General features: G+C 51.5%; 1 long non-coding RNA gene across 1 annotated transcript; it reads right to left on the bottom strand.

The window, feature by feature from the left end:
• Window positions 1-22,185: 22,185 nt before the first annotated feature.
• Window positions 22,186-60,566, bottom strand: LOC116955051 (uncharacterized). The gene is made up of 3 exons (XR_004404798.2): window positions 59,047-60,566; window positions 30,105-30,249; window positions 22,186-24,687 (listed from the first exon to the last, which is right to left on the bottom strand). It is a non-coding gene; the product is annotated as an uncharacterized LOC116955051 (long non-coding RNA).
• Between the last annotated feature and the right edge of the window lie 11,523 nt (window positions 60,567-72,089).

Genomic DNA, 72,089 nt, shown 5'->3' on the forward strand with positions numbered 1-72,089 from the left:
CACGGAGAGCGATTTGGCAGTTATTCAGATGGACGAGTCCATCTATGTTCGGAAAAGAGGAGGGGGGAGACGAAAATAATGGATGCGGTCTGAAAGCCACCTTAAGCGTGAACAATCAATTAAGACCCGAAATGGTTTATCAAATCCTTCCAATGATTGCTAAACCAGAATCCATCTTCGTATTTTCATCTCCCCCTCCTCTTTTCCGAACATAGATGGACTCGCCATCTGAATAATTGCCAAATCGCTCTCCGTGGTATTAACGTTAAAAAAAACCGCCACTTTTTAAAAAAAAAATATTGCTGTGGTTTTCACACCTGATGATGATTGCTTGTGTTGCAGTCGAAACATCGTGAGAATTTTATCGTTTTATATTTTTTTTTTGTTTCCCTTCTACGTGACTTTACCGAAAGAACCAAGAATACGAATCCCCTGCAGTCACGAAAGCTTTAAATAAAAAAAAATGCCACACGTGTCACAGCGTGGAGAGCCCAGGAGGTGAACAGCTGTGTCATGGATGATGACAATTAGGAAGAGATGGTCACGCTTCCTGGCGATACAAAAGGAGTTGTTTGAAGATGTTCAAGCACCAAACAGAAACATTTTGCAAGGTAGCAAGTATTGAATTAACCACACACTGCACTTGCGGTGAACATGCAAACAAAAAAAAACATAATCTGATAGTATACGCATTGTGTTTGAAACGGAATGACCTACGCAGGGATGCCTTGCAAAATGTATCAATTTGGTGTTTTGAACATCTTAACACATCCGTTGTTTTGCTGTGAGCTAGGGCGCAGACCCACCCTGAAAGGTTCAACCGCAGTTGACCGGTTGGTCGCGTGCGGCATGGTGAAGTGTGGCTACTCCGACCCGCCCCATGACTGTGGAAGAGGAGGCCAAACATCGTCTCTCCAGATGCCTCCCCTGGCGTCCCGCTGGTGGAGAGAGGAAAGTGCAGGGCTGCGACTTTATATTTCAAAGAACAATTTGTACCTTTCCGAGGTTAAGCTTCACGAAATTTTCAAGGCTCAGAAGGGGTTCTGCTTTAGAGCTCAACAACGCATACGCTGCGCACACACACGCACGCGCACACACACGCACGCCCACACACGCGCGCACACACGCGCACACACGCGCGCACACACGCACACACACGCGCACACACGCGCGCACACGCGCGTACACGCGCGTACACACGCGCACACACACGCACACACACGCGCGCACACGCGCGTACACACGCGCACACACGCGCGCACACAAGGCACACACACGCACGCACACGCGCGCACACACGCGCACACACGCACACGCGCGCACACGCGCACACACGCGCGCACACACACGCGCGCACACACGTACACACACCCGCACACACGCGCACACACACGTACACACACGCGCGCACACACACGCGCACACACACATGTAATGAGTTGTAGCGTCACGTGAGTGTAATTAATTTTTAGCCACAGATGACTTCACAAACAAACAGTCATATTAATAGTCGCACGAGAATCCCATGTCTTCGCCTGTGAACGTGCACGGGTGGCTGGGTGCACTTACACACGAATACAAAGACAAAGACCCCCCCCCCCCCCCCCACCGTGTAGCCTGTTACAGACTGTTGGGGCAAGTGCTGTTAGCGAGCAGCACCTGTGAAGGCCGGCATAGTGGCACACGAGGGGCGGGTGGCCAACAACACCACGCCCGGCCGCTAAACTGCCGCTCCCCACTTAACACACACACACACAGACACACACACACAGACACACACAGACACACACACACACATTGCGGCTTTTGAAATATTTGAGCGTTTTTTTTTTACTGAATGATATTGTGTGATTATTATTGTCAATACATCCGCAGCAGGATGAAGGCCATGCCACCCTGTTGCTCATGGGTAGGGACTTGCAATCAGAATAACATGAAGAGAGGTTTATTTTTTGTAAAATAGTAATTATAAATAAAATACATATTAATTAATATCAATTCACTAATGTACTTGTTTTTGCGTGAAAGTCGACATATACATATAACGGGCGACGTTTTGGGCAACGGCCCTTCTCAAAGAGCAGCATCGCGTGCTCTTGCAGAAGCGTTGCAACCCAATCCACAGCCACTCTCTACAAACAGCGATTCCCACGCGCCTGGGCTGGGGCGTTTCATTATTTGTTGAGCTTTGGGTAAAATTAGCATCGTGATGATAAACTACAAAATAGAAATGATCACGAGATGAATGGGTTGCGTTTTATCGAGAAGCGCTACCTCACAGCTAATTGTTTGGTGGTGGTGGTGGTGTCGCTGCACAACGAACAACAAACAGCAAATGCGTTCGTCAACGGCGCTTCTACAGAGCACGTGATGATGCTCTATGAGAAGGGCCCTTGCCCGAAACGTCGCCGGTTATATATTTATATATTGATATATTTATATTTCTACTTGCTAATTTACCTGTTTGTCGTTCAAGTATTTCTACTTTCACGGCGAACAAGGAAATGAGTAAATTAATATTCATTGTAATTTAATTATTAAATTCATAATTACTATTTTAAAATAAAAGTATCTTCTTGTTCTGTCGGTAGTCTCGCCCCCCTATCCATGAGCAACAGTGCGGCAAGGCCTTTATCATGATGCGGATTTTATGATAATTATTATACATTGCGAATTAATAATTACAAAACATCTAGATCGGTAAAATAACAACATCAACTCAATATTTCAAGAGGCGCAAGGCTCTGTGGTGAATGACGTCTAAGGCGGGGGGCGCCTCTTACTGACGAAACAATAATATCAGATCGCGGTCATAAAGCGGCAGGGTCGAGCACCGCCGCCACCACCACCACCACCACCACGTGCTGTTCCCACCACCATCACCACCACCACCACGTGCTGTTCCCACCACCACCACCACCACCACGTGCTGTTCCCACCACCACCACCACCACGTGCTGTTCCCACCACCATCACCACCACCACGTGCTGCTCCCACCACCATCACCACCACCATCACCACCACCACCACCACGTGCTGCTCCCACCACCATCACCACCACCACCACCACGTGCTGTTCCCGCCACCACCACCACCACGTGCTGTTCCCACCACCATCACCACCACCACCACCACGTGCCGCTCTCACCACCATCACCACCACCACCACGTGCTGTTCCCACCACCATCACCACCACCACCACGTGCTGTTCCCACCACCATCACCACCACCACCACGTGCTGTTCCCACCACCATCACCACCACCACCACGTGCTGTTCCCACCACCATCACCACCACCACCACCACGTGCTGTTCCCACCACCACCACCACCACGTGCTGTTCCCACCACCATCACCACCACCACCACCACCACGTGCTGTTCCCACCACCATCACCACCACGTGCTGTTCCCACCACCATCACCACCACCATCACCACGTGCTGTTCCCACCACCATCACCACCACCACCACCACCACCACGTGCTGTTCCCACCACCATCACCACCACGTGCTGTTCCCACCACCACCATCACCACCACCACCACGTGCTGTTCCCACCACCATCACCACCACCACGTGCTGTTCCCACCACCACCATCACCACCACCACCACCACGTGCTGTTCCCACCACCACCACCACGTGCTGTTCCCACCACCATCACCACCACCACCACCACCACCACCACGTGCTGTTCCCACCACCATCACCACCACGTGCTGTTCCCACCACCATCACCACCACCATCACCACGTGCTGTTCCCACCACCATCACCACCACCACCACCACCACCACGTGCTGTTCCCACCACCATCACCACCACGTGCTGTTCCCACCACCATCACCACCACCACCACGTGCTGTTCCCACCACCATCACCACCACCACCACCACCACGTGCTGTTCCCACCACCATCACCACCACCAGCACCACGTGCTGTTCCCACCACCATCACCACCACCACCACCACGTGCTGTTCCCACCACCATCACCACCACCACCACGTGCTGTTCCCACCACCATCACCACCACCACCACCACCACGTGCTGTTCCCACCACCATCACCACCACCGCCACCACCACCACCACCACGTGCTGTTCCCACCACCATCACCACCACCACCACCACGTGCTGTTCCCACCACCATCACCACCACCACCACCACGTGCTGTTCCCACCACCATCACCACCACCACCACCACCACGTGCTGTTCCCACCACCATCACCACCACCACCACCACGTGCTGTTCCCACCACCATCACCACCACCACCACGTGCCGCTCTCACCACCATCACCACCACCGCCACCACCACCACCACGTGCTGTTCCCACCACCATCACCACCACCATCACCACCACGTGCTGTTCCCACCACCATCACCACCACCACCACCACCACGTGCTGTTCCCACCACCATCACCACCACCACCACCACCACGTGCTGTTCCCACCACCATCACCACCACCGCCACCACCACCACCACCACCACGTGCTGTTCCCACCACCATCACAACCACCACCACCACCACGTGCTGTTCCCACCACCATCACCACCACCACCACCACGTGCTGTTCCCACCACCATCACCACCACCACCACCACGTGCTGTTCCCACCACCATCACCACCACCACCACCACGTGCTGTTCCCACCACCATCACCACCACCACCACCACCACGTGCTGTTCCCACCACCATCACCACCACCACCACGTGCTGTTCCCACCACCATCACCACCACCACCACCACGTGCTGTTCCCACCACCATCACCACCACCACCACGTGCCGCTCTCACCACCATGACCACCACCGCCACCACCACCACCACGTGCTGTTCCCACCACCATCACCACCACCACCACCACGTGCTGTTACCACCACCATCACCACCACCACCACCACCACGTGCTGTTACCACCACCATCACCACCACCACGTGCTGTTCCCACCACCATCACCACCGCCACCACCACCACGTGCCGCTCTCACCACCATCACCACCACCACCGCCACCACCACCACCACGTGCCGCTCTCACCACCACCACCACCACCACGTGCTGCTCCCACAGCAGCGGGCTGGAGACCACCAGGTCAGTGTGTGTGTGGTGAAGGGGTGTGTGTGGTGAAGGGGTGTGTGTGTGTGTGTGAAGGTGTGTGTGTGGTGAAGGGGTGTGTGTGTGGTGAAGGTGTGTGTGAAGGTGTTTGTGAAGGTGTGTGTGTGTGAAGGTGTGTGTGTGTGAAGGGGTGTGTGTGTGTGAAGGTGTGTGTGTGTGAAGGGGTGTGTGTGTGAAGGTGTGTGTGTGGTGAAGGGGTGTGTGTGTATGTGGTGAAGGGGTGTGTGTGGTGAAGGGGTGTGTGTGTGGTGAAGGGGTGTGTGGTGAAGGAGTGTGTGTGTGTGGTGAAGGTGTGTGTGTGTGGTGAAGGGGTGTGTGTGAGGGTGTGTGTGTGTGTGGTGAAAGTGTGTGTGTGGTGAAGGGGTGTGTGTGTGGTGAAGGAGTGTGTGTGGTGAAGGGGTGTGTGTGTGAAGGTGTGTGTGTGTGGTGAATGTGTGTGGTGAAGGTGTGTGTGTGTGTGGTGAAGGGGTGTGTGTGAGGGTGTGTGTGTGTGTGGTGAAAGTGTGTGTGTGGTGAAGGGGTGTGTGTGTGTGGTGAAGGTGTGTGTGTGTGGTGAATGGGGTGTGTGTGTGAAGGTGTGTGTGTGTGTGGTGAAGGTGTGTGTGTGTGGTGAAGGGGTGTGTGTGTGGTGAATGGGGTGTGTGTGTGAAGGTGTGTGTGTGTGTGGTGAAGGTGTGTGTGTGGTGAAGGTGTGTGTGTGGTGAAGGTGTGTGTGTGTGGTGAAGGTGTTTGTGCGTGGTGAAGGATAGTGTGTGGGTGTGTGGTGAATGGGGTGTGTGGTGAAGGTGTGTGTGTGTGGTGAAGGTGTGTGTGTGTGTGGTGAAGGTGTGTGTGTGTGTGTGGTGAAGGTGTGTGTGTGTATGGTGAAGGTGTGTGTGTGTGTGTGGTGAAGGTGTGTGTGTGTGGTGAAGGTGTGTGTGTATGGTGAAGGTGTGCGTGTGGTGAAAGTGTGTGTGTGGTGAAGGTGTGTGTGTGTGGTGAAGGTGTGTGTGTGTGTGGTGAAGGTGTGTGTGTGTGTGGTGAAGGTGTGTGTGTGTGTGGTGAAGGTGTGTGTGGTGAAGGGGAGCGATAGTGTAGCGGTTAGCGCTACGCTGCGCTATGAACCTGGCGACCCGGGTTCGATTCCCGCTCACGGCCAACACCGGTGACGATCATCTGAACCGGTCCCGGGCCTCCCCTAGGTCGACTCAGCCTCAAATGAGTACCTTGTGCGGTGTGTAAATATCGCCACTAGGGAGACAAAGGCGGTCGGGCGTGGTGCTGGCCACCCACCTCCTCATGTACCGTTCCGGCCTTCATAGGTGCTCGCTAACAGCACTTGTCCCTACAGTCTGTTGAGGCTATACGGGGGATCTTTGTGTGTGTGTGAAGGTGTGTGTGAAGGTGTGTGTGAAGGTGTGTGTGAAGGTGTGTGTGTGGTGAAGGTGTGTGTGAAGGTGTGTGTGTGGTGAAGGTGTGTGTGTGGTGAAGGTGTGTGTGTGGTGAAGGTGTGTGTGTGTGTGTGGTGAAGGTGTGTGTGTGTGTGTGGTGAAGGTGTGTGTGTGTGTGTGGTGAAGGTGTGTGTGTGGTGAATGTGTGTGGTGAAGGTGTGTGTGTGTGTGGTGAAGGGGTGTGTGTGAGGGTGTGTGTGTGTGTGGTGAAAGTGTGTGTGTGGTGAAGGGGTGTGTGTGTGTGGTGAAGGTGTGTGTGTGGTGAATGGGGTGTGTGTGTGAAGGTGTGTGTGTGTGTGGTGAAGGTGTGTGTGTGTGGTGAATGGGGTGTGTGTGTGTGAAGGTGTGTGTGTGTGTGGTGAAGGTGTGTGTGTGGTGAAGGTGTGTGTGTGGTGAAGGTGTGTGTGTGTGGTGAAGGTGTTTGTGCGTGGTGAAGGATAGTGTGTGGGTGTGTGGTGAATGGGGTGTGTGGTGAAGGTGTGTGTGTGTGGTGAAGGTGTGTGTGTGTGTGGTGAAGGTGTGTGTGTGTGTGTGGTGAAGGTGTGTGTGTGTATGGTGAAGGTGTGTGTGTGTGTGTGGTGAAGGTGTGTGTGTGTGGTGAAGGTGTGTGTGTGTGGTGAAGGTGTGTGTGTGGTGAAAGTGTGTGTGTGGTGAAGGTGTGTGTGTGTGGTGAAGGTGTGTGTGTGTGTGGTGAAGGTGTGTGTGTGTGTGGTGAAGGTGTGTGTGTGTGTGGTGAAGGTGTGTGTGGTGAAGGGGAGCGATAGTGTAGCGGTTAGCGCTACGCTGCGCTATGAACCTGGCGACCCGGGTTCGATTCCCGCTCACGGCCAACACCGGTGACGATCATCTGAACCGGTCCCGGGCCTCCCCTAGGTCGACTCAGCCTCAAATGAGTACCTTGTGCGGTGTGTAAATATCGCCACTAGGGAGACAAAGGCGGTCGGGCGTGGTGCTGGCCACCCACCTCCTCATGTACCGTTCCGGCCTTCATAGGTGCTCGCTAACAGCACTTGTCCCTACAGTCTGTTGAGGCTATACGGGGGATCTTTGTGTGTGTGTGAAGGTGTGTGTGTGTGAAGGTGTGTGTGAAGGTGTGTGTGAAGGTGTGTGTGTGGTGAAGGTGTGTGTGAAGGTGTGTGTGTGGTGAAGGTGTGTGTGTGGTGAAGGTGTGTGTGTGGTGAAGGTGTGTGTGTGTGTGGTGAAGGTGTGTGTGTGGTGTAGGGGTGTGTGTGTGAAACTGGCCACCCACCCACGCGTGCTTTCCCGTGTCGGCCTTCATAAGCGTTGCGACTCGCTAAAAAGCACTTGTCCCAACAGCCTGTTGAAGGCTAGACGAGGGCGGGGGATCTTTGTCTATGTTTTAGCTATTAAAAGATACAACACAAGGCCGTGTGGAAGTGTCTTCGTCTTCCGCCCAATGTAGCTGAGAAATCGATCGAACAGCATCAGCAGCTACAGCTGCAACAGCAGCAACAACAACAGCAGCTGCAGCAGCAACAACAGCAGCAGCAACAATAACAACAACAGCAGCTACAGCAGCAGCAACAACAACCGTCATTCGCCATCGGGTGGTGGTGACGTCACCACGGGGGCTCGTGCCAGGCCAAGTGCACTCGAAGGCCACGTGAAGTGTTGTACACCCGTGGGCAGGAGGTCACGGTGCAGACCCAGCAGGTGCCACGGGACGACTGACTGAGATGACTGGCTGATGCATCACCTGTGCCCCCTACTGTGCCAACTTGCTGTGTTTTAGCCACCCGTCGCTCCGCTCGTTGTTGTGAGCGTCGCTCCTCCGCCCTCCGTTGTTGTTGGAGGGCGACTGCCTCCAACTGCCCAGTAGCAGCGTCCTTCACGAGCCTCCTCCACAGAGGCCGATCTTGACACCGCTGGTACCGGTCATCGGCAAGTCCACTCAGCTCCACGTCCTCCTGTACCACACCACTCCATCTCTTCTCTAGCCCGTGCCGCGCCCGTTTAGCCCCCTCTATCCGGTCGAACAAAAGCTGTTTAGGAATGCGGTGATTGGGCATGCGGGCTACATGGCCCAGCCAACGCAGCCTTGCCTGCCGGAGGAGCTCACCGATGGGACTTTGTCCAGATCTTTCAAGGATTTGTGAGCTCCTCACACAATCCAGTCTGGTTAAACCCAGGATGGATCCTGGGCAGGCCAGCCTAAATGTTTATAACCAGCGAGATTCTCCATTAGGGGGGGTCCACGTTTCGCAAGCGTAGAGAAGGGAGGGCATGCCTGTGGCCAAGAAAACCTGAAGCTTAGTGCGGAGCGACAGGCCAGGTAACTTCCACACAGCGTTAGGCAACCGATGAACAGACCTCTGCTGTTAAACTGGAGCCGGTCATAAGCACACTGCCCAGCTATGGAAGACTCTCCACTCTCTCCACAACTGCCCCATTACCAATGGGAATGTTGAGGTGGTGCAGTGTTTGATGGCAAAAATACCCAGGCAGGCGTTTAGTTTTGGTGGGGCTCATGGTAAGGCCCCACCGCTTAGTGGCACCCTCCAGGTTCAGCAGCAGCGCCTACAACTTTTCCGAGTGAGCAGCACTAATCTGATCAACGGTCTACATAACATGGTTGGCCAGTAGGGAGCCATCCCTTGACCGAACACGGGCATCGATCAGCCTCCCATTGTATTTGTACCAGAAGGTACAGACATTGAAAGCTTCACGAACTACGTCGTCGAAAAAGTTGTTAAATAATGTGGGAGCCAGAGGACATCCATTTTGTAGAGAGTCGGGGACTCTGAAAGCACGAAGAACCCAGAGCCCAAGCTTACTGATGGTTTTAATGTGCGTTGACCAGGTTAATACATCAGAGATGTAGGTTCTGTTGGAATTCCCTTCACCTCTGCTGTAGTAGACGGACAGAAACTATGGCATCTGTGTAAGACCGCCCTGGCCTGAAACCACATTTTGGGGCTCCGCAAGCCTCTCCTCAGCGTTCCTGGCAAGGCGATGTTGAATAATCCTTGCCAGGACCTTTCACGACACACTGAGGAGGGAGATGCTCCTGTAGTTGTTACAGTCTGTGCGGGCCCCCTTCTTAAAGAGGGGGATCACCAGGGCATCCTTCCAATTCTGTGGAACCCGTCCAGGGGTCCAGACTGTTGTTATGATGTCATGTAGAGCAGTCTGCACACAAACGCCACACTCCCTAAACATTTCGCTTGGGAGATCATCTCTGCCTGGCGCTTTTCGTGATCTCAGACTTTGGATCACTTTCCGTATTTCCTCAACAGATGGCACTTGAACCAGTCACTCACAGAGGGTGACTGCCTCTTCCAATATTTGGGGCACCGCAGCCTCGGCAGGGTCATCCCCACTTTGCCCCATGAAGTTTTCTAGGCTGAGGGATTTCCCCGCCCCCAAGAGCTCACAGAAATGCTCAGCAAATCTGCAAATCTGCTCCTGGGGGTTGAAGATCGGATCACCGTTTTTTCCTATAATAATGGTGATAGGTGTAGCTCTGGGAGTTACTTTTTTTATGGAGTTTAAGAGTGATTTGTGATCACGGGTAACTGAGACAGACTCCATCTTCACAGCAACCCGCGCCTCACGGCTCTCCGAACCTCCGAGCGAAGGCTGCGGTAAGCCTCCTCATTCTCCGACGTGGGTTTCTGTAGACGATGAGAGTGCGCCTGTCGCTTTTTCTCAGCCAGCCGGAACATTTCCTCCGTCAGCGAAGGTCTCTGGAGAGGTTTGGACTGTGTACCCAAAGCAGCCATTGCAGCTGCATGAGCCACAGTCCTAAGCCTCGCTCAACTAGCTGAGACCATGCCACTGCGGGTTTGAATGGGGTCCTGAGTGTACACCCACCACCGGAATGGAAGAAAGGCAGGAGCATCTTACAGATGATAAGTCGATGGTCAGAGGGCAGATCAGCTCCACGGTTGGTCCTGGTGTCAAGGACATGGGCCCGCATCCGCTGTTCCGTCACTATAAAGTCCAGCAGATGTTCTTGCTTGGACCCGGCGTGCATCCATGATGTTGTGTGGAAGCGCCGATGCCAGAACAGCGTGTTGGTAATTACAAGCCCATAGGCTACACCATAAGTCTAGCAGCCTCCTACCGTTGTTATTGAGCTGATCTGGCCCATGCCTTCCAATAACTCTAGCCCAGGTGCCAGCATCATGACCCACTCGGGCATTGAAGTCACCCACCAGGATGACTCTATCCCGCGGGGCCACTTTAGCAGCAGCAGTAGCAGCAGCAACAGCAGCAGCAGTAGCAGCAGCAACAGCAGCAGCAGTAGCAGCAGCAACAGCAGCAGCAGTAGCAGCAGCAACAGCAGCAGCAGTAGCAGCAGCAACAGCAGCAGCAGCAGTAGCAGCAGCAACAGCAGCAGCAGTAGCAGCAGCAACAGCAGTAGCAGCAGCAACATCAGCAGCAGCCAGTCCTGACAGGCTGCCCTAACGTCCTTCATAGAGGATGGCTCACTACTCTGGTGTGGTCTTCTCGGGGCATGGCTCGCGATCATTTTTTGAGTCGCGAAATTGAAGGGACCTTGAACGCAACTCCCGGCTGTGCGACGCCTTTGAAATTAAAATGATGATGTGTGGGGTTTTTTTCTTCTATACGTTAATGCATGCGTGCTTATGCAATACCCCCCCCCCCCCCTGTCTCTCTCTAATATTGCGCAGTGTCCCGGAAAAAAAGGAAATTATAAAGAAGCCAAGCTGAGATTAAATCCCTTTTTATAAAAATGTAATAGGCAGAAGATTTATTTTTCTAAGGATACTCTCTCTCTCTCTCTTAATTTCTTTATCTCTCTTCCCAAACGAACGGAACTCCACGAAATAATTCCTGATGATGAAACCGTCCGTAGCTGAATGCCTACAAGGTGATCAGAAATCTAAATCTGAATCTTTATTTAGAACGTAGGAGGAATCCGATGAGCTATGAAGCTCTTTCACAGATGTCCGACTTGTCGTGAACCTGAGATCCTGGGTTGGAATCTGGATCTCAACCTCATATTATCACAGTTGCCTTCGTACGGTGCGAAATAAGTTCAACATACATAGACTACACTACCACGCCCCGCACAAATCTGGTCAAACGCAAAGACAAAGCTACCCCGTGTAGCCTTAACATACTGTTAGGGAAAGTGCTGTTAACGAGCACCTATCTAGGCCGGCACGGCACACGAGGGGGTGGCCACCAGCACCCCGCCCGATCGTCTTTGTTTCCCCAGTGGCGATGTTTACACATCGCACCGGGTACTCATTTGACGCTGAGTTGACCTAGGGGAGGCCCTGGACCAGTTCAGATTTTCGTCACTGACAGTGTTGACCGTGAGCGGGCATCGAACTCATTGCTTTGTGGAACGTCGTGACTCGCCCATACCGGAGATCTGTGATAAAGAGCTTTATAGCTCTTCGGATTCCTCTGATGATTCAGGATGTAACTACCAGCGGCACGTTACAGGACTCGAAGTGTAAACTTTTTGGGTTTACTGGTGCAGCACGCGGGTACGTGCTGAACCAATAACCAATTGTCACGTTTCGTTTATGTGAGGACACTTTACTGATTGGCTGTGTCGTGTGGTGGCGGGGTTAACGACACAATTATATTTACGTGATCTGACCCAACATAAACCAAAATTAACACCTGATTACGAGAAGCATTGGTCGCGAAACCCCTGCGTGCCAAACGGGTTGCCTCCTGATTCCGATTACAAAACGCACCCCAAATGTATTCTTTGCAATACAGAGCAGGTAAGAGGTGCGTGATCATAATCCACAGAGCACGCTAAAAGTGGCTGCATTCGATCTCTCTCGACTCATTTTGCTTCATCATCATTATTATCACGTCCAATGAACTCTGTGCGAGCAATACGCAAGCACGCGCGCGGCCACACACAGCCTGGTTGTAGCAGCCCGTTGAACTGGCATCAAGAAGCAGTTCTGTAGCGTCAACTTCCGCGGCGGGGGGGGGGGGCATTCTCCAGGGGTCCCCTTCGGCTACTGGGGGTTGTGAGCCCTGAAGCTGTTGCTTGGGTTTTTGCCGGTGCTTAGCGTCACCCGATTGGCCTTTTAGCCATGGGAATGTGGAATTTCCACCAGCGGACCGGGGAGTCTGGTGAGTGAAGCGAGAGGAGAGTCTCGGTGGCTTTCACTCGTCGTAGCACGAGGCCATTGTCACGTGTCACCGCGGTGGCTAGGAGATGTTAACTACCTCGCCTGGTCTTCAGGAGGTCGTGGGTTCGATCCCGAACCCTGACGTCTGCTGCTGTATATTTGGAGTTTGCGTGTCTCTCTCTCATCATCATCATCATCACGGTGTCTAGGAGATGTTAACTACCTCGCCTGGTCTACAGGAGGCCGTGGGTTCGATCCCGAACCCTGACGTCTGCTGCTGTGTATTTGGAGTTTGCGTGTCTCTCTCTCTCTCCCCGTGGTCGCGTGGATTTGTCTCCGGCTCCTCTGCTTTCCCCCCTCCACATTTCGAATCGACATCGCGCGGATCAGAGTATTTGACCGCTGATGTCCACGTGATGATGATGATTATGATACGCCTCCTCATCGAGCTATCATTTGTGAGCAATTGCCAGGTCGCTTCTGAAAAAGAGTTCCATAGCAGCTGAGTGGGCCTTATCCGGGTAAAATAATAAAAACTAAATACTTTCGTTGCATAGGCTATCAATTCCACGCCGTGTTTGCACCCCACTCGCCCTTTCACCATCATACAACGTGCCACACACATGCGCGGTGCCAGCGTTATGAGCACCATCAGAGGCGCGGTGAGACGGAGAGTCTCACCCCACTCCTCCCCGGTAGCCCGCCACACCTGTGAGTGAGATCGGTGGCTCCCAATAGCTCGTAACACAGACGACGTTTCATCACCCCCCCCCACACACACAACCTTGGACTGGTTGGTTTAGTGGAATTGAATGTTGGATTCACTGGTTTAGTGGAGTTGAATGTTGGATTCACTGGTTTAGTGGAGTTGAATGTTGGATTCACTGGTTTAGTGGAGTTGAATCTTGGATTCACTGGTTTAGTGGAGTTGATTCTTGGATTCACTGGTTTAGTGGAGTTGAATCTTGTAGACACTGGTTGAGTGGAGTTGAATCTTGGATTCACTTGTTTAGTGGAGTTGAATGTTGGATTCACTGGTTTAGTGGAGTTGAATGTTGGATTCACTGGTTTAGTGGAGTTGAATGTTGGATTCACTGGTTTAGTGGAGTTGAATGTTGGATTCACTGGTTGAGTGGAGTTGAATCTTGGATTCACTGGTTTAGTGGAGATGAATGTTGGATTCACTGGTTTAGTGGAGTTGAATTTTGTAGACACTGGTTGAGTGGAGTTGAATGTTGTAGACACTGGTTCAGTGGAATGGAACAATTCACTCAGGGAGATTGAACCCTCGGCACTCTGGGGCTCAGTGCTCACCGGTGCTGTGGGCTCAGGTCCAGTTTGCGGCTGGGTTCAGATAACCGCTTGAATGAAAACGTTAGACAGATCAACAGGGAGCTCAGCGTGACCAAGGTGTTTTAATTACAAAAGCGGGGTGGGGTGGGGAGGCAATTGGTGATGTTTTGGGCAGATTGGGAACAGATTGGAGACTTCGTTGTGTTGGGGGAAGGAAATCGAATTGGGATCCCCGCTGAATGATTCACTATCACCTGTGCGCTGGGGACGCCGGGGACGATATCGTTTTAATTAAAAGCTCGCGTTGGGAAGTCAACTGCGGCTGGTCACGATGCATTTTATTTAGTTTCGTCGTTTTTTTTAATGGGTAGTTTTAATTTTCGGTTGTGATAACACCGAGAAAATTGGCTTTTAGCACGCCTGCGTGTTGTGTGTGTCTTTGTTTTGTGGACGCAATTAAATGTGGCGTGAGATCAGCCTGTTAATTTTCCTGCAACTAGCTCACTGGCCTCTGTTGGCAAAGGACATACGAACATTTTAATTTTTAACTGTGACTCTTAAATATGTTATTGTTAGTGTTCATGAAAGGTTATAAACACTTCGTGTGTGATGCTCTTCAGGTGCCTGGGTGAAAAGTGGGATAAGTGGTGCGCAATCCTGGCCTGTTGGCTCAACAAACTTAATAAATTAAACTAACATAGAGACTCATAGACATACACAGAGACACATAGAGACTCATAGAGCTACATAAAGACGCATAGAGACTCATTGGGATACGTATAGATTCAGAGGTACACGTATATAGAGACTCATAGAGATACATAGAGACTCATAGAGATAAATAGAGACTCATAGAGATACATAGAGACTCATAGAGATACATAGCGACTCATAGAGATACATAGAGACTCAAAGATATACATAGAGACTCATAGAGATACATAGAGACTCATATAGATACATAGAGACTCATAGAGATACATAGAGACTCATAGAGATACATAGAGACTCATAGAGATACATAGAGACTCATAGAGATACATTAAGACGCATAGAGACTCACTGAGATACGTATAGATTCAGAGGTACACGTATATAGAGACTCATAGAGATACATAGAGACTCATATAGATACATAGAGACTCATAGAGATACATAGAGACTCATATAGATACATAGAGACTCATAGAGATACATAGAGACTCATAGAGATACATAGACACTCAAAGCATCGGGTTTGCGGCCACCACTGCCACCCGGCGGGGGGGGGGGGGGTGGTGGAGGCTGTGTCCACGGTGAGACTCGCGACACTGTGATAGTTTCCGTGATTTTCAGGTATTCCCCCACCTAACCGCACCGCTCGAAGCCTGCCGATCTTCGACTCAAACTCAGCCTGCTATGGAGGAGGTCGTGGGTTCGATCTCGACCCTGACGCCTGCTGCTGTCTAATTGAAGGCTTCGTGTCTCTCTCTCCCTTGACGCGTGGATTTTCTCCTCCGTGTCCCTCCGGGTTTTTTCCCTGTCCACATTTGAGAATCGACATCACCACGCGTTTAGAGTCATTTGGCTGCTGCTATAAATTCCCACACAATGATGATGGTGGTGGTGATGGTGGTGAGCCACTTCGTTGAGCTATCATTTGTGATGGCCAGGTCGCTTCTGAAAAAGAGCAGCGTAGCTCAGCAGAGGCCTTACCTGGTAAGATAAAAAAAATGTTTTAGTTTTCAGTGGCGGGTGCTGCCCAGTTCTAACTTGGCTTACCGGGGTTTGAATGATGTCATTAACTCTGCGTACGTTCGCTGATCCATGCAAATAACTTCAATTAAAATTATAATTTATGAGGCTTCTGTTTTTTTATATACACACATACACAATACAGGAATATTGTAAACTGTAAAAAATCCCGGAAATATGTTTAACAAAATGCAAAATCCCCCCCCCCGTATAGCTTTAACAGAGTTTTGGGGCAAGTGCTTTTAGCGAGTCGCACTTGTGAACTCCAGGGGTGGGTGGCCAACACCACGCCCGGCCGCTTTTGTCTCCCGATGTTTACACACCGCACCAGGCACTCATTTTGAGACTGAGTCGACCTAGGGGAGGCCCAGGACCGGTTCATATAATCGTCACCGGTGTTGGACGTGAGCGGGAATTGAACTCAGGTCGCTGGCTTCGTAGCGCTTCAAAGCGCTAACCGCGACACTGACACACACCCACACACTGACACACACTGACACACACCCACACACTGACACACACCCACACACTGACACACACTGACACACACCCACACACTGACACACACCCACACACTGACACACACTGACACACATCCACACACTGACACACACCCACACACTGACTCACACCCACACACTGACACACATTCACACACTGACACACACTGACACACCCACACACTGACACACACCCACACACTGACACACCCACACACTGACACACACTGACACACATCCACACACTGACACACACCCACACACTGACACACACCCACACACTGACACACATTCACACACTGACACACACTGACACACCCACACACTGACACACACCCACACACTGACACACCCACACACTGACACACACTGACACACACCCACACACTGACACACACCCACACACTGACACACACTGACACACACCCACACACTGACACACACCCACACACTGACACACACCCACACACTGACACACACCCACACACTGACACACACCCACACACTGACACACTGACACACACCCACACACTGACACACACCCACACACTGACACACACTGACACACACCCACACACTGACACACACCCACACACTGACACACACTGACACACCCACACACTGACACACACCCACACACTGACACACACCCACACACTGACACACATTCACACACTGACACACACTGACACACCCACACACTGACACACACCCACACACTGACACACCCACACACTGACACACACTGACACACACCCACACACGGACACACACCCACACACGGAATTAGACACCCACACATTGACACACACCCACATACTGACACACACCCACATACTGATACACACCCACATACGGAATCACACACCCACACATGGAATCACACACCCACACACGGACACACACCCACACACGGACACACACCCACACACGGACACACACCCACACACGGAATCACACATCCACACACTGACACACACCCAAACACGGACACACATCCACACACGGAATTAGACACCCACACACTGACACACACCCACACACCCACACACACTGACACACACCCACACACGGACACACACTGACACACACCCACATACGGACACACACTGACACACACGGACACACACTGACACACACGGACACACACCCACACACGGACACACACCCACACACTGACACACACCCACACACGGACACACACCCACACACGGACACACACCCACACACTGACACACACACACCCACACACACTCACACACAAATCTATTACGAAATCCCATTTGCAATGACTTGGACAACGCTTCGACAGATTGAAACAAATCCTTCGCAAGCCTCCAAGATATTAAACCGCATTCTATTGGGACTTTTTTGCAGAATCGGTGGGAATGCGTTTCATTATTTATAATGTCGGGCAGTCCTCGGTCCGTGTGTTAATAATACCAGCGAATGCAGCAAGTACATGTGTTGGATTTCCTTTGTCCGCTCTCTCTCTCTGTCTCTCTCTCTATGTCCCTGTCCACAAACCGCGTCGCTGTACAATCATCGACAACGGCGGATTGATTGCGGTAATTTCATCGTCCATATCGCCCGCGGTTAGGTGAATATCGCGCGTATATCACTGCTGATTAAATGTCACCGCTGTTTGTCTGATTGAGCCCACGCTGGCGGGGGCGGTCGGGTGCGTGGTTGGTTTTTATTATTTTATATTATATTTATAGGTGGACGAAGTCGGGACAGAGGCGAGTGCTTATCTGAAAGAGCCGCGCGTTTTTTTTGGCAGTGGCATCTCTGAAACTTATCTCGTCCGCCAAACGTTCAGACTTTGTCCATTCACCTCCTGCCCCCCCCCCCCCCAAAAAAAAACCCAAAGCCACCCCCCACCCCACCCACCCCACCCACTCCACCCCACCCATCCCATCCCCCCCACCCACCCACCTCACCCCAACCCACCCCCCACCCCACCCACCCCACCCACTCCACCCCACCCATCCCATCCCCCCCACCCACCTCACCCCAACCCACCCCCCACCCCACCCACCCCACCCACCCCACCCCACCCACCCATCCCATCCCCCCCACCCATCCCAATCCACACCACCAACCCCCACCCCACCCACCGCAACTCACCACCCCACCCCACTAACCCCACCCCATCCACCCACCCACCCACCCACCCCTCCCCACCCCCAACCCTCTTCTAGAAGGCATTCCATTCAAGTGTGTGGCGGGATATTTTTTTTATATTTTATTTCATGGAACATTCCCCAATCACCCTCGCGTTGCTGAACAGATGCCCCGTAAAGATAGTCATCATTCTATCCATTTAAAAAAAAAAAATATCTCTCTCATTTTTTTAATTTTGAAGATGTAACAGCTGCGGTTCTGTTCCTGGGGCTAGATGGCTTTTAGTTGTTCTCACGTTTTGAGTTTTAAGGTGGGTATGAACTTTCGTGCGCTATTACGATAATGTCCTTATAATTTTTCTATTATTTTTAAACGGTTTTGTTTAATTGTACCAGGTAAGCCCTCCACCGGGGTACGTAAGTAGCTTTTGTTTTTTTGCAGAAGCGAACTGCCCATCACACAAATGATATCTGCTCAGCGAAGAGGGATTATCGTCACGTGGAAATTTACAGCAGCAGCCAAATCATCTAAACGCGTGGTGATGCTGATTCTAAAAGTGATCCTTATGGCGGTACCCCGGGGTACCAAATAATACAATATGGGCCGAGGCAATTAAATATTTTATTTCTGGGCCACTATTTTTATTTTTCCCCAAGGGTGTACTTCACTCCGCGACTGGGGTAGCAATCAATCCGACATCGGTGCCACACCCCGCGATGTCGACACGCAGCGAGGACGATGGCGCCGAAACCCCGAACGCTCGCGGCACGCCCCGTGGTGGTGGTGGTGGTGGTGCATCGTGAGTACAGCTCGTCCAGATGAGTCGACTGCCACATCGCCGACCATCAACAGACTAAGAATGACTGCGTCACGGACATTGCGCGAGAGCCGGGGTACTATGGTACCCTGGGGTACAGCCATGAGGTTCATGTGCCGGGGGGGGGGGGGGGAACCGGAGGACCCGGGGAAAAATCCACGCGACCACGGGGAGAGAGAGACACACAAACTCCAAATATACAGCAGCAGGCGTCAGGGTCGGGATCGAACCCGCGACCTCCTGTATACCAGGCGAGGTAGTTAACATCTCCTAGCCACCGTGATGATGATGATGATGATGAGAGAGACACACTCTCCAAATATACAGCAGCAGGCGTCAGGGTCGGGATCGAACCCGCGACCTCCTGTAGACCAGGCGAGGTAGTTAACATCTCATAGCCACCGTGATGATGATGATGATGAGAGAGACACAAACTCCAAATATACAGCAGTAGGCGTCAGGGTCGGGATCAAACCCGCGACCTCCTGTAGACCAGGCGAGGTAGTTAACGTCTCCTAGCCACAGTGGTGATGATGATGAGAGAGACACAAACTCCAAATATACAGCAGTAGGCGTCAGGGTCGGGATCAAACCCGCGACCTCCTGTAGACCAGGCGAGGTAGTTAACATCTCCTAGCCACCGTGATGATGATGATGACAGAGACACACACTCCAAATATACAGCAGCAGGCGTCAGGGTCAGGATCGAACCCGCGACCTCCTGTATACCAGGCGAGGTAGTTAACATCTCCTAGCCACCGTGGTGATGATGATGATGAGAGAGACACAAAATACAAATATACAGCAGCAGGCGTCAGCGTCGGGGTCGAACCCACGACCTCCTGTAGACCAGGCGAGGTAGTTAACATCTCCTAGACACCGTGATGATGATGAGAGAGACGCACACACCACGACCTCCTGTATACCAGGCGAGGTAGTTAACATCTCATAGACACCGCGGTGCCCCCCCCCCCCCTCTCTATCTGCCCCCTGTGCGCTCTCAGTAACCTCACGGCCGTCTTTCACCACTAAGTGGTGGTGACGTCACCACGGCGCTTGTGCCAGGCTAGGTGCACTTTGAGGCCACGTGATGTGTCGAAGGCCCGCTGGCAGGAGGCCATGGGACAGACCCCAGGTGGTGCCATGGGTTGACTGACTGAGATGACTGGCACGTGCACCACCTGTGGCCCCTACTGGGCCAATTTGTTGCGTTTCAGCGCTCTGCTCGTTGTTTTGAGCTTCGCGCCTCTGCCCTCCGTTGTTGCTGGAGGGCGACTGCCTCCAACTGACCAGTGGCAGCGGCGTCCGTCACGAGCTACTCTAAGTATACATCCGTGCACAAAGCTTTACAGATAATGTACACACACGCACACACGCACACACACACGCGCGCGCGTCTGTCTGCGTGGGGTTCATTGTTCCGTGTTGTTGTTGGTGTTGTCGCCGCGGATCTATCAATGAGCGCTGAGCGATCGAGCCTCATTGAGATTAAATCTCTGTCGTTGGCAACACGCGCGGGGTCCAACCCGTCCTCCTCCTCCTACCAGTCGGGACGAAGGAGGCGCCTAGCGCCCCAACGGATGATCTCAGTTCTGCTGATGCTATTTGTTTAAAAACGGGGGGCCAGATAAGAATTAAGTAAAAACTATGTCAAAAAGTTGGACTATTAAATTGGCGTGTGGATAGCTACCCTGAAGGAGCTATCGAGTAGCAAACAACCCCCAGAATGTTCAGCACGTATTTATACTAAATAAACCGATGTGCACGGTGCTTGAAAAATATTTAACACTTATACGGGACGACCGTTCGTAATGGAAAAAGAACGGATAATAATTGCACTGTAACGTGATAACAAATGTAATGTTAATAGCTTAAAGAAGTCCAAGAGTCTCTCCCACGCGTTCGCCATCGTTGTCAACGCTACGCCTGGAATCTCCTCCAGGCGGTCTCCAGAGCCCAGGAGGCGGCGGCGGCGGCACATTTCTCGCGGCGTTGTTACAAATTCTCAGAAGTGTTAAAACATTTTTGAAGCACCCTGTATATTGAAAGTAATGGTGTACGATGTTGTCGTCACATCGCATTGTGGGAAGACGGGTTTGCGTGAGGTCAATGTTTCATCCACCTGGTGATGCATTCCTTTGGCCACGCCCCAAAGAATCAAATATGGCCGCCCCAAAGAATACAATATGGCCGCCGAACACAAAAATGGCCGCCACACAATAAAATTGATCGCCATCTTGGGAAAGAAGCGGCTCGCGGATTTTCTTTTTTCCTTTTTTTTACGACGAGGATACAACCATTGTGGATATCTCTTGCAAGTCTCCCGTCTCTCATCACGACATCTAAACAATTCCTGTGGCGGTGTTGGGGGTGGTGGTGGTGGTGGTAGGATACAAAAACGATGCACGTATCTACAATGGCACGTGCGGTGATAGTGGTGGAGGCTCGGCGAGGTCTGGGAGGAGGGGGGTGGTGGTTGGGGGGGGGATGGCAGGGGGCGGTGGACGAAGGTGAGGAGGCGTTGGTGGGTGGAGGGGGTGGAGGGGGGAAGGGGGTGGGGGCCGCGATATTGAAAGACTCCTCCCCCCAAGGCCACAGCCGGAGGCACGCCTTCGTCCGCTCGCTCGCGATGAGCCGAACCCCTCCGGTCCGGTTTTGGATTCTTCCCTTGAACGCAATCGCCGTGTGGCCCTTTGACTCGGGGAGAGATGGACAGAGAGACACACACAGCGTCACGCGTGTACGTACCATGTGCCCCTTTGGTGGAGATGATGGAGCGATGAATTCGTCCAGCAGTTGAGTGACCACGGCTGGTGATGAATGATTGCTTGGTTTTCAGCCGGTTGGCAATCCAATGCTGGATAAATAACCTCCTCGTGTCGTGTCCGTGGGGTGGGGGGTGGTTGCTTGACCATACCTCACCGTACTGGTCAGTGAGGGTCGGTGATAGGGGACTGTCATGCGACCCCTGTGTGCATGCTGAACTTCTTTCGCAAAGTACGTAGCCAACCGTGCTCATCCGAAGTGCGTGGGGAAGACAAGAAACAAAACACAAAATCAGTTCTAAAGACATTTTATTTCATCCGAGATGTTTTAAAAGTGCGTCATAGCTCCCAGTGGCTTCCTAACATCGGAAGGAAAGAGCGTTCCAGACGGCCGCAGGAGCGCATCTGCAAGCGCCGCGCGACGATGCGGCGAGCGCCGTCTTTGTTCGATGGCCAGGAGCCAAAAGCCGCTGCCGCCGCTGCTGCTACGAGGATGAGCGGAGTTGGCGTGATGATGGCTTATAGCTCCTTGTAGAAATCAGCGGAGTGGGTCTTGTGGCTCATTCGGGGCAATCGCTTTGTGTGCGTATGGGATTCCTTAACCATCATCGCTTTCACTTCCTCCCACCAAGCTCTTTATCCCGATTACTTTATAGGTCGGTGATGCAGCTGCTGCGTTAGCGTTAGCAGTGGTGCTGCGTACTTAGCAAATAGAGAGCCACAGATTAGCACGGTAGGCTACGTACGGTGCGAAAGCGATTCAACGAACATACAACCACAGAGACCCACAGACACCTCGACATATAGAAATCCACAGATTAGCACGGTTGGCTACGTACGGTGCGAACGAAGTTCAACAATTTCCTGCACAGATGCCATATTTTCTGTCCGTCTGCTACAGCAGAGGTGTAGGGAATTGCAACAAGACCTACATCTCTGCTTTATTGACCTGGTCAAGGCCTATGATACCATCAGTAGGCCTGGGCTCTGGGTTGTTCTTCGTTCTTTTGGAGTCCCTGACCCTCTGCTCACGATCATTAAGGACCTTCATGATGGTGAGCGGGCCCGGGTAAAACTACGTGGCCGGGAGTCAGAGCCATTCCCTGTACACCTTGGGGTGCGACAGGGATATCCTCTGGCTCCCACATTATTTAACATCTATTTTGACCACGTAGTTCGTGAAGCCTTCAATAGCTGTACCGGGGGAATCTCCATTTGGTACAAATATAATGGGAGGCTGATCGATGCCCGGGTGTGGTCAAGGGATGGCTCCCTATTGCTCAACCACGTTGTGTATGCCGATGATTTGGTAATAGCTGCTCATTCAGAGGAGGAGTTGGAGACGCTGCTGCTGAGACTGGAGCGTGCCACTAAGAGATGGGCTTTACCATCAGCCCCACCAAAACTAAGCACCTGCCTGGGTATTTTGTGCCATCGGACACTCCACCCTCACAACTCCCATTCGGTGATTGGGCAATTGTGGAGAGAGTGGAGAGTTTCCCATATCTGGGCAGTGTGCTTATGACCGGCTCCAGTTTAACAGCAGAGGTCTCACTCCGAATCAGTCGAGCGGCAATATCTTTTAATCGGTTGCGTAACGCTTTATGGAAGCTACCTGGTCTGTCACTCCGCACTAAGCTTCAGGTCTTCTCGGCCACGGTCATTCCCTCCCTTCACTACGCTTGCGAAACGTGGACCCCCCTAATGGTACATCTTCGCCGGTTAGAAACATTTAGGCTGGCCTGCCTACGATCCATCCTGGGTTTAACCAGACTGGATTGTGTGAGGAGCTCACAAATCCTTGAAAGATCTGGGCAAGTTCCCATCGGTGAGCTCCTCCGATGGGCAAGGCTGCGATGGCTGGGCCATGTAGCCCGCATGCCCAGCCACCGCATGCCGAAACAGCTTTTGTTCGGCCGGATCGAGGGGGCTAAACGGGCGCGGCACGGGCTAGAGAAGAGATGGAGTGATGTGGTACAGGAGGACGTGGAGCTGAGTGGACTTGTCGATGACTGGTACTAGCGGTGTCAAGATCGGCCTCTGCGGAGGAGGCTCGTGAAGGACGCTACTGGGCAGTTGGAGGCAGTCGCCCTCCAACAACAACGGAGGGCGGAGGAGCGACGCTCACAACAACGAGCGGAGCGCCGGGTGGCTAAGGCACAGCAGGTTGGCACAGTAGGGGGCACAGGTGGTGCATCAGCCAGTCATCTCAGTCAGTCGACCCGTGGCACCTGGGTCTGCCCCGTGACCTCCTGCCAGCGGGCGTTAGACACTTCACGTGGCCTCAGGGTGCACATAGCCTGGCACAAGCGTCGTAGTGACGTCACCGCCATTTATTGGCGAATGGCGGTTGTTGTTGTTGTATCTGTGTGTCTGTGTGATTGTGTGTGTGCGTCTGTGTGTGTCTGTGTGCGGGGAGCGGTGGTGTAGCGGTTAGCGATACGCTGCGCTACGAGCCCAGCGAACCGAGTTCGATTCCCGCTCACGGCCAACACCGGTGACGATTATCTGAGCCGGTCCTGGGCCTCCCCTAGATCGACTCAGCCTCAAATGAGTTCCAAAAGCGGCCGGGCGTGGTGCTGGCCAACCACCTTTGTGCCGTTCCGGCCTCCATAGATGCTCGCTAGCAGCACTCACCCTGCTAATCTGTTCGGATACAGAGCGGATCTTTGCGTGTGTTTGCGATATTGACCTGGTGGAGAGTTAAATCGTGATCTTCATTTAGCCTGGAGTCGGAATCCGATGAGCTATGAAGCTCGTCTTCAATCGGCGTCCAGTGTGGGCACGGTGTCAGCTAAGTCGCAACAACAACAAAAAAACACGATAAGAGTTAAACTTATAGAGAAAGGAAAGCAATGCACTCAATGTATTATCTCTAAAATATATTATATTAGTGTGATCTATTAAGCTTGAGCAAGGTAATAAATAACAACAACAACGCTGTCCCAGACCACACCAAGACAACACCGCACAGCAGTAGTCCCTCAATAGAACAATGGCACATTATATGATACTAATACAGGGCACTATAGAGAGCTCCTCCTCCTGTCCAGGGTACTTGGCCTACTCTTCCACTCGGGTCAGACGTCCGTGGACTAGATGGGAGTAGCGAACACTTCACCACCATACGTGGGTTACACCTTTATACTGCCCGGACTACAGAGCGGGGCGAATTGAGAAAGCTCGCGTCACGGTGGCTATGAGATGTTGACTACCTCGCCTGGTGTACAGGAGGTCGTGGTGTCTGCGTCTCTCTCATCATCATCACGGTGGCTAGGAGATGTTAACTACCTCGCCTGGTGTACAGGAGGTCGTGGTGTCTGCGTCTCTCTCATCATCATCACGGTGGCTAGGAGATGTTGACTACCTCGCCTGGTGTACAGGAGGTCGTGGTGTGTGCGTCTCTCTCATCATCATCACGGTGGTTAGGAGATGTTAACTACCTCGCCTGGTCTACAGGAGGTCGTGGTGTGTGCGTCTCATCATCATCACGGTGGCTAGGAGATGTTAACTACCTCGCCTGGTTTACAGGAGGTCGTGGTGTGTGCGTCTCTCTCATCATCATCACGGTGGCTAGGAGATGTTAACTACCTCGCCTGGTGTACAGGAGGTCGTGGTATGTGCGTCTATCTCATCATCATCACGGTGGCTAGGAGATATTAACTACCTCGCCTGGTCTACAGGAGGTCGTGGTGTGTGCGTCTCTCTCATCATCATCACGGTGGCTAGGAGATGTTAACTACCTCGCCTGGTGTACAGGAGGTCGTGGTGTGTGCGTCTCTCTCATCATCATCACGATGACTAGGAGATGTTAACTACCTCGCCTGGTGTACAGGAGGTCGTGGATTCGATCTCGACCCTGATGCCTGCTGCTGTATATTTGGAGTATATTTGGAGTCTGCGTGTCTCTCTTCCCGTGGTCGCGTGGATTTTTCTCCGGGTCCGCCTGGTTCTTCCCCCCCCCCCCCCTCCGCATTGAGAATCGACACCACCACCACCACCACCACAACCACCACCACCACGACCACCACCACCACCACGCTATACATTTCCACGCGATGATGATAAGCCAACTTAGTTTGAGCTATCATTTGTGCTAGCCAGGGTCGCTTCTGTGAAAGAGCTCTCTGTATAGCAGTTTAGTGGGCCGGTCTTACCTGGTAAAGTAAAAAAAAAAAGAATAGTGTTTAAACGTCAATTATAATAACAATCATTATTATACATCTCGCAGGTTGGAGACAATTGTTTTTTTCGCGTGACATTTTTCATCTCAAGCCTCGCACCGATCGACGGCGCTCACGGTGGGTGGGTGTGTAGGTGGGGGCGGGGGGGGGGAGGGAGCGGGCGGGTGGGGAGGTGAGGAGGGAGGGAGGGTTGAGGTGAGTAAGGAGGGGGCGGCGGAGGCTTTCCTGTAGAAGAACCCCACAGGCCACGACACGTGATCGTGGAGAGCGATCGATGTCGGCGGCTTTCACCTCCCGCGTCACCGGGCGGATCACGAGCGCCGGGGTCTCGCGGGCGCGTGGCTCGCCGCGTTTCGCACCGCGTGGACGTTTCGCTGGACGTTCGCAGGACGTTCGCCGCGGACGTTGCTCGGGAGGGGTTGCCCGTACGCTGTTGGCCACTCTACCCGTGTCGTAGTCGCAATGATAGCCGCGGCGCGGGATGCTTGCCCGGATGATGTTGCGTGGATCCGTGCGCTGTGATTATTATCATCTCGAGCCCAGGAATGTCTTGAATACATTGAGTGCTTCGTCAGTTGATGCAAGGCCCACGTTCAAACGCCTACGTGGGAAAATCCGAGATGCGCATTTGCCTGCAACAGATTCCCTAGGCCGGTGGCGGTGCTCTTCACACATTCTCAGCGGGGAGGGCGGTGGGTGGCACTATCGCCGACAAGACAGCAGCAGCAGTAGCAGCAGTGTGAGGGGCCACCACTACATTTGGAACCATTGGGGGTTTGACAGCAGCAGCACGACGATGATGACGATGATGATGACGATGGTGATGATGATGACGATGATGATGATGATCATGACGATGACGATGATTATGACGGTGATGATGATGATGATAACGATTATGATGATGACGATGATTATGATGAGGATGATGATGACGATGATGATGACGACGATGGGGGTGTCCTCACTCTTGATCTATCGTCACGAGGTTCCGCACTAAAGGCCAACAGGGGCCCGCCAATGGGCCTCGTGGTGGCCTTGCAATGAAGAAGGACTGTGCCCTCGGTGTCCCAGAGTGCACGTCTGTCGTGCCATCAAATGCAACCAATGCGTAATGACGACTTGACGCACTTCTCTTGAGATGGCACTTCATTGAAGACGCGTTCACTTGACATCAGGCGGAGACCCCCACCGCAACAGCCCCGGGTCTCCCGCGCGTCTCCCCCTTATACACCGAAACAAGCTCCACACCTCCCTTCTCGCTCATCCTCGCTGACTCTGGACGCTCCCGCTACCGACAGACTCCTGACCACGCTCCGTCTTCTCGATCATTCCCGTAGCCACCAGTCCCTTCACACTCACAGCTGACTCCGCTGTCATTACCTCCCGTGGCCACCAGTCCCTTCACACTCACAGCTGACTCCGCTGTCATTACCTCCCGTGGCCACCAGTCCCTTCACACTCACAGCTGACTCCGCTGTCATTACCTCCCGTGGCCACCAGTCCCTTCACACTCACAGCTGACTCCCCTGTCATTACCTCCCGTGGCCACCAGTCCCTTCGCACTCACAGCTGACTTCGCTGTCATTACCTCCCATAACCACCAGTCCCTTCGCACTCACAGCTGACTCCGCTGTCATTACCTCCCGTGGCCACCAGTCCCTTCCCAATCACAGCTGACTCCGCTGTCATTACCTCCCGTGGACACACAGGGCACGGAGGCTCTACTGTCATTACAACTGTAATCTATATTCTTGGTTCTACCCATACGGATGCTTATCTGAAACCAGATTCCCACCACCATCCATCCCAGAAGAATTCCCTCATCAAGACTCTGCACCATAGAGCCCAATGCATATCCGACCAGGAACACATAGCCAGTGAACTCAAGCACGTACACCAAGCTCTGAAGGCTAATGGTTACTCCGACTACACAATCCGCAAAGCTATCACTCCAACCATGAAGAAGGACCCTCTTGAGGAGCCTTTCAAAACCATCACTTTACCCTACATTGCGGGGATCACAAAAAATATCTCCAAAATCTTGAATAAACACAAGATCCAGGTCCGATTCAATACATTACATAAAATCCGTGATCTGGTTCCGTCTGTAAAAGATGTGATTCCGGACACACAGTAACCTGACATCTACAAACTAAGTTGCCTCTGTGGTAGTAGTTACATTGAAGAAACCAAACGACATTTCTCGGACCGCATTTGTGAACACAAAGCAGACCTTAAACACGGTAGGAGCAACACCTCGGCCGTGGCAGATCATTGTTATAATTCAGTAGGCTCACATAACATTGACTTCTCCAAGACAGAGGTTCTTTGCAAGCCATCTGGCTACCATGAGAGATTCGTTCATGAGGCTATCCACATATACAAACACAGAGACAATTTCAACCGAGAAGATGGATTCTGGCTTAGCAATCATTGGAAGGATTTGATAAAGCATTTTGGGTCTTAATTGATTGTTCACGCTTACGGTGGCTTTCAGACCGCATCCATTTTTTTTCGTCTCCCCCCTCCTCTTTTCCGAACATAGATGGACTCGTCCATCTGAACAAACTGTCAAATCGCTCTCCGTGGTGCTAACGTAAAAAAAAACCGCCACTTTTTTCAAATTTTCTTGCTGTGATTTTCACACCTGATGATGATTGCTTGTGTTGCAGTCGAAACGTCGTGATAATTTAATTGTTTTATATTTTTATTATTTTATTGTTTCCCTTCTACGTGACTTTACCGAAAGAACCAATAATATGAATCCCTGCAGTCACGAAAGCTTTAAATCAAACTGTACCTTTTATAAATATGTAGAACAAAGAGCATCATCATCATCGCCGCCGCCATCGCACACAACAGACATCCATAACGGGAAGTAATGACTAAGGTCGACGAGACAAACGTTCATAGTTCATAGTTTATTTATTTGGTATAGCCCTGTGAGCCATTCGGCTCTTGAATCGGGTGCAACCTCAACAAACAAAAAACATGAATAAGAAAAATCTTAAAGTGATTATGTGACTGTGCAAACAGAAAATCAAGGAAAAAAAACATCAAAATATTCCTGAAAAAGCACCGTACACCAACGCTGTGTGCAAAAATCCCAGTGGGATGCAAGTCAAATAACAACAACAACCACAAGACAACTAAGATTAAGGCCATCAGTCTAACTCCGTACTACAATAAACAAATACATGGCCAAAAACAAAAACACGTTTTCGAAATCACCAAAATAAAGCCATAAATGCAATGTAACAGTGATCATAGGGACTGTGACCGAATTTTGAACAATAAACTACGTAAATAAATTATAACACCAAAATCTAGAGCCATATTTTAGGCCACTGAATAGCAGTGGCAGCTAGGGGTGTACAACTCCTCTAGAGCAGTTTTTTGAGTGAAGATCTCATAGGTAGTGAACGTCGATTGATAGCTACCAAAGTCCGAGGGAGCAGCCTCAGCCTTAAACCATCTGATTAAGGGGGTTCGACAAACCAAACAAAACTAACTCGACTAAACATTTATATAACAAACAAACAACAACACAAATTAAAACCAACTCAATATTTTAAATAGCAGCAATGCACACGTGGTTGAACACGGGAGACGGTGGTGGTGGTGATCCTAAAGAGCCCCAACGTCGCCACGTGAAACTTGGACATCGATAATAGAGAGAATCAAGAGCTTCGTAGGTCATCGGATTTTACTTTTTATTTTTTTCCCCAGGATAAATACAAAAAAAATTCTGATTCTGAAACATCGGCACTTGGGGGTGGGGGAGACAAAGGCGGCCGTGAGTGGGGAAAAATCGCTCACACCACCAACCAGCACCCCCGTCCCGCTCCCTCCACTCGGCCCGGGGTCACCGTACGAGGCGACAGGGATTAAACGGTGCGAGGCAGCAGCAGCAGCAGCCTCTTTGCCATTTTATCATCTCAACATTTATCACCCATTTGAGGAAGTCAGTCAGCCAGGGCCCCCAGGGGGGGGCAGGTGGGCGGCGGGGGGGGGGGGGTCTCACCGGGGCATCCGCGTGATTGCCGCCTCTCGCAGCGGTGGGCGTCTCTGGCATTCGCGGGGTCGGATGAGAAGGCTCCCTTCTCTTGTCACTCACAGCGCTCAGTCGACTGTTAAAACCCCGCGCCGATGCCGGGGCGAACGGAGAGCTGAGAGCGAGCGGAGAACAGCGAGAAGCGAGGGTATGGGGGTTTTTTATTTTATTTTATTTTCTTGCATCCGGACGCGTGTTTCCTCTTGATGCAAATTAACAACAACAACAAGTCAGTTTGAAGCGTAGGAGTAGGCTTGCTCGTCCAATATCGCCCACGGCAGAGAGGTGTGTGTTGGGTTAGATCGCGTAAATATATATGTGTGTCGTTAAGCCAGCCACCACCACCCTCGTCAGCTAATGAGCAAAGTGTGGGCACGTTCACGGGACGTGCCAATTCGTTACTAGTCCATCACCCCCCCCCCCCCCCCCCCGCTGTGTGAGAGAGTGAACCCACGACATTTACAATTCGAGTACTCTAATTGTAAATGTTGAGGGTTTAACTCTCCAACACACAGCCGGTGTGTGTGCTGTACTCGTCACTATTTCACCACCCGGCTGTGTCCGGTGGTGGCGGGTTTAGCGACACGTTTTTACTCACGTGATCTCACCCAAAAAAAACCTCTCTTATGGATAATAATACAAAACAATGAAGACGTTCGTCAACTTCGCGAGCTATGTGTGGCCTTAAGCGGAAGAATATTTAATGAGGCGACGTTTCGGTAAAGACCCAGTTTCACAGCACGTGAAAAAATATATCTGGTTTCGATATTTGTATTTTTTGTGTGGCTGATGTTGATGATGAAGAGCTACAGCTGTGAATCTACATGGTGGTGGTTAATGAGCCAGATGATTGCGTCTGGAGTAGCGGAGTGGCGAATCATCATCGCTGTGGTGACGATGATGCCTCCTCCTTCGTATAGATCTCTGTGTGACTCTAAGGGTCTCTACGTGAGTTTATGGGTCTCGGTTGGAATCCAAAGCCCTCTGTGTGAGTCTATGGGTCTTTGTGTGAATCTATGGGTCTCTGTGTGAGTCTAAGGGTCTCTGTGTGAGTCTATGGGTCTCTGTGTGAGTCTATGGGTCTCTGTGTGAGTCTATGGGTCTCTGTATGCGTCTATGGGTCTCTGTAGCAGTCTATGGGACTCTGTATGAGTCTATGGGTCTCTGTATGAGTATATGGGTTTCTGTATCAGTCTATGGGTTTCTGTGTGAGTCTATGGGTCTCTGTATGAGTTTTTGGGTCTCTGTATGAGTCTATGAGTCTCTGAATGCGTCTATGGGTCTCTGTGTGACGTTATGGGTCTCGGTCTGAGTCTATGGGTCTCTGTGTGAGTCTACGGGGTCTCTGTGTGAGTCTACGGGGTCACTGTATGAGTCTATGGGTCTCTGTGTGAGTCTATGGGTCTCAGTGTTAGTTTATGGGTCTCTACGTGAGTCCATGTATCTCTGTGTGAGTATATGGGTCTCTGTAAGAGTCTATGGGTCTCTTTGTCAGTCTATGGGTCTCAGTGTGAGTTTGTGGGTCTCTGTGTGAGTCTATGTGTCTCTGTGTGAGTCTATGGGATCTCTGTGTGAGTCTATGGGTCACTGTGTGAGTCTACGGGTCTCTGTAAGTCTATGGGTCTCTGTGTGAGTCTATGGGATCTCTGTGAGTCTATGGGTCACTATGTGAGTCTATGAGTCTCTGTGTAAATTTAAGGGTCTCTACGTGAGACTATGGGTCTCTGTATGAGTCTATGGGCCTCTGTGTGAGTCTATGGGTCTCTGTCTGAGTCTATGGGTCTCTGTATGAGTCTATGGGTATCTGTGTGAGTCTATGGGTCTCTGTATGAGACTATGGGTCTCTGTATGAGTCTATGGGTCTCTATGTGAGTCTATGGGTCTATGTGTGAGTCTATGGGTCTCTGTGTCAGTCTATGGGTCTCTGTGTGAGTCTATGGGTCTCTGTGTGAGTCTATGAGTTTCTGTATTAGTCTATGGGTCTCTGTATGAGAATATGGGTCTCTGTATGAGTCTATAGGTCTCTGTATGACTCTATGGGTTTCTGTATGAATCTATGGGTCTCTGTGTCAGTCTATAGGTCTTTGTGTGAGTCTATGGGTCTCTATGTGAGTCTATGGGTCTCTGTATTAGTCTATGGGTCTCTGTGTGAGTCTATGGGTCTCTGGGTGAGTCTATGGGTTTCTGTGTGAGTCTATGGGTCTCTGTATGAGTCTATGGGTCTCTGTATGAGTCTATGGGTCTCTGTATGAGACTATGGGTCTCTGTATGAGTCTATGGGTATCTTTGTGAGTCTATGGGTCTCTGTGTGAGTCTATGGGTCTCTATGTGAGTCTATGGGTCTCTCTGTGAGTCTATGGGTCTCTATATGAGTCTACAGGTATCTGTGTGAGTCTATGGGTCTCTGTGTGAGTCTATGGGTCTCTGTATGAGTCTATGGGTCTCTGTCTGAGTCTATGGGTCTCTGTGTGAGTCTATGGGTCTCTGTATTTTTCTTCGTGTGGCTGCTGATGATGATGCAGAGTCAACAGCTGTGATTCTACACGGAGGTGGCTGATGAGCCAGGAGTAGTGCGGAGTGGTGAAGAATTCACAATGTCACACGATTTTTGTTCCTGGGTAGTAAGTGTTATTTTCTAATTGCTTATGCCTCAAACGTACAGAAAATGGCAATTATTCCCCAGCTGCTGTTGTTTGAGGGGGGGGGGGGGTCCCACCGTGTGACCCCCCCCCATCCCTCCTCCGCCTCGACATCTTCAAACTAAAGCGGAAGTATTACATCTGACAACATCGTGACGTCGAAGCACAGACACACATTTTTTCCTTGGTAATGGCTGTGTATGGGATTTTGGTCCTCATATATACAATTGATGGGCAGCGTTGACGCTATAGCAAGTTAAAGTATTCTTGTTGTTGTTCGTGAATAGATCTTTTAACTCGTTACACTGCACTGCTACCTGCGCACGGTGTCCGCTACTCTCTGTGGTAGAGAGAGGACGACTCAGAGAGAGGACGACTCAGACAGGGAGTGAGGACGACTCAGGGAGAGAGAGGACGACTCGGAGAGAGAGAGGACGACTCAGAGAGAGAGAGAGGACGACTCAGAGAGAGAGGACGACTCAGAGAGAGAGAGGACGACTCAGAGAGAGAGGACGACTCAGAGAGAGAGGACGACTCAGAGAGAGAGGACGACTCAGAGAGAGGACGACTCAGACAGGGAGTGAGGACGACTCAGAGAGAGAGAGGACGACTCAGAGAGAGAGGACGACTCAGAGAGAGAGGACGACTCAGAGAGAGAGGACGACTCAGAGAGAGAGGACGACTCAGGGACAGAGAGGACGACACAGAGAGAGAGAGGACGACTCAGAGAGACAGGACGACTCAGAGAGAGAGGACGACTCAGAGAGAGAGGACGACAGAGAGAGAGGACGACTCAGAGAGAGAGGGGACGACTCAGAGAGAGATGGAGGACGACTCAGAGAGAGAGGACGACTCAGAGAGAGAGGACGACTCAGGGACAGAGAGAGGACGACTCAGAGAGAAATGGAGGACGACTCAGAGAGAGGACGACTCAGGGACAGAGAGAGGACGACTCAGACAGAGAGTGAGGACGACTCAGAGAGAGAGGACGACTCAGGGACAGAGAGAGGACGACTCAGACAGAGAGTGAGGACGACTCAGAGAGTGAGGACGACTCAGAGAGAGAGGACGACTCAGATATAGATGGAGGACAACTCAGAGAGAGAGGACGACTCAGAGAGAGAGAGGACGACTCAGGGATAAAGAGAGGACCACTCAGGGAGAGAGGACGACTCAGAGAGAGAGGACGACTCAGGGATAAAGAGAGGACGACTCAGGGAGAGAGGACGACTCAGAGAGAGAGAGGACGACTCAGGGATAAAGAGAGGACAACTCAGAGAGAGTGAGGACGACTCAGAGAGAGAGGACGACTCAGGGACAGAGAGAGGACGACTCAGACAGAGAGTGAGGACGACTCAGAGAGTCAGGACGACTCAGAGAGAGAGGACGACTCAGGGACAAAGAGAGAACGTTTCAGAGAGAGAGAGGACGACTCAGAGAGAGAGGACGACTCAGAGAGAGAGAGAGGACGACTCAGAGAGAGAGGACGACTCAGAGGCTCCAGGAAGAGGAACCACAGACGAGGAGCGGGAAGGCAGCAGCAGTCACGTGGCGATGAGGAGTCGGCGCTACCTACGATTGCCCAAGCTCTGCTGTCCTCTATATGCGAAGGTGTCATCGGCCAATTGGTGAGTGTTTACAAGCGGGCGGAAACCAGAACACCTGGAGAAAACCCACGGATGCGAGGGGGCAACGCTCTATCCCCATCCAGATGTGGCACGTGGAGTCCACCCTTTGCTGTAACCGCCAGGGCACGGCCCTTCCTTGACACCCACCCACGGGAAAGGAACGCCGCCCCATCTGTGCGGTGATCCACCAACCCCTTGTTGTTGCTGCTGCTTCCACAGCGGCGATGACTGAGATCACTGGCAGTGACGTGCAGCAGCGTAGCCACCATCGCCACCACCGCCGCCACCACCGCCAAAACCGCCACCGCCACCACCACAACGCCACCACCACCACCACCCCACCACCGCCACCACCGCCACCACCACAACGCGACCACCGCCACCACCACCGCCGCCACCACCGCCGCCACCACCACCGCCACCACCACCGCCACCACCGCCACCACCACCGCCACCACCACCACCGCCACCACCGCCACCACCACCTGCACGTGCACGGGATGAGTGACTGCGGCAGTGCCACGGTGCACGTGCAGGCGGTGAACGCTTTACAGCGGTACGTGGCGCGTATGTTCTGTCACTCAGCCCAACAATCAGCTGTCGATCGCAAAATAAATCTCGCGAGTTAATTTTGTCTCTCTCGAAGGAGGAGGAGAATGACTACGAGGGGCGGTGGTGGCGGTGGTGGTGGTGGCGGTGGTGGCGGTGGTGGTGGCGGCGGTGGTGGTGGCGGTGGTGGTGGCGGTGGTGGCGTTGTGGTGGTGGTGGCGGTGGTGGGGTGGTGGTGGTGGCGGTGGTGGTGGCGGCGGTGGTGGCGGCGGTGGTGGTGGCGGTGGTGGCGTTGTGGCGGTGGTGGTGGCGGTGGTGGTGGTGGTGGCGGTGGTGGTGGTGGCGGTGGTGGTGGTGGAGGGGTTTTCAATGTCCTCTCTCTCTCTCCATACGCGGGTTTCACGGTTCACAATTCTTCTTCGGCTTCTTCTGCCACGGCTTCCTCTTCTCCTCCAGCGGGAGGGATTTTTATTTTCATTTTTTTTATCTTTAAAAAAAAAGATGCGTGCATCAGGTATCCTCCGCTGCTGCTGCCGTGGACCGTACAGTGGGGATGCGGTTCGGGGTGGACGGTTCACGGCCGAGTTTGCAGGGTGGGGGGCACGGGGAGGTCACGGGGAGGTCACGCAGGGGACACGGGGGGGTCACAGGGGGGGGGGCGGTTGGGCAATGCCCCTGCCAAACTGTGACACCCTTGTTAATACATATCAGTAGTGTACAATTAAGATTACAAATAAAATAATTACATACACCCGCGATTCCTCATGACAAGATGAACCCCTGCACTCCCCTCCCTGCCCCCACCCTCAACCCCCACCCGCCCTGCCCCCCCCCCCCCCCCACCGCTATAGAAGTCGAACCTCCGCCTCTGTGTGCACCCCAACGAGCCACGTGGGAGATGAACACCACGCAGTCTGCCGAGTTTACCAAACACGCCGCCCCGAGAGCGACGTCATCTAAGACTCGGCAGTGTCGGCGCCGGCTGTCCCCTTGGGTCGCTGATCGATGAACGAGGTGGGTGGGGTCTGTTTAATTGATAGGCCGTGTAAATAACGCCCTGCCATGATCAATGTCCAGCTCGCACCGGGGTTGTCTCCTCCGCACCACCCCCGGCTGCTTAATTAGCACCGAGCTCACGGAACAACTTCGCTGCTGTGTATGTCAACGCCACGACCTAATTTTGTTTTAAGTGCAACAGCCGCTTAGGAGTTCTCACGGAATAATTATGATGATGATGATTATGATGATGGCGGTGGTGGTGATGATGTTGCTGTTGAAGATGATTTATAATTCATAACGCGCGGAGTGTGTTTAGTTCACTCTCAGATCGAGTGACTGAGAGGGGCTGAACAAGCAACGCTAACTTCCTCCTCACTTTGACATTCCTCATCCTGATCGTCCTCGAAGACACTGGCGGAACCATCAACTCATTCACTCACCAATTCACTCACTCACCAATTTACTCGCCACTGGTGGAACCATCAACTCACTCACTCACCAATCCACTCACCACTGGTGGAACCATCAACTCACTCACTCACCAATTCACTCGCCACTGGTGGAACCATCAACTCACTCACTCACTAATTCACTCTCCACTGGTGGAACCATGAACTCACTCACCAACTCACTCACCACTGGTGGAACCATCAACTCACTCACCAATTCTCTCACCACTGGTGGAACGATTTGGATATAATCAGCGAGATCGGTGATTCAATCTCAGTCCCCTTTCAATGTAATCCATGGGGGACGCATCACCCATGGATGGATCACCCATGGATCGAATGCCAATGAAATCGACGCTGCAATTAAACCGCAAATGACGAGCCAACGGCGGCGTTTTTGATGTCTGTTTCAATATCGATTGAACCGAGCGGGAATCCATCACAATTAATCTCTATTAACGATCCGCAACGACCACATATAAATCACCGATCTATGATATCTGATCGGTGATTTCGTCGGGTGTATGATTTTATAGATTTTATTTTGTACGATTGTATCGATGTTATCGCTCTGTCACAGCGCGGCTTTGTTGAACGGATACGGCAGCTTGGGATTGGATTATTTTAGCACAATGCCGACATCTAAGCCTCAACCCCTTCAAACGGACACTTTAAATTACATGAAAGTCCGTCTGTGTGGGTGGGTGGGGGTGTGTGTGTGTGTGTGGGGGTGTGTGGGTGTGTGTGTGGGTGGGGGTGTATGTGGGTGTGGGGGTGTGTTAGAAACATTTAGGCTAGCCTGCCTACGATCCATCCTGAGTTTAACCAGGCTGGATTGTGTGAGGAGCTCACAAATCCTTGAAAGATCTGGGCACGGTCCTATCGGTGAGCTCCTCCGGCAGGCAAGGCAACGTTGGCTGGGTCATGTAGCCCGCATACCCAGCCACCGAATGCCGAAAGAGCTTTTGTTCAGCCGGATCGAGGGGGCTAAACGGGCGCGGCACGGGCTAGAGAAGAGATGGAGTGATGTAGTACAGGAGGACTTGGAGCTGAGTGGACTTGCTGATGACTGGTACCAGCGGTGTCAAGATCGGACTCTGTGGAGGACGCTCGTGAAGGACGCTACTGGGCAGTTGGAGGCAGTCGCCCTCCAACAACAACGGAGGGCGGAGGAGCGACGCTCACAACAACGAGCGGAGCGCCGGGTAGCTAAAGTACATAAGGTTGGCACAGTAGGGGGCACAGGTGGTGCATCAGCCAGTCATCTCAGTCAGTTGACCCGTGGCACCTGGGTTTGCCCCGTGACCTCCTGCCAGCGGGCGTTCGACACTTCACGTGGCCTCAAGGTGCACATGGCCTGGCTCAAGCGTCGTGGTGACGTCACCGCCACTTAGTGGCGAATGGCAGTTGTTGTTGTTGTGTGTAAGTGGGGGTGTGTGGGTGGGGGTGTGGGTAGGGTCGTGTGTGTATGTGGGGGGGGGGGGGGGTGGGGGTGTGGATGGGGGTGTGTGTGTATGTGGGGGTGTATGTCCGGCAAAACCACACCCTACCTCCTCGCGGTGCCGGACGGGCAACTCTGTCGTGGACAGTGCTGTGGGGGGAGAGCCAATTCCGATTGGCTCCTCCCCTCAGTGTCCACCACAGTGGCTAAACGGGGGCTCTGGACAGGTGCGAGGGGCTGGTAACCCCTTCACCATAAAATTAATTACCACTAAACTACGAATGAAATATGTAACTAATAAGCTTGTGATGGAGGATCCGGGGTAACAGGCGTCTATGACGTCTTTAGGCCAAACCCCAATTGGCGGAGCCAGGAGATTGAATCTCTACCCTCGGGGCTCCTCCAGAAACAACGAAAAGCCACTACGGATGGCCACGTGGAATGTTTGAATGCTCACTGCGGAGAAGAGGCTGCCACTCCTCTGTCGGGAGCTGGAACGGTACCGCCTGGATCTCTGTGGCATTCAGGAGGTCCGGTGTACCGGTTCTGGCTCCTGCCACCATGAGAGATGGACAGTCCTCTAATCGGGGCAGCAGCCTGCCAAACAACAGGGTGTGGCTCTTCTTTTGAACAAAAGAATGAAGGGGGCGTGGGAGCGTGGCGGTGAGGTGTGGGAAGCTGTAAGCCCCAGGCTACTTTGGGCTCGCCTTCCCATCAACCGGAGGCGAGGAGTGGTGGTCGTGGTTACTTATGCCCCCACCGAAGACGAACATCCGTGGAGGGATGCAGGCAAAGCCGATGAGTCAGATGCCTTCTATGACCTCCTGTCACAGGTGCTGGCTAAACTTGCCCCTCAGGATAGAGTTATCTTGTTGGTCATGATACTGGCATCTGGTCTGGAGCGATTGGAAGGCATGGGCCAGATCAGCTCAATAACAACAGTAGGAGGCTGCTAGATTTTTGTGCAGCCCATGGGCTTGTTATTATCAACACGCTGTTCCGGCATCGGCGCATCCACACAACATCATGGATGCATGCCGGGTCCAAGCAAGAACATCTGCTGGAATACATAGTGACGGACCAGCGAATGCGAGCCCATGTCCTTGACACCAGGACCTACCGTGGAGCTGATCTGCCCTCTGACCATCGATTAGTCATCTGTAAGATGCGCCTGCCATTCTTCCACTCCGGTGGTGGGTGTACACCCAGGACCCGATTCCAACCTAAAGTGGCCTGGTCTCAGTTATCTGATGAAAGTTGCAAGTGAGAATTTAATCATCGCTTGCGGCTGGGGTTGGCATCGTCCTCCACTCCTCCTGATATCGAGGGTAAATGGGCAAGGTTTAGGACTGTGACTCATGCAGCTGCAATGGCTGCTTTGGGTACGTGGTCCAGACCTCCGCAGAGACCCTGGCTGACAGAGGAGGTGTTCATGATGGTTGAGAAAAAGCGACAGGCCCACTGTCATCGGCTACAGAATCCCACGTCAGAGAATGAAGAGGCTTACCGCAGCCTTCGCTCGGAGGTTCGGAGAGCCGTGAGGTGATGCAAGGATGGGTGGTGGTCGCGGGTTGCTGAGGAGATGGAGTCTGCCTCAGTGGCCCGCGATCACAAATCTCTATTTAACTCCATCAAAAAGTAACCTGCAGCGCCACACCTATTACCATCATTAGGGGAAAAAACAGTGATCCAATCTCCGACCCCCAGGAACAGGTTTGCCAATTTGCTGAGCATTTCTGTGAGGTCATGGGGGAGGGAAAATCCCTCAGCCAGGAAAACATCGTGGCACAAAGTGAGGATGACCCTGCTGAGGCTGCGGTGCCTCAAATTTTGGAAGAAGTTACCCCTTGTGAGTGGCTGGCTGAAGTGGCACCTGTTGAGGAAGTACTGAAGGCGATCCGGAGTCTGAGACCAGGAAAGGCAGCGGGCAGAGATGATCTCCCAAGCGAAATGCTGAGGGAGGGTGGCGTTTGGGCACAGACTGCCCTACATGACATCATAACAACAGTCTGGACCACTGGACGGGTCCCGAAGGATTGGAAGGATGCCCTGGTGGTCTCTCTCTTTAAGAAGGGCGACCGCACAGACTGTAACAACTACAGGGGCATCTCACTGTTCAGTGTGCTGGGAAAGGTCCTGGCAAGGATTATTCAGCATCGCCTTGCCAGGCACGCTGAGGAGAGGCTTGCAGAGCCCCAATGCGGTTTCAGGAAAGGGCGGTCCTGCACAGATGTCATATTTTCTGTCCGTCTGCTACAGCAGAGGTGTAGGGAATTACAGCAAGACCTACATCTCTGCTTTATTGACCTGGTCAAGGCCTATGATACCATCAGTAGGCCTGGGCTCTTGGTTGTTCTTCGTGCTTTTGGAGAACCTGACCCTCTGCTCATGATCATTATAGACCTTCATGATGGTGAGCGGGCCCGGGTAAAACTACGTGGCCGGGAGTCAGAGCCATTCCCTGAACACCTTGGGGTGCGACAGGGATGTCCTCTGGCTCCCACATTATTTAACATCTATTTTGACCACGTAGTTCGTGAAGCCTTTAATAGCTGTACCGGCGGAATCTCCATATGGTACAGATATAATGGGAGGCTGATCGATGCCCGGGTGCGGTCAAGGGATGGCTCCCTATTGCTCAACCATGTTATGTATGCCGATGATTTGGTAATAGCTGCTCATTCAGAGGAGGAGTTGGAGACGCTGCTGCTGAGACTGGAGCGTGCCACTAAGAGGTGGGGCCTTACCATCAGCCCCACCAAAACGAAGCACCTGCCTGGGTATTTTGTACCATCGGACACTCCACCCCCACAATCGGTGATGGTTCAGTTGTGGAGAGAGTGGAGAGTTTCCCATACTTGGGCAGTGTGCTTATGACCTGCTCCAGTTTAAGAGCAGAGGTCTCACTCCGAATCAGTCGAGCGGCAATATATTTTCATCGGTTGCGTAATGCTGTGTGGAAGCTACCTGGTCTGTCGCTCCGCACTAAGCTTCGAGTCTTCTCGGCCACGGTCATTCCCTCCCTTCTCTACGCTCGCGAAACGTGGACCCCCCTAATGGAACATCTTCGCCGGTTAGAAACATTTAGGCTGGCCTGCCTACGATCCATCCTGGGTTTAACCAGGCTGGATTGTGTGAGGAGCTCACAAATCCTTGAAAGATCTGGCAAGGTCCCATCGGTGAGCTCCTCCAGCAGGCAAGGCTGTGTTGGCTGGGTCATGCAGCCCGCATGCCCAGCCATCGCATGCCGAAACAACTTTTGTTCAGCCGGATGGAGGGGGCTGCACGGGCGCGGCACGGGCTAGAGAAGAGATGGAGTGATGTGGTACAGGAGGACGTGGAGCTGAGTGGACTTGCCGATGACTGGTACCAGCGGTGTCAAGATCGGCCTCTGTGGAGGAGGCTCCTGAAGGATGCTACTGAGCAGTTGGAGGCAGTCGCCCTCCAACAACAACGGAGGGTTGAGGAGCGACGCTCACAACAACGAGCGGAGCGCCAGGTGACTAAAGCACAGCAGGTTGGCACAGTAGGGAGCACAGGTGGTACATCAGCCAGTCATCTCAGTCATCTTAGTCAGTTTGCCCCGTGACCTCCTGCCATCGGGCGTTTGACACTTCATGTATCCTCAAGGTGCACATGGCCTGGCACAAGCGTCGTGGTAACGTCACCGCCACTTAGTGGCGAATGGCGGTTGTTGTTGTTGTTGTTGTGTGTGGTTGTGTTCGTGTGTGCGTGCCTATGTGCGTGTGTGTGCATGCCTTTGTGCGTGGTTGTGTGTGGAGCGGTAGTGTAGTGGTTAGCGCTACGCTGCGCTATGAATCCCGGCCACCTGAGTTCGATTCCCTCTCACGGCCAACAACACCAGTGACGATTATCTGAACCGGTCATGGGCCTCCCCTAGGTCGACTTAGAGCCAAATGAGTACCTGGCGTGGTATGTAAACATCGCAATAAGGGAGACAAAGGCGGCCGGGCGTGGTGCTGGCCACCTGGCCCCTCGTGTGCCGTTCCGGCCTTTGGGGCCGTCCATAAATGACGTCACGCACCTGGGGGGGGGGGTGGTCAGACATTTGTGACGATGTGTGACGAGGTGGGGCGGTTTGAGAAATGTGACGTCACATCAAAATGCGCAACTTTAAATGAATATATAATTGTTATAACAACACTAATTGTTATAACAACACTAATTGTTATAACAACACTAATTGTTATAACAACACTCCTACAATATCAAAGTGCAGCGCCACATTAAATACGCACTACAATGACAATAGTTTAAAGCGATTTGAAGCATGTTTTATTTTTATAATGGAAACATGGTTTTGGGGGGTGGGGGGGGCAGAGCTTTGTGACGTCATATTTGAGGTGGGATCTGACTTTTTGTGACGCCGTGTGACGAGGGGGGGCGGGTCAAAAATCGTCCAAAATCGCGTGACGTCATTTATGGACGGCCCCTTTGTAGGTGCTCGCTAACAGCACTTGCCCTCAACAGCCTGTTGAGGACACGGCTGGAGGAACCTTTGTCTTTATCTGTGTGTGCGCGCGCGACTGTTCTCAATGTTCCACGGCGCCTCGCGTCTTCCCGAGTGAGTGTGCACGCGCCACCGTCACCTCACTTACGCTGGTGACCTTTTTTAATATGTTCATCTCATCCTGGGCGCCTGAACCTCGACTGCCTCCACAACGAGGACATCAGCAGCAGCAGCAGCTGCTGCAGTGACCCTCTGAACCCAGCCGCAGCCGCCTTTGTATCTCCCCCCCCCCCGCCCCCCAGCAGGCAAGTGAGGCTCACGTGACCGGCGTTCGGGATTTATTCACAGAGCAGTCCCTAGGAGGCGTACACGGCGAGTCGGGGTGAACTCCCGGGGCCCCGCGATTTGGGGGGGGCGAGGATTTGCTTCGGGCACCCCTTCCCACACTCCCCCCCGCAACAATAACAGACGGCAGCGGAGTGGCAGTGCTCGCAACGAACCGACAGAGCGCCCAGGAATATTCGTCACTGATGTTGGCTGATCGCCGGGAGTTTAACTCGGGCCTCTGTCGGCTTTGCAGTGCAGCGCGCTCAGGCGCCGGGACGGCACACGAGGGGGTTGGGGGTGGCCAGCACCGCGCGCGGCCGCCTTTGTCTCCCTAGTAGCAAAGTTGTACACACCAGGTACTCATTTGAGGCTGAATCGACCTAGGCGAGGCCCAGGAGCGGTTCAGATAATCGCCACTGGTGTTGTGCCGTGAGCGGGAATCCAACTTGATTCGCCAGGTTCGTAGTGCAGCGTAGCGCTAACCGCTACACCACCGATCCCCACACACACATTCACACAGACACTCACAGACACACACACACAGACACACACACAGACACACACACATTCACACAGACACTCACACAGACACACACAGACACACACACACACAGACACACACACAGACACACACACATTCACACAGACACTCACACAGACACACACACAAACACACACACAGACACAACAACAACCGCCATTCGCCACTAAGTGGCGGTGACGTCAACACGACGCTTGTGCCAGGCTATGTGCACCTTGAGGCCACGTGAAGTGTCGAACGCCAGCTGGCAGGAGGTCACGGGGCAGACCCAGGTGCCACGCGTCGACTGACTGAGATGAGTGGCTGATGCACCACCTGTGCCCTCTACTGTGCCAACTTGCTGTGCTTTAGCCACCCGGAGCTTCGCTCGTTGTTGTGAGCATCGCTCCTCCAACTGTACAGTAGCGTCCTTCACGAGCCTCCTCCACAGAGGCCGATCTTGACACCGCTGGTACCAGTCATCGGCAAGTCCACCAGCTACACATCCTCCTGTACCACGTCACTCCATCTCTTCTCTAGCCCGTGTCGCGCCCGTTTAGCCCCCTCGATCCGGCCGAACAAAAGCTGTTTCAGCATGCGGTGGCTGGGCATGCTGGCTACATGGCCCAGCCAACGCAGCCTTGCCTGCCGGAGGAGCTCACCGATGGGACTGTGTCCAGATCTTTCAAGGATTTGTGAGCTCCTCACACGATCTAGCCTGGTTACACCCAGGATGGATCGTGGGCAGGCCAGCCTAAATATTTCTAACCGGCGAAGATGTTATATTAGGGCGGTCCACGTTTCGCAAGCGTAGAGAAGGGAGGGAATGTCTGTGGCCGAGAAGACCTGAAGGTTCGTGCGGAGCGACAGACCAGGTGGCTTCCACACAGCGTTACGCAACCGATGAAAAGATATTGCCGCTCGACTGATTCGGAGCGAGACCTCTGCTGTTAAACTGGAGCCGGTCATAAGCACACTGCCCAGGTATGGGAAACTCTCCACTCTCTCCACAACCTCCACATCACCAATTGGGAGTCGTGGGGGTGGAGTGTCCGATGGTACAAAATACCCTGGCAGGGCTGATGGTAAGGCCCCACCTCTTAGTGGCAAGCTCCAGGTTTAGCAGCAGTGCCTCCAACTCCTCCTCTGAGTGAGCAGCGATTACCAAATCATCGGCATACATACCATGGTTGAGCAATAGGGAGCCATCCCTTGACCGCAACCGGCATCGATCAGCCTCCCATTATATCTGTACCAGATGGAAATTCCTCTGGTACAGCTATTGAAGGCCTCACGAACTACGTGGTCAAAATATATGTGAAATAATGTGGGAGCCAGAGGACATCCCTGTCGCATCCCAAGGTGGACAGCGAATGGCTCCGACTCCCGGCCACGTAGTTTTACCCGGGCCTGCTCACCATCATGATGGTCCTTAATGATCGTGAGCAGAGGGTCAGCGAATCCGAAAGCACGAAGAACAACCCAGAGCCCAGGCCTACTGATGGTATCATAGGCCTTGATCAGGTCAATAAAGCAGAGATGTAGGTCTTGTTGGAATTATCTATACTTCTGCTGTAGCAGACGGACAGAAATATGGCATCTGTGCAGGACCGCCTCTTCCTGAAACCGCATTGGGTCTCCGCAAGCCTCTCCTCAGCGTGCCTAGCAAGGCGGTGTTGAATAATCCTTGCCAGGACCTTTCCCTGCACACTAAGTGAGATGCCCCTGTAGTTGTTCCAGTGTGTACGGTCCCCCTTCTTAAAGAGGGGGACCACAAGGGCATCCTTCCAATCCTGCGGAACCTGTCCAGTGGTGCAGACTCTGGATCGCCTTTAGTACTTCTTCAACAGATGGCACCTCAGCCAGCCATTCAAAGAGGATGACTTCTTCAGATATTTGGGGCAAAGCAGCCTCCGCAGGGTCATCCCCACTTTTTCCCACGATGTTTCCCATGTCGAGGGATTTCCCCTCCCCCAGGACTTCACAGAAATGCTCAGCAAATCTGAAAACCTGTTCCTGGGGGTCGGAGATTGGATCACTGTTTTTCCCCTAATGATGGTAATAGGTGTGGCGCTGCAGGTTACTTTTTGATGGAGTTAAATAGGGATTTGTGATCGTGGGCCATTGAGGCAGACTCCATCTCCACAGCAACCCGCGACACACACACACACACAGACACACACAGACATACACACAGACACACACACAGACACACACAGAGACACTCACACAGACATACACACAGACATACACAGACACACAGACATACACAGACACACACACAGACACACACACACAGACACACACACAGACACACACACACAGACACACACACAGACACTCACACAGATACACACAGACACACACACAGACATACACACAGACACTCACACAGACACTCACACAGACACACACACAGACACACACAGACACACACACAGACACATACAGAGACACTCACACAGACATACACACAGACATACACAGACACACACAGACATACACAGACACAGACACACAGACACACACACAGAGACACACAGACACACAGACACACACACAGACACACACACACAGACATTCAGATACACACACAGACACTCACACACAGACACAGATACACACAGACACATACACAGACACACAGACACACACATAGACACTCACACACACAAACACACACACAGACACACAGAGACACTCACACAGACACACACACAGACACACAGACACACACACAGACACACAAACATACAGACACACTCACACAGACACACACAGACACACAGACACACACACAGACACACACACAGACCCACAGACAGACACATACACAAACACACAGACACACTCACACACACACAGACACTCACACACACAGACACACACAGACACACACACAGACACACACACACAGACACTCACACAGATACACACACAGACACACACACAGACCCACAGACAGATACACACACAAACACACAGACACACTCACACACAGACACACACACAGACACACACACACACAGACACTCACACAGATACACACACAGATACACACACAGACACACACACAGACACACAGACAGACACACACACAAACACACAGACACACTCACACACACACAGACACACACAGACACACACACAGATAACGGCCATTCACCGCTAAGCGGTGGTGACATCGCCATGGTGATGGCACCACGAGGCGAGATGACTTCGAGGCGATTCCATGGCTCAAATGGTCGCTGACAGGAGGTCAAAGGAGAGACGCCGCCTGTGCGGGTCCATCACGTGGGGGATGACTGACAGATGCACCACCTGTGCGTGCGTGCGAGTGGGTGTGCGTGCGAGCGAGTGGGTGTGCGTGCGAGTGGGTGTGCGTGCGAGCGAGAGGGTGTGCGTGCGCGCGCGCGCGCGCTTTATCCACCCGGCGCTCTGCCCGTTTGTTGTGAGCATTGCAGCTCCCCCTGCCGTCTCTAATCGCTGGGGATTTGGGGGGGGGTCGTGGCAGCGCCTTCGCCGCCACTGTTGCAGAGGGCTTCGCGGTTCGAGCCTCCAACGCGTCGTGAACTCTGTCTCTCTGTCTTCTCTCGAAATTAATGTGCTATGATGAAGGGCCATTGCCCGAAACGTCGGCCATTATACATATTTGAATTGAAGGCCACACACACGGTGTTGTGATTGACGAATGTGTTGAGTAGCTGTTGTTGTTGTTGATGCCCGTGCTTGTATGTCTGGGTGCGATGTTAACTACCTCGCCTGGTATGCAGGAGGTCCTGGGTTCTATCCCGACCCTGACGCCTGCTGCTGTCGATTTGGAGTTTGCGTGGATTCGTCTCCGGTCCCTCCGGGCTTTCCCTCACCATTCAGAACCAACAACAACAACAACAACGCGTTTCGAGTGATTTGGCTGCGGTAAACCTCCTCGTGGTGACCAGCGACTTCGTCTAGTTATCATTTGTGGTAGCCAGGTCGCGTCTCCTCTGCCGGAGAGGGAGGGGCCGTGCAGAGTGGTGCGCGGTGCGTGTCCGCCAGGCCGCCCTGGTTAACACCGTGATATCTATATAAAGTATACAACGCCCCCCCCCTCTCCCTGAGCATAATTATAATAATAATATTGATAACCCCTGGAGTATTTTTCTCATTGAAATTCCTGCATCGTAACGAGGATATGTTTTTAGGGTTAGATCGCGTCAATATAAATGCGTCGTCAAACCCGCCACCACCCAACACGGCCAATTAGCAAGGGGTTTGTCACGTGAACAGAACGTGCCAATTCGTCACTAGTACAGCACTAAGCGGTTGCGTGTTGTGGAGAGCAAATCCACAACATTAACAATCTGAGTACGACGTTTCGCCAGTGATGTATTTGGGAAGATCCGCCGATGGTCAATGAGTAAGTCGTGTAGCAGGGAGAGAACCGCCGAGACCCGAGTTTGATTCCCGCTCACGTGCCACCACCAACACCGGCGACGATTATTTGAACCGTACCTGAGCCTTCCCCTAGGTCGACTCAGCCTCAAATTTGTACCTGGGTGCGGTGCGAATGAAACATCAGCCGAGCGTGGTGCTGGCCACCCACAGCCTCTCGCGCGCCGTGCGTGCCTTCATAGGTGCTGCTGCTACTCGCTAACAAATCACTTACCCTCAGCAGCCTGGTTAAGGCTATATGGGGGAGCTTTGTCTTTGGGTCGAATTACTTCATCCCGTTATCGGGGCGAGGGAGGGGGGTGGGTGTCTATAACTTAATTTATATATTGATCTGAAACTTGTTTAACAAAATAAATAAACAATTCCGGTGTTTATTTTTGTCGCCTTGACTTTGTGACATTAAGCAAAAAAAAACCCCGAGGGATAATTTAGACGCAAATTAAAACAAATTAGGAAAAAAAGAAATTTTAAAAAACCGTCTCTCAACGCCCAGCATTACAAATGAGCAATTATGTCAATTAAACCAAACTAGAAAACGTGCATTGCATTATGCATCGTGGTTTGCACGGTCAGGACATTGAGAATTCGTTTAAAAATCAAAACATTAAAGACCGCGTTCGGCGTTGGGGAGATCATTCCGTGACGCAAAGACAAAGACCCCCCCCCCCCCGCGTCCCCGTATAGCCTCTGCAGCCTGTTTGGGGCAAGTGCAGTTAGCGAGTAGCAGGCAACAGCACCGAGGCAGGCCGAGACTATGGCACACGTAATGGGGTGGGTGGTCATCCCCACGTAAAACTCAAACACACGTGCACGCACACACACACACACATTCACGCACACACACACACATGCACGCGTGCACACACACACACACACGCGTGCACACACACACACACACATGCACGCACGCACACACACACATGCACGCACACACACATGCACGCGTGCACACACACATGCAAGCACACACACATGCACGCGTGCACTGACACACACATGCACGCGTGCACACACACACACACACATGCACGCGTGCACACACACACATGCACGCGTGCACACACAAGCACGCGTGCACACACACGTGCACACACACACATGCACACACACACGTGCACACACACACGTGCGCACACACACACACACATACACGTGCACACACACACACACGCGTGCACACACACATACGTGCACACACACACACACGCGTGCACATACACACACACACACGCGTGCACACACACACGTTCACATACACACACACGCGTACACACACACGCGTGCACACACACACACGTGCACACACACACACACATGCGTGCACACACACACGTGCACACACACACACGCGTGCACACACACACACACACACGTGCACACACACACACACGTTCACATACACACACACGTACACACACACACACAAAGACCAACATGCTCCGTATAGGCTCGGCAAGTGTTGTTAGCGAGTCGCAGCGCCTATGAAGACCGGCACTGCGACATACGAAGTGGTGGGTGGCCAGCACCACGCCCGGCCGCCTTTGTCTCCCGAGTGGCGACGTTTACTCCAAGTATGTTGTGTAAGTATGTTGAACTTCTTTCGCGCCGTACGTCGCCAAAAGCGCTAATCGCAGGTGCGGAGGAAGGACAACAAACTAAACACAGTTCTAAAGAAACCAGTAGCAGGTACTCATTTGAGGCTGAGTCGATCTGGGGGAGGCCCACGACCGATTCAGATAATCGTCACTGGTGTTGACCGTGAGCGGGAATCGAACTCGGGTCGCCGGGGATCGTAGCGCAGCACGCTAACCGTTCCACCACCGCTCCCCACATATACACATACATATACACCTCGCCATCGCTCCCTTCCCTCTGCCAAACCCGGCCGGAAGTTGCATCGTGGGATCGAGAAAATAGGCAGGAGTTAAATCAGGGACGGAGGCTTCTCCCACAGAACTCGACAAAGGAAATCCATATCCCGCCTGATTGGAACAGGCAACATTTAATTATTGCTTCACTTTCACCAAAATGCAGACAGCGGAGCGAGCGGTGAGAGAGAGAGAGAGATAAACTAAAATGCATTGACTGACTTTCACCTCTTGTCGAAGCTTGTTGCGAACTGAAAGTTCTTCTGGAGGCGAGCGGTACTCAAGAAGAGAGCGCGTCGCTCCCCACGTCACCAGCAGTAGGCCCGCCGTGACCTCTTGACCTCGATTTTGAGCGCGGCTGTGTTTTTTATTTTACATAATTCACTCGGAGGTGTTTTATCGTCGAATTTTTTTGTGGGTGTTACTCGGAGAACGTCTATAGTCAGCTGCAAAAAAACAACCCTTGAACAATTAACCTCTATTAATTCGGCAAATATCACTATCACCACCGTCTACTCCTCCACGTGCGCACTCCAAATGCATAGCGACATCGCTACGTGTAATTGAGACGACGGTGATTGTGTGTGTGTGTGTTTGTGTGTGTGTCTGTGTGTGTCTGTGTGTCTGTGGCATTCAGGAGGTCCGGTGGACCGTTTCTGACTCCTGCCACCATGAGGGGTGGACAGTCCTCTACTCGGGGCAGCAGACTGCCAACCAACAGGGTGTGGCTCTTCTTTTGAACAAAAGAATGAAGGGGGCGTGGGAGTGTGGCGGTGAGGTGTGGGAAGCTGTAAGCCCCAGGCTACTTTGGGCTCGCCTTCCCATCAACCGGAGGCGAGGAGTGGTGGTCATGGTTACTTATGCCCCCACCGAAGACGAACATTCGTGGAGAGATGCAGGCAAAGCCGATGAGTCAGATGCCTTCTATGACCTCCTGTCACAGGTGCTGGCTAAAGTGGCCCCTCGGGATAGAGTCATCTTGTTGGGTGACTTCAATGCCCGAGTTGGTCATGATGCTGGCACCTGGTCTGGAGTGATTGGAGGGCATGGGCCAGATCAGCTCAATAACAACGGTAGGAGGCTGCTAGATTTTTGTGCAGCCCATGGGCTTGTAATTACCAACACGCTGTTCTGGCATCGGCGCATCCACACAACATCATGGATGCATGCCGGGTCCAAGCAAGAACATCTGCTGGACTACATAGCGATGGACCAGCGGATGCAAGCCCATGTCCTTGACACCAGGACCTACCGTGGAGCTGATCTGCCTTCTAACCGTCGACTTGTCATCTGTAAGATGCGCCTGCCATTCTTTCACTCCGGTGGTGGGTGTACACCCAGGACCCCATTCCTACCTAAAGTGGCCTGGTCTCAGTTATCTGATGAAAGTTGCAAGCGAGAATTTCATCATCGCTTGCGGCTGGGGTTGGCATCGTCCCCCACTCCTCCTGATGTCGAGGGTAAATGGGCGAGGTTTAGGACTGTGACTCATGCAGCTGCAATGGCTGCTTTGGGTACGCGGTCCAGACCTCCCCAGAGACCCTGGCTGACAAAGGAGGTGTTCAGGATGGTTGAGAAAAAGCGACAGGCCCACTTTCATCGGCTACAGAATCCCACGTCAGAGAATGAGGAGGCTTACCGCAGCCTTCGCTCGGAGGTTCGGAGAGCCGTGAGGCGCTGCAAGGATGGGTGGTGGTCGCGGGTTGCTGAGGAGATAGAGTCTGCCTCAGTGGCCCGCGATCACAAATCTCTATTTAACTCCATCAAAAAAGTAACCTGCAGCGCCACACCTATTACCATCATTAGGGGAAAAAACGGTGATCCAATCTCCGACCCCCAGGAACAGGTTTGCAGATTTGATGAGCATTTCTGTGAGGTCGTGGGGGAGGGAAAATCCATCAGCCAGAAAAACATTGTGGCACAAAGTGAGGATGACCCTGCTGAGGCTGCGGTGCCTCAAATATCGGAAGAAGTTACCCCTTGTGAGTGGCTGGCTGAAGTGCCATCTGTTGAGGAAGTACTGAAGGCGATCCGGAGTCTGAGACCAGGAAAGGCAGCGGGCAGAGATGATCTCCCAAGCGAAATGCTGAGGGAGGGTGGCGTTTGTTCACAGACTGCCCTACATGACATCATAACAACAGTCTGGACCACGGGACGGGTTCCGCAGGATTGGAAGGATGCCCTTGTGGTCCCCCTCTTTAAGAAGGGGGACCGCACAGACAGTAACAACTACAGGGGCATCTCATTCCTCAGTGTGCCGGGAAAGGTCCTGGCAAGGATTATTCAACATCGCCTTGTCAAGCTCGCTGAGGAGAGGCTTGCAGAGCCCCAATGCGATTTCAGGAAAGGGCGGTCCTACACAGATGCCATATTATCTATCCGTCTGCTACAGCAGAGGTGTAGGGAATTCCAGCAAGACCTACATCTCTGCTTCATTGACCTGGTCAAGGCCTATGATACCATCAGTAGGCCTGGGCTCTGGGTTGTTCTTCGTGCGTTTGGAGTACCTGACCCTCTGCTCACGATCATTAAGAACCTTCATGATGGTGAGCAGGCCCGGGTAAAACTACGTGGCCGGGAGTCAAAGCCATTCCCTGTACACCTTGGGGTGCGACAGGGATGTTGTCTGGCTCCCACATTATTTAACATCTATTTTGACCACGTAGTTCGTGAAGCCTTCAATAGCTGTACCGGGGGAATCTCCATATGGTACAGATATAATGGGAGGCTGATCGATGCCCGGGTGCGGTCAAGGGATGGCTCCATATTGCTCAACCATGTTATGTATGCCGATGATTTGGTAATAGCTGCTCATTCAGAGGAGGAGTTGGAGACGCTGCTGCTGAGACTGGAGCGTGCCACTAAGAGATGGGGCCTTACCATCAGCCCCACCAAAACTAAGCACCTGCCTGGGTATTTTGTACCATCGGACACTCCTCCCCCACAGCTCCCAATCGGTGATGGGGCAGTTGTGGAGAGAGTGGAGAGTTTCCCATACCTGGGCAGTGTGCTTATGACCAGCTCCAGTTTAACAGCAGAGGTCTCACTCCGAATCAGTCGAGCGGCAATATCTTTTCATCGGTTGCGTAAGGTCGTCTCGGCCACGGTCATTCCCTCCCTTCTCTACGCTTGCGAAACGTGGACCCCCCTAATGGAACATCTTCGCCGGTTAGAAACATTTAGTCTAGCCTGCCTACGATCCATCCTGGGTTTAACCAGGCTGGATTGTGTGAGGAGCTCACAAATCTTTGAAAGATCTGGGCAAGGTTCCATCGGTGAGCTCCTCCGTTAGGCAAGGCTGCGTTGGCTGGGTCATGTAGCCCGCATGCTCAGCCACCGCATTATGAATCAGCTTTTGTTCGGCCGGATCGAGGGGGCTAAACGGGTGCGGCACGGGCTAGAGAAGAGATGGAGTGATGTGGTACAGGAGGACGTGGAGCTGAGTGGACTTGCCAATGACTGGTACCAGCGGTGTCAAGATCGGCCTCTGTGGAGGAGGCTCGTGAAGGACGCTACTGGGCAGTTGGAGGCAGTCGCCCTCTAACAACAACGGAGGGCGGAGGAGCGACGTTCACAACAACGAGCGGAGCGCCGGGTGGCTAAAGCACAGCAGATTGGCACAGTAGGGGGCACAGGTCGTGCATCAGCCAGTCATCTCAGTCGACCCGTGGCACCTGGGTCTGCCCCGTGACCTCCTGTCCGCGGGCGTTCGACACTTCACGTGGCCTCAAGGTGCACATGGCCTGGCACAAGCGTCGTCGTGACGTCACCGCTACTTAGTGGCGAATGGCGATTGTTGTTGTGTCTGTGTGTGTGTCTGTGTGTGTATCTGTGTGTCTGTGTGTGTCTGTGTGTGTGTGTCTGTGTGTATGTCTGTGTGTGTGTCTGTGGTGTGTCTATGTGTGTGTCTGTTTGTATGTCTGTGTGTGTGTCTGTGGTGTGTCTGTGTGTGTGTCTGTTTGTGTGTCTGTGTGTGTGTGTCTGTGGTGTGTCTGTGTGTGTCTGTGTGTGTGTAGTGGGTGAGCGATAGTGTAGCGGTTAGCGCGCTGCGCTATGAACCTGGCGACCCGGGTTCGATTCCCGCTCACGGCCAACACCAGTGACGATTATCTTAACCGGTCCCGGGCCTCCCCTAGGTCGACTCAGCCTCAAATGAGTACCTTGTGCGGTGTGTAAACATCGTCACTAGGGAGACAAAGGCGGTCGGGCGTGGTGCTGGCCACCCACCCCCTCGTGTACCGTTACCGGCCTTCATAGGTGCTCGCTAACAGCACTTGCCCCTACAGTCTGTTAAGGCTATACGGGGGATCTTTTTATCTTTGTGTGTGTGTGTGTGTCTGTGTGTGTGTCTGTGTGTGTGTCTATGGTGTGTCTATGTGTGTGTCTGTTTGTGTGTGTGTGTCTGTGGTGTGTCTATGTGTGTGTCTGTTTGTATGTCTGTGTGTGTGTGTCTGTGGTGTGTCTGTGTGTGTCTGTGTGTATGTCTGTGTGTATGTCTGTGTGTGTGTCTGTGTGTGTGTCTGTGGTGTGTCTATGTGTGTGTCTGTGTGTATGTCTGTGTGTATGTCTGTGTGTGTGTCTGTGGTGTGTCTGTGTGTGTGTGTTTGTGTGTCTGTGTGTATGTCTGTGTGTATGTCTGTGTGTGTGTCTGTGTGTATGTCTGTGTGTATGTCTGTGTGTATGTGTCTTTGTGTATGTCTGTGTGTGTGTCTGCGGTGTGTCTGTTTGTATGTCTGTGTGTGTGTCTGTGGTGTGTCTGTGTGTGTGTGTCTGTGTGTTCACCGGCTCGCTCCGCGAGAGGCGTCACCGCCTCCACACCCCCCACGCGTGTCCCCAGGTTAACAAAGTCCGTGCAGAAGAGACACCGCAGCCTTCTTCCTCTCTTTAGTCGCAATGCCATTGCACCCCGGGGCATGCCACCCTCCCCCACCCCCACCCTCCCCTACCCCCACCCTCCCCTGCCCCCCCACCCTCCCCTACACCCCCACCATCCTCCCTCTGCTCCCCCCAACTTTCCCTGCCCCCCACCACCCCCTACTCCCCACCCTCCCCTACTCTCCAACCCCCCTACCCCCCCAACCCTCCCCTACCCCCACCCTCCCCTACCTTCTCCTACCCACCACCCTCCTCCACCCCCCTCACCCTCCCCCACCCCCTACCCCCACCCTCCACCCCACCTCACCCTCCCCCACCCCCTACCCCCACCCTCCACCCCACCTCACCCTCCCCTACTCCCCACGCCCACTACCCCCTCCCTCTCCTCCCTCCCTCTCCTCCCACCCCCTTTGCCAACCCCCCGCCCCCCCCTAAATAGGAAGCTAGGGCTGGCGCGATATGATTATTCACGATACGATATCAGACGTCACGGTATATCACGATTATCGCGATACGATATCAGACGTCACGGTATATGACGATTATCGCGATACGATATCAGTTTCTCGTGGCTTTGTAGATGATAGTTATGGTGAATGTGGTGGTGGTGGTGGCGATGATGATGATAGTGGTGGTAGTGATTGATGATAGTTGTGGTGATGATAGTGATTGATGATGATCGTGATGATTGTGCTGGTGGTGTTGGTGGTGACGATGATGATGATGGTGGTGATGATTGTGGTGGTGGTGGTGGTGACGATGATGATGGTGATGATTGTGCTGGTGGTGACGATGATGATGGTGACGATGATGATGGTGATGATGATTGTGCTGATGGTGGTGTTGGTGGTGACGATGATGATGATGATTGTGGTGGTGGTGGTGACGATGATGATGGTGATGATTGTGCTGGTGGTGACGATGATGATGGTGACGATGATGATGGTGATGATGATTGTGCTGATGGTGGTGGTGGTGGTGACGATGATGATGGTGACGATGGTAATGATGATGATGATCGTGGTGGTGGTGGTGGTGGTGACGATGATGATGGTGATGATTGTGCTGGTGGTGACGATGATGATGGTGATGATGATTGTGCTGGTGGTGGTGGTGGTGACGATGATGATGGTGACGACGATGATGGTGATGATGATCGTGGTGGTGGTGGTGTAACGAGGGTTAGAACTTAGGTGTCTCAGGTTCCTCTCTCACACTGCCGGCTGACCGCACAAAGGGGACGAACTCATCCACAGCACGTGCTGCCGTACTGGGGACGTTCCCAGGCCGGGGACCAGTACAGCCCAGCTGCTTGCCGTGCCGTGGCCACGGTGATGTCTGCATGGCTGCGGTGAACCTGAAGCTCCAGGTTCGAGCTCAGACATCGGACTCGCGCTCAAATATTGATGCAGAACGACACGGGGAGGGTGGAGGGGAGGGTGAAGGGAGGGGCGACACGGGGAGGGAGAAGGGAGGGGAGGGTAGACACGGGGAGAGAAGGGGGGGTCGACACGGGAGGGTGTACACGGGGAGGGAGTAGGGAGGGGAGGGGCGACACGGGGAGGGTGGACACGGGGAGGGAGAAGGGAGGGTGTACACGGGGAGGGAGAAGGGAGGGGCGACACGGGGAGGGGGAAGGGAGGGGAGGGTGTACACGGGGAGGGAGAAGGGAGGGTGGACACGGGGAGGGTGGACACGGGGAGAGAAGGGGGGGCGACACGGGGAGGGGCGACAGGGGAGGGAGAAGGGAGGGTGGACACGGGGAGGGAGAAGGGAGGGTGGACACGGGGAGGGAGAAGGGAGGGTGGACACGGGGAGGGTGGACACGGGGAGGGTGGACACGAGGTTCAGCTTTCTTGTCTTCGCGCTGGCTGCGTAGACCCCGAGGCCACCGACCCTTGAGCCCCTGGGTTCGACACCTATCCGGGGCTGCGCGTTTTTTGCCATTATTCATGACCATGCATCGCCACCGTTCCATGCTCAATCCACTGCTGGCTGGATGTAATCGGGGGTCCGCCGCTTCCACCCTCTCGCGATGCCCTTATAGGAGTTGCTACTCGCTCCGTCTCCTCGGCAGTGGTGGAGCTCTGTCGGCTCCGTGATTCCGTCTCGACCACTGTCCATCTTCCCTTCGAAGTAGATGTAAACAATACAATTATTCAACTATATATACTATTTCGATTTTTTCGCCATATAGCATTGTGATATATAACGACTTATGGTTGGTAGCTTAGCTGATTGGAGAATATAGAGTTTATTGATAACATGAAGGTAATTTATATTTTAGTTTTTATTGGTTCACTATATAGTACTGTGAATAGCTCAGATTTGTAGTCATTTCTGTGACCAGTCACTAGCAAATCACCCAGTTATTTCAATGCTAAATTCGCCTAGTTATTTCAATGCTAAATTCTCCTGTTTTGATTTGTACTAAGTGCCTCGGTGAATGTGTATGCTCTGACTTCAACGTAACTATTTCTGTAGCAGTTACAAGCGAATGCCTTAATTTAGCTATTTCAATGCTAAATTATATGCTAATTCCTTTTAACAATGGGTGCCTCTGCGGATGTGTATGCTTTAACAATTTAACATAGCTATTTCTGTGACCAGTCACAAGCTAATCATTCAGCCTTTTCAATGCTAAATTTTATGCTAATTCCTTCGTCAAGGCTCTTTGTTCCTCTCACACAGCTTAAAAGCCGTGATCTGAACGTGGCTCTCTCACTCCAGCGCTGTCCTACCAGACAGTCTCGCTCCCTTCACCTGATGAAGGCCGCTTGTGTTGTGGCCGAAACGTCGTGAGAATATTATTGTGTTATTTTATTTTATCAATTTATTATTTTATTCTCATTCTACGTGACTTTACCGAAAGAACCAAAGAAGATATATATACTATCTTTTATAATTTGACCAGGTAAGGCCACGACTTACGTAGCTTCTTTTTTCAGACGCGCCCCAATCACAAGTGATAGCTCAGCGAAGTGGCGTATGATCATCGTCGTCATCACGTGGAAAAGTGTCGAATCGACAATGTTCCACTCTACCTTCCAACTCGTCTTCATTACCAGCGGGTGCGTCAGTTCACCCGATATGATGTACGTACAGCATTTGTGTTTTTATTCTCACATCTGGAAAGTATCCAAGCTGTAGTGCGGCGTCATATTTCACAACCGCACGTATTCAGTTACGCACTGCGTTATGACGCGCGCACAGAGATGTACATTTACACCTCCACATAGAGACACTCGCACGCCTCGATCAACATCGACGCACGCAGGCGAGCATTTACAAAGACAAAGATGCCCCCCTCTGTTATAGCATTGACAGTCTGTCGGGGCAAGTCTAACGAAAAAAAAATAAATGTAATTTATTTTTTCCAAGTAAGTCCAACTGAGCTGCTATTTGGCTCTTTTTCAGACGCGACCCTGGATATCACAAATGACAGCTCAGCCAAGTGGGATCATCGTGTGGACATTTATAGCAGCAACCAAACACTCTAAACGCGTGATGCTGATTATGAATGTGGAGGGGGAAACCGGAGGACCCGGAGAAAAATCCACGCGGCCACGGAGAGAGAGAGACACGCAGACTCGAAATATACAGCAGGCGTCATTGTCAGGGTCGGGATCGAACCCACGACCTCCTGTATACCAGGCGAGGTAGTTAACATCTCCTAGCCACCGTGATGATGATGAGAGAGAGACACTCAGACTCCAAATATACAGCAGCAGTAGTCATCGTCAGGGTCGGGATCGAACCCACAACTTCCTGCATAGCATGCGAGGGAGTTAACATCTCCTAGCCACCACGGCGAGATGTTACGGGAGATGTGTGAAACCACTGGAAAATCTGTGAAAAAGAGCTTCATGACTTATCGGATTCATCTAAGTCTAAATAAAGATTACGATTCTCAGAGCAATCGGTTTCGTTCTGCAACCGATACAAAGGCAGAGGCACGGCCTTCAATAGCGCGCTCGTACCACTGCTAGCGGAAGCCCTAGCCCACGCCCCACCATAGGTAACTCAAAGTGGCATTTGGCCTTCTCTTCCACACTTGCCAGATGTCTTGGTGTCGGTGGGAGTGCCCACACTTTACCCCACCACACGCGACACTGTCGATCGACTCACAGTGCTGAACCCATTTTTTAATTGCTGAGTACGCAGCAATTATATGAATTGTCTATAGTAGTTCCATAGTTTCATTTATGTTGGTATAGCCCTGTGAGCCATTCGGCTCTTGAATCGGGTGCAACCTCAACAAACAAAAAACATGAACAAGAAAACATCTTAAAGTGACTATGTGTGACTGTGCAAACAGAAAATACAGGAAAAAAACTATCAAAATATTCCTGAAAAAGCACCGTACACCAACGCTGTGTGCAAAAATCCCAGTGGGATGAAAGTCAAATAACAACAACAACAACAACCACAAGACAACTAAGATTATGGCCATCAGTCTATGAATGTGCATACACTGTAATCTAGTGGTAGTGCCTTACGCCAAAAATCCCATCCCTACACCCCCCATCCTCTTTAGCCAGCCGAAGCAGCAGCGTTAAGGGAGAAAAAAATAAAAATCGATTGAGAATTTCGGCTCTGCCCAGAATGCTAAGCAGCCAGTGGCAAACAGCACTAAGTGAGCAGCAGAGTGAATGGAACTCGGGGGAAGGGAGGGGGTAGGGGGGGGACGGGAGGGGGGGGGGAAATCTTACCTTGAGAAAGCGCCCGGTGCAGTCGGAGGATGTCGTCGAGGGCGAGAGTGAACAACACGGACACGCCGCCTTATTGATCTGTGGAAATCGACTCTCACACACTCACACGGAGTGTGTGTGTGGATGTGGGGGGGGGGAAGTAATAACTAAAGCAGGGCCCACGTGGCTGGTTCCGTTGTCTGGGCAACTCCTGGTTATTGACGCCGCTTCGTTTGACACGGATTCTCGGAAATACCCCGGGGAGAGTGAAAACTTCACCCCACCCCTCTCTCTCTCTCTCTCGCTTTTTTGCTTGGGAAAATGCGGCAAAGTCTGGATATTAATTCTTTTAACGTGACTATCTATGTTTGATGTCTATCAATCGAGGTTGTATATCCATCTATCGATATGTCCCGGTGGCTGCTCAAAGAAACAAACCTTGCAACCAGCAGCGCGATTAGAGTCGTAATGGGTACGTTACAGTTCATTCTATTTGACGTTACACGGATTATGATGGTGATGATGATGGTGGTGGTTTCCATTTAGCCGTTCGCACGGCCGTTTTACCACGGGAGATCCGTGGTGTTACATGAGCGCAGCAACAACAACAACAGCAACAACAACAACAATAACAACAGCAACAACAACAACAGCAACAACAACAACAACAGCAACAACAACAGCAACAACAACAACAAACAACAACAGCAACAACAGCAACAGCAACAACAGCAACAACAACAATAACAACAACAATAACAACTGCAACAACAGCAACAATAACAATAACAACAATAACAACAACAGCAACAATAACAACAACAATAACAACAACAGCAACAGCAACAACAACAGCAACAACAACAATAACAACAACAATAACAACAACAGCAACAACAACAACAACCGCACCACGAACGTTGAGCACGGTTGGCTACGTACGGTGTGAAAGAAGTTCAACATACATTCATCACCTCCGATTTAGCGCCGTTGGCTACGTAAGTCGCAAACGAGGTGCAACGTCCATGAAGCTCCTTTTCAGGGATGTGAAATCTTTGGTGCCCTTAGCAGCTTTGCATCCTGGGTGAGCGCACACTCTGATCCTGCCCCCCCCTCCCACCGCCATCAGGTCGCGTTCCAAGCTGATTTTATTGAGTCCGAGTGAGAAGCCGAGAGACTACGACACAGACGCATTTGTCCGAGCGAGTAGCCCCGATGTTCCGAACAAAAACAACGACGAAGCAAATCGAACGCCAGCCGCGTGCAGACGAGCTGTGTGCACATCGTGCACGTGAAATTGCACGCACATGAGCGATGTTACGCGCTGCATTGCATCATTGTATAGCACAGAGTGGCACACAAGTCAGGACACATCGGGCGATTTTATTGACTCGAATTTCGCCGGCCCAGCTACTGCGGAGGGCTTTTCAATGCCTCGTGCCTGGCACCCACTCACGTCCTCTGCTATAGTAGATACTACTGACTCTATAGTAGATACTACTTACTCTATAGTAGATACTACTTACTTTATAGTATATACTACTGACTCTACAGTAGATACTACTGACTCTATAGTAGATACTACTGACTCTATAGTAGACTACTTACTCTATAGTAGATACTACTGACTCTATAGTAGACACTACTTACTCTATAGTAGATACTACTGACTCTATAGTAGACACGACTTACTTTATAGTAGATACTACACACTCTATAGTAGACACTATTGACTCTATAGTAGACACTACTAACTCTATAGTAGATACTACTGACTCTATAGTAGATACTACTGACTCTATAGTAGATACTACTGACTCTATAGTAGACACTACTTACTCTATAGTAGATACTACTGACTCTATAGTAGACACTACTTACTCTATAGTAGATACTACTGACTCTATAGTAGACACTACTTACTCTATAGTAGATACTACTGACTCTATAGTAGACACGACTTACTCTATAGTAGATACCACTGACTCTATAGTAGATACTACTGACTCTATAGTAGACACTACTGACTCTATAGTAGATACTACTGACTCTATAGTAGACACGACTTACTCTATAGTAGATACTACTGACTCTATAGTAGATACTACTGACTCTATAGTAGATCCTGACTCTATAGTAGATACTACTGACTCTATACTAGATACTACTGACTCTATAGTAGATGCTACTGACTCTATAGTAGATACTACTTACTCTATAGTATATACTACTGACTCTATAGTAGATACTACTGACTCTATTGTAGATACTACTGACTCTATAGTAGATACTACTGACTCTATAGTAGACACGACTTACTCTATAGTAGATACTACTGACTCTATAGTAGATACTACTGACTCTATAGTAGATACTCCTGACTCTATAGTAGATACTACTGACTCTATAGTAGACAATACTTACTCTATAGTAGATACTACTGACTCTATAGTAGACACTACTGACTCTATAGTAGACACTACTAACTCTATAGTAGATACTACTGACTATATAGTAGATACTACTGACTCTATAGTAGATACTACTGACTCTATAGTAGATACTACTCACTCTATAGTAGATACTACACACTCTATAGTAGATACTACTGACTCTATAGTAGACACGACTGACTCTATAGTAGATACTACTGACTCTATAGTAGATACTACTGACTCTATAGTAGATACTACTGACTCTATAGTAGATACTACTGACTCTATAGTAGATACTACTGACTCTATAGTAGACACTACTGACTCTATAGTAGATACTACTGACTCTATAGTAGACACTACTGACTCTATAGTAGATACTACTTACTCTATAGTAGATACTACTGACTCTATAGTGCTGGGGGCTCCACTCTCTCTGACTCTTTGATTCAGGCTGCCTTCTGGAAGGTTCTTATCATTTAGTCAAAGGACAAATGGACAATCGGAACGCCGGGATTTTATAATAGATTTTTAACAATGGCATTAAAACATGTAAATTCTAGATTTAAAGCTTTCGTAACTGCAAGGATCCTTACTCTTTGGTTCTATTCGGTAAAGTCACGTAGGTAAAAAATAAAACAACAAAAAATCACGACGTTTCGGCCACAACACAAGCGGCCTTCATCAGGTGAAGGGATCAGGCTGTCTCGAGGACAGCGCTGGAGTGAAACAGAGCCACGCTCAGACCGCGACCTTTAAGCTGTGTGCGAGGAAACAAGGAGCGATCTCACATATAATTTTCTCCGATACCAAGGTTCTTTGCAAACCCACGGGTTTTTATCAGAGATTTGGTCACGAGGCAATTCAGATCTACAAGCACAGACACAATTTCAACCGAGAAGATGGTTTCAAATTAAGCAACCATTGGAAAGATGTTCTAAATCGAACCAAACATTAAACTAATTTTCAATGTTTCGATTTAAAGCTTTCGTGACTGCAATGATTCATCTTCTTTGGTTCTTTCGGTAAAGTCACGTAGAATGAGAATAAAATAATAAATTGATAAAATAAAATAACACAATAATATTCTCCTACCAGACAGTCTCGTCCCTTCACCTGATGAAGGCCGCTTGTGTTGTGGCCGAAACGTCGTGAGAATATTATTGTGTTATTTTATTTTATCAATTTATTATTTTATTCTTATTCTACGTGACTTTACCGAAAGAACCAAAGAAGATACTTTTCAATGGTACAGTATATTTTTCAAGTAGTGGTACCCCAAACTTTCGCAGCTTTTAAATTCCCTTTTCACACCATCAATAGGTAAACTCCCCCCCCCCCCCCCCGCGCCAAACAGCAAGTGCACTTGCATGTACACCACCTCTATGCTAAGTCGGGCAATCAAATGCTAATTTTTTATGCTAATTCCTTTGTCAAGGCACCTTGTTTCCTCGCACACAGCTTAAAGGTCCGCGGTCTGAGCGTGGCTCTGTTTCACTCCAGCGCTGTCCTCGAGACAGCCTGATCCCTTCACCTGATGAAGGCCGCTTGTGTTGTGGCCGAAACGTCGTGATTTTTTGTTGTTTTATTTTTTACCTACGTGGTGACTTTACCGAATAGAACCAAACATTAAAATTGTTTATTCTTTAAGTGCGTATGTTATCTCTTAGCATGATTAACATCGCTTCTTAGTCTTCACTTTTTGATGACATTTCAAATTGTTGAAGAAAATTGGCAAAATTGATCAAACACACATTGATTAATGTTCATAGATCACACACACACACATGTGATCTTTAACAAAAGTCCGACATTAATTAAAAAAGAGAATTCATGCATCACGCATTCATGTTCGTGCATGTCAGTTTGAACGTTTGTTTTGTTAAAGTAATTGATATAACCCTACGTTATTTGTTAAAATAAAAATGATCACGACTGACATTTGGGCGACCCTGTGTATGTATATAAATGTTTTGATGATGATGATGATATGTGGTCAACACACTTACTGGACTTGCACTCCAGAGATCATCAACGGAGCGATCTCACAACGCCGGGGTGATGCTACGGTGGTGCACGTGTGGGTCACCCTGTGGTCGGGTGGAGGAGGGAGTGCGACGCACGTGGGATCGATGGCGGTGTCCCGCAGTGAGTGTCTGCGGTTTCAAGCGGCTCACGTGCAGCGCGCTGCAAGGGAAAGGCGTTGCCATCTGCAAAAGCTTGCTGCTCCCGGGTCTTCCGAGGCCTTGAAATCATACAAAGCATTATCTCAAATATTTCTAATAAGGAGATGGGGGTATTAAATTTCATGAATGTGCATTTTTTTCACGTAATATAACGTTTTTTTTAAATATTAAATTATCCTAATGAAAGTTGCATGTATATTTTCTCACGTCAATTTGACTCACGTAGAAAAGTGAAATGCGATCTCATGTAATTGTGTCGTGATATTCTCGTTATTGAATTAAGTGCAACTTCATTAAGGCGCAGTTGTACAGCGGTGTGGTATACCGGTCTCTTTTGTAAATCATATTGCGATCCAACGAGAGATCTAACGAGACATATAAAGACTCGGTGTCCAAGGGCATTGCAGAACGTCCATATCACTGTGTGGCCTTAAAATAAAACAAAAAATACAGGCAACGTTATGGGCAATGGCCCTACGTCAGAGCAGGGACAGGGCTATGTCTGTGCAACGGCCGTGCCATGCACCTCCGATTCGCACGGTTGGCTACGTAGAGTGAGAAAGAAGTTCATCGCACAACAACACTAAGCGGCGGTGACATCACCACGGCACCAGTGCCAGGCTAGGTGCACTTTGAGGCCACGTGACGTGCCGAAGGCTCGCTGACAGGAGGTCACGGGACGGAGCCAAGGTGCCATGGGTTGAGCGACTGAGATGACTGGTCAGATGTTACCAGCTGTGCCCCCCTACTGTGCTAACTTGCTGCCTTTTAGCTTCCCGGCGCTCTGCTCGTTGTTGTGAGCGTCGCTCCTCTGCCCTCCGACAAACAGAACACCGGTCAAGGAGATTGGCCTACAACAGAGAATGCAGCCACCTTTAGAGCCTTGTCTCGTCACCGATTAAAAAAACGCTAAAAGGCGAGCAGTACAAGTACAATGCAAATATCAAATCATTTGGTGTTTGGACATATTGACACCTCCTGTATTACTGCCGCAAGGGGTAACGCCTCTTATTGTTGTTGTTATTTCATCATCTTGATACCGGCAACATGGGTCCCATATATAGAGTACTTGTACTGCATGTGTGTTGAACTTCTTTCGCACCGTACTTAGCCAGCCGTGCCCATCGAATCCAAGAGACAAAACGGATCCAAGCGGTTCCGACAAACGCCCCTACGCGCGGTGGCGCTCAGCCTCCTACCGACCGGACTCTTGACCCAAGCCTCGTGGAAATTCCTCATTCCTATGGCGAGCGCCTGGCGATTTGCCGACGGTAGGCTACCGATATGTACAACCCGCTGCGTGGGTCGTCGGTAAACATGAAACCGGAGCCTCGGGGAAACACTCCGCCTCCTGCTGCTGCTGCTGCTCATCGCCATCCTCCTCTTCCTCTGTGAGAGCGTCCGTGTGTAAACCCACCCCGTGCGGTCTCTGGCTACCCTTATTAACTTTTTAATTTTAATATAGTGCAGCTGCAGATCGTGTTTCTAGAACTGGGCGGGGTTGTGTAAAGTGTCATTCGGATGGCTGCTATTCACGTCGCCCCGTTCCGGAGATTGAGTTGGGCCGAGCTGCAATGTGTCCGTGTGTACACGTGTACACGTGTACGCCAGCCTGCATTACGCATTGCGTGGGGGGGGGGGAATCAATTACACGGTGTAATATAAAGCAAGGTGTCCCTTCTTTCGTTTCTGTGCGCTGGGTATTGAAGACACACATCCCCCCACCCCTAGTGGCTTCAGCGAGATGTGGATGCCGCGGTGACGAGATGTCGTGCAGATACGCAGGAGGGCCTGGGTTCGATCCCGACCCTGACGTCTGCTGCTGTATATTTAGAGTTTGTGTGTCTCTCTCTCATCATCTTCACGGTGGCTAGGAGATGTTAACTACCTCGCCTGGGGTACAGGAGGTCGTGGGTTCGATCCCGACCCTGACGCCTGCTGGATATTTAGAATTTGCGTGTCTCTCTCTCTCATCACCACGGTGGCTAGGAGATGTTAACTACCTCGCCTGGCGTACAGGAGGTCGTGGGTTCGATCCCGACCCTGACGCCTGCTGTGTATTTGAAGTTTGATGTCTCAATTCTCTCTCCCCGTGGCTGCGTAAATTTCTCTCCCAGTCTTCTGTTTGTTCTCTGCATGTTTAGAATCGACATCATCACGCGTTTAGAGTCGTTGGCTGCTGTAGATGTCCACGTGATGATAAGAGCTATAGTTCTTTGGTTCTTCGCTAAAGCCCTTTCTCTCTCTCCCCCCCCCTACTGCCGAGGCCTCTAGATCCTCGTGCCACGGCAGATCTCGCGCCTACGGCGGAAGTTTTTTTCTTGCTGTGGTTGTCCCACCCGATGACGATTGCTTGTGTTGCGATCGAAACATCGTGATCTGTTAATTTTTCTACCTACGTGATTTTACCGAAAGAACCAACGAGTATGGATTCTTGCAGTCGCGAAAGCTTCAAATCAAGATAAGAGCTATCGTTTGTGATAGGCAGATCGCTTTTGAAAAAAAGAGCTAATATAGCTCAGAGAGGCTTATCTGGTAAAATAAAAAATAAAAAAAATTGAGAATGAGGAGTGGGTGGCCAGCACCACGCCTGGCCGCCTTTGTCTCCCCAGTGGTTCATGTATTACACAGCGCACCGGTTCAGATACTGGTGTTGGCCGTGAGCGGGTTCTTAGTGGAGAATGGTTGAGTGGGAAGTGTAGTGGGTAGTGTAGTGGGTAGCGTAGTGGTTAGCGCCACTGCACTACGAAGCCGGCGAATATTACGAAGCGATGTTTGGCTTCCCGTAGATCGGCTCTGCCTGAAGTACATCGTGCATGCCGTGTGTTTAGATTACTGTCCTTCCCCGCACCGCCGATTAGCACGGTTGGCTACGTACGGTGCGAAATACGTTCTACATAATACAATATCTGTACAAGCCCTGGGCCTCCCCTAGGTCGACTCGGCCTCAAATGAGTACCTAGGGCAGTTTGTAAAAAAACATCACCACTGGGAAGACAAAGGCGGCCGGGTGTGGTGCTGGCCACCCACCCCCTCGTGAGACGTGCCGGCCTTCATAGGGCGCTACTCGCAAACAGCACTTGCCCCGACAGTCTGTTAAGGCTACACGGTGGGCGGGGGCTCGGTTGGGGGATCATTGTCTTTGTCTCTAACAGCACTCGCTCTGGACAAAAGAGAAAATCCATGGGGCTAACGAGCGGCGAGGATCTTTGTCTTTGCTTGGCAGTTCACTCGCCCCGTCATTGTGCAATTAGCCAGTCGATAGACGCACGGGCAGCAGCAGCGGCACGGCGAGGCGTGACGGAGCGGCAGTAATGCGCGCCTTCTTGTAGAACGCGGTCGAGCGAGCAGACTTCGCTCACCCCTAAGTGGTCATCATCTCTGCCCCACCACCAAAAAATGTTGACCTGCACACTTGTATGAGAATCTGTGAAAAAGAGCTTCACAGCTCATCGGATTTCTCCAGGATACAAAAAAGCTTCACAGCTCATCGGATTTCTCCAGGATACAAAAAATCGTTACGGATGGAACGAGGGCGGTGAGCCAGTCGCCCTGCCTCAGCCGTCTTTGTCTCTCTCGCACACGCCAGCAGGGGTACTTGCTTGAGCCCGAGTGGAGCTCACGTCTGGAGAAGTATGGCGTTTACACAATGACCTCGCGAGAGAGACGGCGAGGGGGAGGAGGCTATCCAATCATTGGCCATGCTTGGCAAGCCGAATGGTGTTGCTCTGAAGAAGGGCCATGGGCCGAAACGTCGCCTAGTATTTTTATATTTATATTATATATATTTGGTACAGGTATTTTAAGGCCGCAGTGTTGTTGACGAACGTCGGACTCAGCCTCTTTCATGGTGACCCAGCCTGGAGTGAGCACCTCTAGCCGGCATTGTCCGGGGATACCGCCTAGAATGGGCAGTGTTTAGTCTGTGGGCAGTGTTGAGTCTATGGGTAGTGTTGAGTCTATGGGCAGTGTTGAGTCTATGGGTAGTGTTGAGTCTATGGGCAGTGTTGAGTCTATGGGCAGTGTTGAGTCTGTGGGCAGTGTTGAGTCTTTGGGCAGTGTTGAGTCTTTTGGCAGTGTTGAGTCTATGGGCAGTGTTGAGTCTATGGGCAGTGTTGAGTCTTTGGGCAGTGTTGAGTCTATGGACAGTGTTGAGTCTATGGGCAGTGTTGAGTCTATGGACAGTGTTGAGTCTATGGGCAGTGTTGAGTCTATGGGCTTTGTTGAGTCTATGGGCAGTGTTGAGTCTGGGGGCAGTGTTGAGTCTATGGGCAGTGTTGAGTCTGTGGACAGTGTTGAGTCTATGGGCAGTGTTGAGTCTATGGACAGTGTTGAGTCTATGGGCAGTGTTGAGTCTATGGGCAGTGTTGAGTCTATGGGCAGTGTTGAGTCTGTGGGCAGTGTTGAGTCTATGGGCAGTGTTGAGTCTGTGGACAGTGTTGAGTCTATGGGCAGTGTTGAGTCTATGGACAGTGTTGAGTCTATGGGCAGTGTTGCGTCTATGGGCAGTGTTGAGTCTATGGGTAGTGTTGAGTCTATGGGCAGTGCTGAGTCCATGGTGCAGTGTTGAGTCTATGGGCAGTGTTGAGTCTATGGGCAGTGTTGAGTCTATGGGTAGTGTTGAGTCTATGGGCAGTGCTGAGTCCATGGTGCAGTGTTGAGTCTATGGGCAGTGTTGAGTCTATGGGCAGTGTTGAGTCTATGGGCAGTGTTGAGTCTATGGGCAGTGCTGAGTCCATGGTGCAGTGTTGAGTCTATGGGCAGTGTTGAGTCTATGGACAGTGTTGAGTCTATGAGCAGTGTTGAGTCTATGGGCAGTGTTGAGTCTATGGGCAGTGTTGAGTCTTTGGGCAGTGTTGAGTCTATGGACAGTGTTGAGTCTATGGGCAGTGTTGAGTCTATGGACAGTGTTGAGTCTATGGGCAGTGTTGAGTCTATGGGCTTTGTTGAGTCTATGGGCAGTGTTGAGACTGTGGGCAGTGTTGAGTCTATGGGCAGTGTTGAGTCTGTGGACAGTGTTGAGTCTATGGGCAGTGTTGAGTCTATGGACAGTGTTGAGTCTATGGGCAGTGTTGAGTCTATGGGCAGTGTTGAGTCTGTGGGCAGTGTTGAGTCTATGGGCAGTGTTGAGTCTGTGGACAGTGTTGAGTCTATGGGCAGTGTTGAGTCTATGGACAGTGTTGAGTCTATGGGCAGTGTTGAGTCTATGGGCAGTGTTGAGTCTATGGGGAGTGTTGAGTTTATGGGCAGTGCTGAATCCATGGTGCAGTGTTGAGTCTATGGGCAGTGTTGAGTCTATGGGCAGTGTTGAGTCTATGGGTAGTGTTGAGTCTATGGGCAGTGTTGAGTCTATGGGCAGTGTTGAGTCTATGGGCAGTGCTGAGTCCATGGTGCAGTGTTGAGTCTATGGGCAGTGTTGAGTCTATGGACAGTGTTGAGTCTATGAGCAGTGTTGAGTCTATGGGCAGTGTTGAGTCTATGGGCAGTGTTGAGTCTTTGGGCAGTGTTGAGTCTATGGACAGTGTTGAGTCTATGGGCAGTGTTGAGTCTATGGACAGTGTTGAGTCTATGGGCAGTGTTGAGTCTATGGGCTTTGTTGAGTCTGTGGGCAGTGTTGAGTCTGTGGGCAGTGTTGAGTCTATGGGCAGTGTTGAGTCTGTGGACAGTGTTGAGTCTATGGGCAGTGTTGAGTCTATGGACAGTGTTGAGTCTATGGGCAGTGTTGAGTCTATGGGCAGTGTTGAGTCTATGGGCAGTGTTGAGTCTGTGGGCAGTGTTGAGTCTATGGGCAGTGTTGAGTCTGTGGACAGTGGTGAGTCTATGGGCAGTGTTGAGTCTATGGACAGTGTTGAATCTATGGGCAGTGTTGAGTCTATGGGCAGTGTTGAGTCTATGGGCAGTGTTGAGTCTATGGGCAGTGTTGAGTCTGTGGGCAGTGTTGAGTCTATGGGTAGTGTTGAGTCTATGGGCAGTGCTGAGTCCATGGTGCAGTGTTGAGTCTATGGGCAGTGTTGAGTCTATGGGCAGTGTTGAGTCTATGGGTAGTGTTGAGTCTATGGGCAGTGCTGAGTCCATGGTGCAGTGTTGAGTCTACGAGTCTGTGGGCAGTGTTGAGTCTATGGGTAGTGTTGAGTCTATGGCCAGTGTTGAGTCTATGGGCAGTGTTGAGTCTATGGACAGTGTTGAGTCTATGGGCAGTGTTGAGTCTATGGGCAGTGTTGAGTCTATGGGCAGTGTTGAGTCTGTGGGCAGTGTTAAGTCTATGGGCAGTGTTGAGTCTGTGGACAGTGGTGAGTCTATGGGCAGTGTTGAGTCTATGGACAGTGTTGAATCTATGGGCAGTGTTGAGTCTATGGGCAGTGTTGAGTCTATGGGCAGTGTTGAGTCTATGGGCAGTGTTGAGTCTGTGGGCAGTGTTGAGTCTATGGGTAGTGTTGAGTCTATGGGCAGTGCTGAGTCCATGGTGCAGTGTTGAGTCTATGGGCAGTGTTGAGTCTATGGGCAGTGTTGAGTCTATGGGTAGTGTTGAGTCTATGGGCAGTGCTGAGTCCATGGTGCAGTGTTGAGTCTACGAGTCTGTGGGCAGTGTTGAGTCTATGGGTAGTGTTGAGTCTATGGCCAGTGTTGAGTCTATGGGCAGTGTTGAGTCTATGGACAGTGTTGAGTCTATGGGCAGTGTTGAGTCTATGGACAGTGTTGAGTCTATGGGCAGTGTTGAGTCTATGGGCTTTGTTGCCCATAGACTCAACATAGACTCAACAAAGCCCATAGACTCAACACTGCCCATAGACTCAACACTGTCCATAGACTCAACACTGCCCATAGACTCAACACTGTCCATAGATTCAACACTGCCCAAAGACTCAACACTGCCCATAGACTCAACACTGCCCATAGACTTAACACTGCTCATAGACTCAACACTGTCCTTAGACTCAACACTGCCCATAGACTCAACACTGCACCATGGACTCAGCACTGCCCATAGACTCAACACTGCCCATAGACTCAACACTGCCCATAGACTCAACACTGCCCATAGACTCAACACTGCACCATGGACTCAGCACTGCCCATAGACTCAACACTACCCATAGACTCAACACTGCCCATAGACTCAACACTGCCCATAGACTCAACACTGCACCATGGACTCAGCACTGCCCATAGACTCAACACTACCCATAGACTCAACACTGCCCATAGACTCAACACTACCCATAGACTCAACACTGCCAAAAGACTCAACACTGCCCAAAGACTCAATACTGCCCACAGACTCAACACTGCCCATAGACTCAACACTGCCCATAGACTCAACACTGCCCATAGACTCAACACTGTCCATAGATTCAACACTGCCCATAGACTCAACACTGTCCACAGACTCAACACTGCCCATAGACTCAACACTGCCCACAGACTCAACACTGCCCATAGACTCAACACTGCCCATAGACTCAACACTGCCCATAGACTCAACACTGTCCATAGACTCAACACTGCCCATAGACTCAACACTGTCCACAGACTCAACACTGCCCATAGACTCAACACTGCCCACAGACTCAACACTGCCCATAGACTCAACAAAGCCCATAGACTCAACACTGCCCATAGACTCAACACAGCCCATAGACTCAACACTGCCCATAGACTCAACACTGCCCATAGACTCAACACTGCACCATGGACTCAGCACTGCCCATAGACTCAACACTACCCATAGACTCAACACTGCCCATAGACTCAACACTGCCCATAGACTCAACACTGCCCATAGACTCAACACTACCCATAGACTCAACACTGCCCACAGACTCAACACTGCCCATAGACTCAACACTGCCCACAGAATCAACACTGCCCATAGACTCAACACTGCCCATAGACTCAACACTACCCATAGACTCAACCCTGCCCACAGTGTTGAGTCTATGGGCAGTGTTGAGTCTATGGGCAGTGTTGAGTCTATGGGTAGTGTTGAGTCTATGGGCAGTGCTGAGTCCATGGTGCAGTGTTGAGTCTATGAGCAGTGTTGAGTCTATGGACAGGGTTGAGTCTATGGGTAGTGTTGAGTCTATGGGCAGTGCTGAGTCCATGGTGCAGTGTTGAGTCTATGGGCAGTGTTGAGTATATGGGCAGTGTTGAGTCTATGGGCAGTGTTGAGTCTATGGGCAGTGCTGAGTCCATGGTGCAGTGTTGAGTCTATGGGCAGTGTTGAGTCTATGGACAGTGTTGAGTCTATGAGCAGTGTTGAGTCTATGGGCAGTGTTGAGTCTATGGGCAGTGCTGAGTCCATGGTGCAGTGTTGAGTCTATGAGCAGTGTTGAGTCTATGGACAGTGTTGAGTCTATGGGTAGTGTTGAGTCTATGGGCAGTGCTGAGTCCATGGTGCAGTGTTGAGTCTATGGGCAGTGTTGAGTATATGGGCAGTGTTGAG

Source organism: Petromyzon marinus, chromosome 57, assembly GCF_048934315.1.
Source record: "Petromyzon marinus isolate PM22_M1 ecotype Great Lakes invasive population chromosome 57, UKy_Petmar_22M1.pri1.0, whole genome shotgun sequence".
NCBI lineage: Eukaryota > Metazoa > Chordata > Hyperoartia > Petromyzontiformes > Petromyzontidae > Petromyzon > Petromyzon marinus.